This window comes from Leptopilina heterotoma, unplaced genomic scaffold, assembly GCF_015476425.1.
Source record: "Leptopilina heterotoma isolate Lh14 unplaced genomic scaffold, ASM1547642v1 Lhet_227, whole genome shotgun sequence".
NCBI classification, from domain to species: domain Eukaryota; kingdom Metazoa; phylum Arthropoda; class Insecta; order Hymenoptera; family Figitidae; genus Leptopilina; species Leptopilina heterotoma.
In genome coordinates, this window is record NW_025110945.1 from 1,122,263 (window position 1) to 1,194,351 (window position 72,089).

Here is a 72,089-nt window from a genome sequence, read left to right on the forward strand (position 1 = left end):
TCCGCAATTGTCAGTCCACCCATTTTTAAAGGAATGACAAAAATTTTTTAACATAAAATTCATGAAAACTAAAATTTTTTTTGGTTTATATTTTGAAAGACGATAAAATTTTGAAAAGAATAAGACCTTACAGAAGTCATTTGGCCAAAATTTGTAGAAGATATTCCTAAAAATCGTCATTTTCAATGTTTTACAAAAATTTAAATAACTTCTAAAATAATGAACGCTTTTTAATAATCTTAGGCTTATTTTAAAGGTCTTTTTCTACGGAATAAGAATTACTTATAGGCATTAACCTGTCATTTTTAACTTGGAATAAGCATGACGTCAAAATTAGACAAAAAAATTGGAAAAATTTGAAATCAATTTTTTGTACTAAAAACTATTCTAGAACATATATAAAACATGATATGGTGTAGATTTTTCAAGAAAATTTAATAAAAATATATGTATGAGTTTCAAAAATTATTTTTCTTTTAATAATATTATTTCAAATTTTTTGAATTTTTTTGTCCAACTTTGACGTCATGCTTACTCCAAGTTAAAAATTACAGGTTTATGCCTATAAGTAATTCTTATTCTGTAGAAAATGGTCTTTAAAATAAGCCTAAGATTATTAAAAAGCGTTCATTATTTTAGAAGTTATTCAAATTTTTGTAAAACATTGAAAATGACGATTTTTAAGAATATCTTCTACAAATTTTGTCCAAATGACTTCTGTAAGGTCTTATTCTTTTTAAAATTTTATCGTCTTTCAAAATATAAACCAAAAAAAATTTTACTTTTTATGAATTTTATGTTAAAAAATTTTTGTCATTCCTTTGAAAATGGGTGGACTGACAATTTCGGACAGTACTGTATGACTGTTGAATGTAATTGGGAGTGTATTCTTAGGAATCGAGCTAGAGAAAAAAGTTTCCAAAATGAAGAAAATAAAATTGTTGACAATAATTTATCATCGTTGAATTCAACCAGCAATGTTTGTAAAAAAAATTTTGTTGATAGTTGTTTAGAAGATTTGCCTTTAATTCCAGCAAATGATGTTAATAATATTTCTATTGATTCAAGCAATGGAATGAAAGATACAAGATTAATAATAACTGAGAAGCACGGAGAAAAAAGAGCTATAGTTCATTTTCCTGAAGAAGAGGAAAAATATAAAAACATAAAACGTCAAAAAAAAGCTGCTTATCAAAAAAATATCGACAAAAAAAGTGAGAAAATAATAAAATTGTTCGCTCTGAATAATTGGATTCTAATGAATTCATTAGTGCAGAGCAAACTTTAAATACGAGGCCCCAAAGCACATCTACAGCTTTATCATCAGCAGAAGAAAATATTTCTACTTCTAAAGTTAAAACGTCAATTCGTGACAGAAATGTTGCCTACAAGCGCACCTCTCGACAAAATAAACATACTTCTGTTCAAAAACAAAATCAGTCTGATATTATTTCAAAGTCACATATAGAGATGGGTTATTGTAATGAAATGAACATTACACGTGATCATTCTTATGTAAAACTTTGTGAACATAAAGTTAACAGTGAATTATTTATAAAATCAAAAACTAATGATGATTGTAATGATTCAAGAAATGTTACAAAATATACTAATTTAAAAAATAAAAATCAAGTAAAAAAAAGATTAATAATACGTTCTTTAGAGGAAGAAGAACAACATCAAGTCATGAAACTTCAAAAGAAAGCTGCTTATCAAAGAAAGTTTCGACAAAAAAAACAAGAGAATAATAGAATTCTTAACCCTCAATCACTTCAAACAAAGGACAGTATTATTACAGTGTCAAAATCAAATATAAATTCAGAAAAATCCTCTACAACTGTTTCATCTTTGGCAAAAGATAATGTAACTGTTACAGCAAATTTAGCAAATACTAATATTTCCGGTCGTCAAAAAAATGTAGCTTATCAAAAAACTCATAGCCAAAAAAACGGGATTTTGCACAGAATCAAAATTTCTCTGACAGTATTTCAGTCTCGCATATAGAAGAACATTTTGCTGGTGCGATGAACATTTCATGTGAGCATTGTAATGCTAAACATTTCCAAGCAGAAAGAGTATCTAATAAAAAAAATTCATTTCATGATTGTTGTAAACATGGCGAAGTCATTCTTGAAGATCTACCTGCTCCTCCACTCATATTACAAAATTTATTTAATGGCACCCACGAATTATCTGGGCATTTTCTTTATAATATACGACCTTACAATAATTCATTTGGTTTTGCTTCTTTCAACGCGAACTTAGTTAATTTTAACAATAGACGACCAGGACCATATTGTTTCAAAATACATGGTCAGGTTTATTATCAAATGAATACATCTTTGTATGCAGAAAGGAACGATACTCCTTCATTTGGACAGTTATTTATTGTTGATCAAAACGAAGCTTCCGAAATTTGTTGTAAGAATAATGTTCAATTAAACCGAGATATTGTTGATGGAATTGAAACAGCCCTTCGGGATTGTAAACTATTTGCACAGTCCTACCGTATGATGCATGAAAAAATTTAAAAAACAATGACTGAAAATAATGCAGAAATTTAGCCTGAGATGCAATTATTATTTTCATTAAAGCCTGGGATGGATAGTAGACGTTATAATTTACAAAGTGTCAATGAAGTTGCAGCAATTTTTACTACAACTGCTGATGGTGATATTCCAGAATCATATGTTACCGTATATAATAAGAATACAAAAAGTTTACAATATATAAGTTCTATGAATCCCAATGTTGAGCCATGGATATATCCTTTATTTTATCCACATGGAACAAGAGGTTGGGACAAAAATCTGACCTGCGCTAATACAAATAAACGTGTATCAAGAGCTGCATACATCAGGCATAGAATGGCTTCTAGGGACAACAATGTATTTTTAAAGGGTGGTAGATTATTTCAGCAATGGATTGTCGACAGTTATGTGAAAATTAAAAAGGTAGGACAAATTTCTGTCGAAATAATCAAAAGAAACTTCGTGCAGATACTTACGAAGGTCTAATTGATCATTTACAAAGAAGAGCTGATGATTCGAACAATGAAGTTGGGAAAATTGTAATACTTCTATCATCTTTCACAGGTTCTCCGAGAAATATGTTACAGCATTACCAAGATGCAATGGCTATTGTGAGAAAATTTGGTAAACCTGATCTTTTTATTACGATGACGTGTAATCCAAACTGGCGTGAAATTAAGGAAAATTTATTACCTAACCAAACTGCCTTTGACAGACCAGATATTGTATCGCGTGTTTTTACCATAAAAAAAGATAAACTTATTAATACTATTGTAAAGGAACAATTATTTAGCGAAGTGATTGCTTATGTGTATGTCATTGAATATCAAAAACGTGGATTGCCGCATATGCATTTATTAGTGACTTTGAAACAAAATTATAAAATAACAACACCCGAGATTGTAGACAAATATATTTCGGCAGAAATTCCAAGTCAATCAGAAAATGTTATACTTCATGACATCGTTATGAAAAATATGATTCATGGCCCATGTGGAAATTGGTGTAAAGATAATAATAGTAAATGTTTGAAAGGTTTCCCAAAACAATTCTGTTCTGAGACAATAATGGATGAAAACGGATACCTAACGTATCGTTGCCTTAATACAGGACAATACGATCGCCTAAATGGAGGAACTACAGATAATCAATACGTTATTCCATAAAATCCTACATTACTTCAGTTATTTAATTGTCATATTAATGTAGAAGTAGTTTCAAGTATTAAATCCGTAAAATATTTGTATAAATATATTTTTAAGGGACATGATGCTGCTGCTGTAGTAATTACCGATAGTAGTAATAATACAAGTTCTTTAGAATATGATGAAATAAAAAACTTTATTGAAACTCGATATGTTAGTCCTGTTGAAGCATGTGATAGAATATTTGGTAGACCATTACAGAGTAAAAGTCATTCTATTCTCCGATTACCTGTTCATTTAATTAATCGGCATACTGTAACCATTAGTGAAGAAGCAAATGATGATGCTATAAATGAAGCTTTACAGAAACGGACTATGTTATTAGAATATTTCGATTTAAATAGGCGTGATCCACAAGCTAGACAATATACATATGCAGAAATTCCATGTTATTATGTTTTTAAGAAAGAACGTGGTGAAAATGCATTAAAATGAGTGAAGCGTAAAGGGTCATTTAATGTCATTAGACGGATGTATTCAATTTCGCCCAGTCAATCAGAACTGTTTCATCTTAGATTACTTTTAATAGTAGTTAAAGGCGCTACAAGTTATGATGATCTGCGAACTGTCAAAAATATTTTACATGACATTTTTCGTAGTGCATGTTTAGCATTAGGCCTTATTGAAGATGATGGAGAATGGGAACGTGCTTTGACAGAAGGAGAAGTATGGATGATGCCACAACAATTAAGACGTTTATTTGTGCGTATTTTAATTTATTGCCATCCAGTTCATCCAAACGAACTTTGGGAAAAGTATAAAGAGGCTATGTCTGAAGATTATCAGAAAAATTATCCATCTAATGAAGCTCATAAAAGAGCATATAATGATATAATTAACTTTCTGTTGCATGAAGGATCAAATATTAGCAATTTTCCTGAAATGATACAGTTAAATGAAATAAGTATTGAAACAGAAAATCAAGCGAACAACGAAATGTCATTGCAACAACATAAAGAGATTGGTGAAATGCAATATGTGAAACTGAATTCCAAACAGAAGGATATTGTTGATGAAGTATTAAATGTAGTTATTCAAGATAAAAGAATACCATCTTCTTCATGTTATTACATTGATGGACCAGGTGGATCCGGAAAAAACTTTTGTTTATACAACTTTATACCATTTGTTAAGAAGTAAAGGAAAATGTGTTTGTACTATGGCATTTACAGGCATTGCCGCAATATTACTTCCCCGTGGTAAAACTGTACATAAAACATTTGGGATGCCTGTTCCATTGTTCTATGATTCTACATCAAATATTAAAAGTCAATCTAAGGAAGCTACATTTTTGAAAGAGGTTGATGTCTTTATTTGGGATGAAGCTCCAATGGCGCCAAGATATGCTATGGAATTAATTGATAGAACATTACGCGATTTTATGAATGTTGATATGCCATTTGGTGGAAAAACTATGCTTTTGGGTGGTTATTTTAGACAATTATTGCCTGTTAAAGTTAATGCTACTAGAAGCAAATTAGTTAATTTATCTATTAAATCTAGCACATTATGGAGTCATTTTAAGGTGATATCATTAACAGAAAATATGAGAACTTTACCTGGTGAAAAAGAATTTCCAGAATATTTATTATCAGTTGGAAATGGTACTTTAAATGATAATGATAATAATATACTAGCACCAGAGCAATGTGTAGAAAATGGTGATATCATTCATAAAATATTTGGAGAATTAATTATCAATAATAAATACGATGATTTAGCAAAAGTAGCAATATTGTCTGCTCGAAATGTTGATGTTGATGAAATTAACAACAAGGTACTCGAACTGTTTGATAATAAAAGTGAGCGAATTTATACAAGTGTTGATAGTACCGAAAATTGTGATAATGGAAGTATAAATGATGCTATTTTACCAGAGTATTTGAATACTTTAAATCCATCAAATTTTCCGCCTTATGAATTACGATTAAGAGCCAATTGTATTGTCATGCTACTTCGAAATCTTAGTATTAATGAAGGTTTATGTAATGGAACGCGAATGCAGGTATTAGAACTATCAAACAATCTGCTACGTTGTCGTATTTTAACAGGTGATAAGGTTGGAGATATTGTATTTATAAATCGTATTACGCTGTATTGTGAGGATATTTATACTTTTACTTTCAAACGACGGCAATTTCCTATAAAATTAGCATTCGCAATAACAATAAATAAAAGCCAAGGACAAACTTTTGACAAGATTGGTGTAGACCTTCGTAAAAATGTATTTAATCATGGGCAAGTATATGTTGCATTTTCACGAGTTAAATCTTGGGAATCATTAATTATATATTTAGGAAATCAAAGACCTAATTTACTAATCAAGAATTATGTTTACACTGAATTATTGAAATAAAAGTAAATATTTTTTCTATAAAAATGTCTGAGTCGTTATATATTTTTTTTCTTCAAAAAGGAGTGTGTCTCAGTATGGCTGTCTTTACGCGTAAGACTTTCTTCGACGCTTCTTATTGGTAAATTAGGTCATTTTTTTGTAATAAGATTCACACGTAAGATTTCTTTACACGTTTCTTTCTTATCAATTGGTCAAAGACGTTTTAATTTCCTAATTTCAAATAATAGTTAAAACTTCAGATAATTAAGACACTTATTTGTACGTATTTTAATGTACTGCCAACCAGTTCATCCAAATGAACTTTGAAAAAAGTTTAAAGATAATATTTCTCAAGATTATTAACGAAATTTTGCATCCCATGAATCTTATAGAAAAGCATATATTGAAATAAATTATTTTCTTCGAAATGACGGAGTACTTACATTTTTTGTATAATATTTACAGAAACCACACTTATATTTCTTTTTTATAGCAAAAGTAGGAACGATTTTAAGAAACAAAAGTAAATTTTTATTTTAATATCCTCTGTTTATGGCTTTCTTTGACAATAGAGATGTTTTTTTGCTAGCTAAGTGAAAAATAGTTAAAAATTGTTTATTTAGTAACGTTTTTCTTTCATCACTATTTTTTAAAATATAAATTTACTATGGAAGATTTTAAATGTTACAAAATTTAATTAACAAATAGATTACTTTGATTATAAAAAGGTTTTCTATAACTTTATCGTACAAAACTTTTTATAAAATGTGCCATTCTTGAAATATACGCTTTTCTTTGAGCAAAGAAAAGTGTTTTTTTTTTGTCAAAACCATAAACTTTAGAAATGATACATTTAGAAACAGATAAAAACAGAACTAGAATTGTAAAGGTATAAAAAATTGTTTTACGCACAACATAGGCTATTATTTTATTAAATTGAATAATATTTAAAAATTTCTATTATCAGAAACTGTCACTCAAATTGATACCTTAACAAACAAAAGACTGTAATTTAAAGAATAAAAATGCAAGAGAAAAAACGCGCGCGCGGCAGCGCGCGATCGTTCTCGTAAACAAAATACTATCGATAGTTTGACGAAACAAATGACAAGCGTAAAAAAGACAAGTTCTAATTCAGAATTATTTAACTGAACGCATACCTACGTTGATGGTAACACACAATAAACAAAACATTATTCATAGTTTGACGAAACAAATGACAATCGCAAAAAAGACAAGTTATAAATCAGCAATATTTGACTGAACGCATATTTACGTTGATTAGAACAAACATTAAACAAAACACTGTTGAGAGTTCAAAGACACTAAAATACTAACTGGACTAAAGCAAATAAATTTTGCTGAAAGCGAATTGCTTCGCTGCTTACCACTGCTGAAAATAAAATTCAATTATTGTTCAAAGCAAGACACATCAAAACTTTATAATAGCAATTAAAATCCGCTGATTTTAATTAATTAGTTAATTTTATTAGGAAATAAACAGCTCATTTTGATTATTATTATAAAGTTTTGAACAGTATTTACCAAACTGACCTTTTCAGGGCTAAACGATGTACAAAACCCGATCGTGCAATCTCCCCGCGGTGTACATCGGGTAACGCAAATGCCGACGGTACAATTATTCAATAAATTAAGGTTTATTTATTGAAAGTAATTTCAGATTCGTAATCAGCGACCCCAAAAACCCCCAAGTAACTATTTTCAAGCGATTTCGATCAATTCTAAAAAAATTCGTCCGCCATATTGGATCCGCCATCTTGAATTTTGGAAAACGGATTTCAGATTCGTAATCAGCGACCCTGAAAACCCTCATAAGCATTTGTGATTTTTAAATTAATGTCATAATGTTATGCATGCCGCAAAGGGTTAAAAATGTGTTTTATAACACGTACAATGTTTTTCATCTAAGAAATGAACATCGGTTTAAACGCCATTGATTTGTTTTTTAAAACAAATAAAGCTTCCCTTATGTTATTCCTGTGATAATAAATTTGTTTGAATAGTAAACAAAATCTATAATATTTCTCATATTTCTTTGTGATTTTTAACTTTATTTTGAGAAAATACATTCGATTAACACGTTACTATTGCGCTTGTAAAAAATAGTTAGATTTTTAATATTTCTCATTTTTCTTTGTGATTTTTAATGTTATTTTGAGAAAATACATTCGATTAACTCGTTAATATTGGGCTTGTAAAAAATTGTTTGATTTTTAAGTCTGTAATTATTATTTGTTTCAGTAAATGTTTTTTTTATGTTTTGTGAGTTCTTAAGTTATTTTGTTTTTTCGTTCTTGAATTTTTCTTTCTGTTTTTTTAATTGAAATTCTTTAACCATTTACGCTCTGTTTTTGTTAATTGCACTTTTTATTCTGTTTTTCTTATTAGAACTTAAGATTTTTGACATTTATTTTTAAAATGTCGAATAAAAGTAAAATTCATACTGATAGATGTTGCAATCCTTATCAAACTGAAGGACACAAAGATAAAAATTTGAGAAATGTATCCTCGAATCTGAAACGCAAATTTCCTGATCTTCTTAATAATGCAAGAATTTGTTCTGAATGTAGGAAACGAAGTAGTGAGACTGTAATTTGCAGAAAACATTATGACACGACTGATAATTTATTAAATGAAAATCAGATGAATGTTGATGAAGATCAGAATGTATCTACTGAAATAACTAAAACATTATCTAATGACATGAATCCAGAAGAAGTTCGATCAGAAAGAGAAATCGAGTTAGAAGATCTTCTTAATGATTTGAAAGAAAAATTCCAGACTTTGCACACTCATGATCCAATTAAACTAATGAGAGACGCATGCTTATTCCCGAAATCTTTTTTAACCAAATAGTTATTTGATATAAAACTACTTAACTTAAAAATCACATAATATGCACATTATTTGACATAAATTTCATTGCACACAAAAACCATTTAACATAAATATCATTTGTCATAGAATTCATTAAACAGAAATAATATGTTACATAAAACTCAGATAACTTAATTCCCATTTGACATAAAAATTATGTAACATAAATTGCTATTGACATAAAAAGCATTTAACATTCTTTTGACATAAAACTCATTTAACGTAAATTTTATTTGTTATAAAATTCATTTGACATCAATTTCATTTGACATAAATGTCATTTAACGTAATTCTCATTTGACATAAATATCATTAGACATAAAATTAGCTTGACATAAATTTCATTTGACGTGAATATCATTTAACATAATTATTATTGAACGTAAAATTAAATTTATATAAATTTCATTTAGCATAAATTCTATTTAACATAATTCTCATTTGACATAAAATATACTTGACATAAATTTCATTTGGTATAAATCCCATTTAACATAATTTTCATTTGACATAAAGTTTACTTGATATCAATTTCATTTGACGGATAAGTCATTACACATAATTCTTATTTGACATAAAATTCAGATGTCATAGATTTCATTTTACATAAAGATCATTTAACATAGAAATATAGGCGCGAATTTCAAAGTTGGCGAATCACAATATTGTTGATAATATCTAATTGGTTACTTTTAAAATTGGCGCCGATATTTTTATGTAAAATGTAATTTGAGTAAAATGATTTTTATGTCAAATGAGAATTTTATTGAATGACTTTTAGGACAAATGAGAATTGTGTTAAATGTCTTTTATGTAAAATGAACTTTATATCAAATGAAAATTATGTTAAATGGGATTTATACCGAATGAAACTTATGTCAAGTAAATTTTATGTCAAATGAGAATTATGTTAAATGGCATTTATGCTAAATGAAATTTATATAAATTTAATTTTACGTTAAATAATAATTATGTTAAATGATATTCACGTCAAATGAAATTTATGTCAAGCTAATTTTATGTCTAATGATATTTATGTCAAATGAGAATTACGTTAAATAACATTTATGCCAAATGAAATTGATGTCAAATGAATTTTATAACAAATAAAATTTACGTTAAATGAGTTTTATGTCAAAAGAAATTTATGTTAAATGATTTTTATGTCAATAGAAATTTATGTTACATAATTTTTATGTCAAATGGGAATTAAGTTATCTGAGTTTTATGTAACGTAAAATTTCTGTTTAATGAATTCTATGACAAATGATATTTATGTTAAATGGTTTTTGTGTGCAAAGAAAAGAACCCAGAACACCCAGTTAGTTTTAGCAAATTTGATCAGCTGCTTCCAAACCATTGCATTCTTGCAGATGGCAGTGGAACACATTGTGTGTGGGTTTGTACCATTCACCAGAATTGTAATTCGTATAAGAATAAAAATTCGTATAAGAATTAAGTAACAAATTATTAATTTTGAAGCCTCATTCCTTTGTTGTGAAGCAGCAGTCACAATTTTTTCAGGAGAAGAAAGAAAGTCTAAATAAAGTAGAAGCACTTGTGGTTTTAGATTTTTCATAAAACTACAAATATGTAGTTCAAGATGCGTCTCAGGCCTTTCACTTTAATAATGACCAAAGTACAGTCTTTCCTATTGTTTATTATTACAAAGACAATAACGAGGTAAAGCACAAGAGTTTAATATTTTTGTCAGATAACACACGCCATGATACAGCTGCTGTTTACACGATCCAAAAAAAGTTGATTTCTTATATGAAAAATAACCTAAAAGACCTAAAAAAATTATATATTTTAGTGACGGAGCAAAACAACATTTTAAGAACAAATATCAGATGATGAACTTAATTTATCATCAAGAAGATTTCAATATAAGTGCTGAATGGCATGTTCATGCGACAGCTCACGGTAAAGGTGCTTCAGATGGAATTGGTGTCCTATTTAAAAGAGAAGCTGCACGAACTAGTCTTTTATGCAAGCCATCTGAAGCCATATTATCAGTAAATAAACTTTTCGAATGGGGACAAAATCATTTCGAAAAGATAACAACACTGTTTTACAGTCACAAAGAACATGAAGCAACTGCTAAGTTTCTAAAAAAAAGATTTAAAAAAGCTCCAGCAGTGACAGGTATATTGAAAAAGCAATGCTTTATTCCAAATATAAATAAGGAATTAATAATGAAAAGGTATTCTAATGCTATTAAAGAAACAACATTTACCTACAATAGATGATTTTAAATCCTCTCGTAAGGTATAAAATAAAGCATTTTTAATTTTTTTTAAAATTTCTAAACATTCCTCTTAGGCAAACACAACACGCTTGTAAATAACATGTTTCCATTTTGAATTTTAAATTTCTAATGTCAAATTTCTAATCAGCGACTCTTAAACCCCCGCACCACACATTTCACGAGTATTTTATTTAAATTTTGGTATTTTTATATTATATTGATTGCCATATTGGATCCGCCATTTTGAATTTCAAATTTCTAGTGTCAAATTTGTAATCAGCGACCCCAAAAACCCCCGATTAGCAATTTTCTGCGAGTATTTTTAATAAATTTGAACTTTTTGTTTAAATTGACTAACATATTGAATCCGCCATTTTGAACTTTTAAAAATAAATTTCATATTCGTAATCAGCGACCCCAAAAACCCCCGAGTGACAAGTTTCAAGTAAATTCGATGAATTTTTGTAAAACTCGTTCGCCATATTGAATCCGCCATTTTGAATTTTCGAAAATTTAGATTTGACGCCATATTGGTTCGCCACCTTGAAATTTTTAATTTTTGATGTCAAATTTGTAATCAGGGACCCGAAAAACCCCCGATTAGCAGTTTTCAAGTATTTTACATTACTTTTTTTCTTTTCGTTTTCAATTAAATGCCATATTTGGTCCGCCATTTTGAATTTTTAAAAGTACTACTATGCATTTGAAAGCTTACATAATGAGCTAAATTTTAAGCCATATTAAACCCTTTTTAGACTACACCATTTTTGGTGTTCTTCCGTTGACGTAGAATGACCCATTTCTATATAATTTCTATATATGTTTTGAGAAATGTAAAAAAATAATACTTTTTCTTTGTTGTCTATTTACTTTTTTTTAAATAAGAAAACAAAAAATTCTTTGCTGTATTTAAAAATATAATACTGTTTGACTGATTTTTGTCCTTATTTATATTTTGACTAGTCACTAATTTTGCGCGCTACGCAAGCCCTCTTTCTTTCTGCTGTTAAAAATGGAAATGTTTTTACACCTAAAAGTTTCTAATATTACTCTAAAGATACACACATAGTTATTAAAAACATTTTATCTTTAAAGGATAAAATTTTGTTTTAAATTTTGTATACCTAAATTGTCTTTAAAGGATAAAATTTTGTTTTAAATTTTGTATACCTATTCCCTTTTTAAATAATATGTTCTGGTAATATAACATTATCATCTGCATCATTTAATTCACCATTGCCAACTTTAAGTAAAAAATCTACAAATTCCGTTTCTTGTGGTAAAGCTCTTATATTATCTGATAATGTGTATTTTTTGAAATATTTCTATAGTTTACTATTTTTTATTGATAAATTTACTATTTCTGATCTAGTACCCCGTTCTTTAATTGGTAAAATTTGTCGAAAATCTCCGCCTAGAATTACAATTTTACCACCAAAAGGTTCGTTGGAATTTATTATATCTCTTAATCGACTCAATATTGAGTCATAACAGGTTTCTTATACTTTTTGAAAATCAATTTGTTTGCTGTTCGTTTTTTTTTACAATATCGCAAGTCCAACGAGCGACGAGTTTGTTACTGAGGATGAGACCGAGCAAGAGGGGGGGCCGGCGTCATCTTCGGCACTAGAAGAAGAAATCGATACAGACCGTTGTTAAAATTGCCCGGTTTTTACCACAAAGAACCGGCCCACAGAGGGACCAAAATGCAATTTACTGTTCATAATAGTCTAGAGCCTTCATTTTTTAACCGATTTTACTGAACTTTGTTTTAAATAAAAGATTATTAAATTTGGAAGAGATTTGTCGAGGCCGAATTTTAAGTTTCAATTTGTTTATATATTTTTTTATATTGCAAAGTTTAACAAAAGCATCTATTTTTAAGAAAAAGTTATCTCCAGCCTCTATAATCGAATGGCACGTGCTAAAAACTTTTTAGAAACACACCTAGAGTACTCTGTAAATTGTAAAAAATGTGTGCTGCTAAATATTCGAATGTTATAAACAATTTATATTAACAAATAATTAAGTTTACAACAAATTGTTAATGTGGACAAACGCTTTAATAGATTTTGATGAAATTGTATACTTAAGGCTTTTTGGGGTCGCTGATTACGAATCCAATGTTGGTTTTTCAAAATTCAAAAAGGGCGGATCCAATATGGCGGATGCTTTTTTTGAAAATCGATTCAATTTGGCTAAAAATCGTTACTTGGGGGTCTTTGGGGTCGCTGATTACGAATCCGATGTTGGTATTTCACTATTCAAAAAGGCGGATCCAATATGGTGGATGTTTGTTTTTTCAATCGATTCAATTTAACTAAAAATCGTTACTTGGGGGTTTTTGGGACCGCTGATTACGAATCCGATGTTGGTTTTTCAATATTAAAAATGTTGATCCAATATGGCGGATGCTTTTTTTTAAATCGATTCAATTTGTCTAAAAATCGTTACTCGGGGTTTTTTAGGGTCGCTAATTACAAATATGACGTCAGATTTTTAAAAATACAAAATGGCGTTAATAATATGATAAAAATCAAATTTAAATTATGTTTTATACGTTGGCGCGGTATCAACTCTACACATTTTAATTGTATACAGTGCAACTGAACACCGTTAATTCTATACAGTTCAACTCTATACATACGAATTTTGAAAAAGTTTAATTTTAACTCTACACAGTTTAATTAAATGCGCGTTAATTCTGCACAGTTCAACTCTATACAAATAAGTTTTTAAAAATTAATAACGTTTAACTGTATACGGTGCAATTGTATACAGATTAATTTGATAAATTTTTAGTTTTTAGACTTGTTTAACTCTATACAGTTTAATTAAATACACGTTAATTGTGCACAGTTCAACTCTATACAAATAAGTTTTTAAAAATTAATAATGTTTAACTCTATACAGTGCAATTGTATACAAATAATTTTGATAAATTTTAAGTATTTAGATTAATTTAACTGTATACAGTTCAACTCTATGCAAACGAATTTTGAAAAAGTTTAATTTTAACTCTACACAGTTTAATTAAATACGCGTTAATTGTGCACAGTACAACTCTATACAAATAAGTTTTTCAAAATTAATAACGTTTAACTCTATACAGTGCAATTGTATGCAGATAAATTTAAGAATTTTTAATTTTTTAGATTTGTTTAATTCTATACAGTTTAATTGAATACGCGTTAATTGTGCACTGTTCAACTCTATACAAATAAATTATTAATAATTAATAACGTTTAACTCTATACAGTGCAACTGTATATTTTTTTTAGGTTCGTTTAATTCCATACAGTTCAACTCTACACAGGCATTGAAAAAAAATTAACTTTTTAATTATATACAGTTTAATTAAATACGCGTTAATTGTGCACAGTACAACTCTATACAAATAAGTTTTTAAAAATTAATAACGTTTAACTGTATATGGTGCAATTGCATACAGATAAATTTAAGAATTTTTAATTTTTTAGATTTGTTTAATTCTATACAGTTCAACTCTATACATTACTGTCTTTACAATAATTAAAAAATAAATGCAGATCAGAAACGCCTTAATTGTTAAATAAGAATTATCGTTATTCTTTTTTTTATCTATCTAAATTTTGGTATTAATTTTTTTGCACTTCTCTAATGAGCTGTTTTTTTCCTAGAGAAATTTATTTTTTGGTTAGAAGTAAATAGATACTGATTTGAATGTACCAGAAACTTAATTTTTTCTATGTTTCTTTATCATTTTTAAAAAATTGTAATTTTTTTGACTTTAAACGAATATTTTTTATTATATATAATTTTTCTAAAAAAATTGAGTTTAAAAATAAAAATTTGGTGTATTTCAAAATTCATCTGCAATTTATATTCACAAAGCCTATAATATACATTTTAAATTTTAGTAATTGAAAATTATTTATTTATTTATGCAATTCTAGAAATATTAATAAATATTTTTAAGAAATACTGCAGAAAAGTATGCTAGAAGTATAGAAATTATTGGATTGAATCGCATATTGCTCCCTGAAAATATCCATCTGGATGTCATGTAAAATTAATGTGGATTTTTTAATATTCCGGGTAAATAACTTGTTAGTTTGTTGAATAATTTTATTTTCTTCAATTTTTAAGACTCCTTGGTGGACATAGAATTAGCGTATTTTTACCTCTTCTAAAATAATCTAACACTACTTTTTTGGGGATTTTTATGTTTAAAAAAAATTTTTTTAACCTCAAAACTAATAATAATTATTTTCACATAAAAGAAGTACAAAAACGTCTCAGCACACAATCACCTTTGTGTCCATGGTGCGAATAAAATTCATTGTCCTAACCGCATGTAAAGTATGACATTGAAAAAACCGAGCAGAAAGCGGGTGTCTTTTGATCTATATTCGAACAAAAATTTAACATTTATATTATCCAAAGAAATTGATTTGCAAATCGAAGTAGATTCAGCATTTGTCTTGACCAGCATATCATCATCATTTTATGAGTTGGAACTTAAATTTAGTAGCAACATATTCCTTACTTGTCTTGTATTCTCCACATTCCTTTGAGTGAGAATGTGAAATCAAGAAAAAAAATGTACATCAATTAGGCTTATCATTGCAGTTGTGTTCACTGGCGCTACACTATAAGTTGGTAGAAATTTTAAGTCTAAATATTATATAAAAAACTATTAAAAATTAAGTTTTTAAAAAACAAAAGTGATTCAGGGTGGCCGCAAAATTTTATTTTCAAAATTCCCTGATTTTTCCCTGACTAATTTTTGATTTTCCTTGACTAACAAATTTTTAAATTATTTAATATTCTACATTGAAATGTCCGTAAAAAGGTCCAAACTTATAAAAAATGTGACGACACTATTATAATGAGCTATATTACAAAAACGTCTAAATAAAAACTGAATTGACATTTAAGTATCAAAGTTTTTTTAATTTGTGGTTTTTTTCGATAAAAATTCCCTGACTTTTAAAGAATTTTTAAAAATTCCCTGATTTTTCCCTGACTAACAAATTTCCCTGACTTTTCCCTGATTTCCAGTTTTTCCCTGACTTGCGGCCACCCTGTAATTTTTAAATATTTTGTTTCATGACGAAGAAAATCCTTCTTCTATTTTTAAATCGGTGAACTAGAACTCAAGCAAAAAACGTTTTTATTTAAGACTACAATAAAAATAAATTGTTAATAACATTAACAAAAAATTCTTTTTGTTCTAGAATTTTTAATTCACTCCTCTACAAGGAGTAAAAAATTATTTTCGGTCTTTTCGGTAACAAAAAAAATTTTTTTAGGTGATCACACTAAAAAAAAAGTTTTACTTTCAGCCTCTTTTTGAGGCTGAATTTAAGGTGTAAACGGAGTCAGCCCCATTAAACAAGGACAGACTTATGTGAAATACATGGGCTGAATTTAAGGTGTAAACGGCGTCAGACTTTTTTTTCCTGTGATCCGCTTGTCAAATTCTGACTCAATTATAAAATTGTTTATAAGTAAGTAAAAAATTACTTAAAATATATTTATTGAGAAAAACTAATAAACTAAACTCACACTATTATGCTCGATTATAAATAACAAATATTTTGAAAATTTAAAACCCTAAAAATGTGACTAAACGAATCAACCGATTTCATTTTTCGATGGCTTGTTTGAAAGATCATTTGATTGCGCAACTTTTTCCCAGAGACACCTATACTTTATCTTTTATTGTTTAGTTGCTGTGTTAACTTTAAAAAATTTTGCAAACGGTCCGGTTTACCCCACCCCCTGGGGTAAACCGGACCGTTTGGTTTTTATGTATAATATTGCATTTACATAATCTACAATAATAAAAAACATAAATAATCATGTAAAAATGGTTGTAGTAATGAAAATAATAATACGGGATTGAATTTTAATTAAATAAATATTTTTTTGAATAAAAAAATAAAAATGTTTGTTATTATCAGAGAAACAATATTAAAGGGTCCAATTCTCATTGGAAGACAATTATTTTTCATTGTAAGTAAATATTTTAATGAAAGAAACATTTTATTTAAAAATAATTTTTATGAAACTTTAATTCAATGGAAATATCCTATGGCCGGTTTGCCCCACCGAAAACGGTACGGTTTGCCCCACAGGTTTGCCCATTTTGAGAATAAATGTTTGTCAAAAAGAAATATTCCTGAGGTGTGTACCTTCAAAACCCAAGACCTAATATTTGGAAATATTACACGATTTCCTCAGAATTTCCTTAAGAAATAATTCGTAAAAGTGTAGAAAAAACTAAAAAAAAACTTTTGCTCCCTTCGTCGCACAAACGCAAGCTAAAACTGTCAGATTGAAAAAATAAGGTGTACTAAACATGGTTGTTTTAAATTTGTAAACAACACTTTTTCCAATTTCGCCATTTCGGAAATATTGAGGGGGGTCCGGTTTACCCACCGGTCCGGTTTGCCCCACTCTCCCCTATATGAGCGATTCCATGTCAAGTGATCAAGGTGGACAAAATTTTTTCTCCAATCGTGCCTAAACTTGGGGCTTTTGTAGTACTAGTGGATAGTGATTTTTGGTGAAAATATTTTTTTACCTAGTCCAATATTTTCCGAGGGGGAGGGGATGAATGTTTTGGGGTTTTCGGTACAACGCTTATTTTGATAATTTTTTACTCTTAAACAATTAAATATAAAAATTTGGCAAAGTACAGTTTCGAAAGGTTTTTTCATGCTCTTTCAATTGGAAATAAGCATTTTGAAAAAAAAAATTTTGACAAAAAGATCAAAATTAAAAATATATTTTAATTTTTTGGGGGAAGGATACGATTTTTTTTAAAACACGCAAAAAACCTGGACTGATTTTTGTTGCAACTCAAAATGAGCCCACGTTAAACGCCATATAACGTAACGCCACCTACGAGGTTCATTTTTGTTGCGTTTCAAATTGAGTAGCGTAGACTACTCAATTTGAACCTAGGTTTTTTCAGTGAATGAAAGATGAGGCTTTTTACTAAAAGGATATATATATATATATATATATATATATATATATGGGGCGTTCTCCGTCAGATTTTCACTCAAAATTTTTTTTGTATTAAAACAATTTTTTTCGAATTCTATATGAAAAATAAGTAATTACGTGTTTTTTTTATTTTTTTATTTGATCAAAATTATAAAAGTTATGATTTTTTTAAATTTAACATCTTCGGAAGCAAAGGATTTTCGAAACACTTTTAACTCCGTTATACCAAAAGATAAAAAATAATGTAATATATGAAAATAACTTGTTTTTTCTTGAATATTTCAAATATGTAATAAAAAATAACTTTAATAAAGCGAAAACATTAAATAAATTGAAATTTCGTCTAACATGTGACTTTTCTCAAAAGCGAAGTAATCGATTTTCGATTTTTTTCTTTCATTACAACCACTGATGAATAAAGAAATTTTTCCCACTTATGCCAAAGTGGTGTTCTTTAGGGATCATATTATATTTAAAATTATGTCAGTTGTTGCACAGATTTTACAGAAGGAAATAAAGAAATTAACCACTAAACATTCGTTTTCTTTTGTTTTTAAAGGTTAAATTTTTAAAAAGTGTAAAAATCGAATAAAACTCTGTGCAACTACTGACATAATTATAAATATAATTTGAACCCTAAAGAACACCACCTTGGCATAAGTGGGAAAAATTTCTATATTTATCAGTGGTTGTAATGGAAGAAAAAAATCGAAAATCAATTACTTCGCTTTTGAGAAAAGTCACATTTTTGACGAAATTTCAATTTATTTAATGTTTTCGCTTTATTAAAGTTATTTTTTATGACATGTTTGAAATATTCAAGAAAAAACAAGTCATTTTCATATATTACATTATTTTTTATCTTTTGGTATAACGGAGTTAAAAGTGTTTTAAAAATCCTTTGCTTCCGAAGATTACAGATGAAACGCCAGTACAACATGCCATCAGACGGATGTCGCCGGCCATGTTAACATGGGCTCAGGCGAATGCTGCCAAGCTGCATAAATTAAAAATTATCGAGCCATCTGCCAGCCGTTGGAGAAGTGCGCCAGTGATCACGAGAAGAGGAGAGAACGACTTTCGACAATGTAACGACTACAGAGATGTCAACAAAGTAACGATAAAAGATGGGTATCCATTGCCATCAATTGACTACATTTTAGACAAGCTCCGAAAGGCCAGATATTTGTCGAAGGTTGATCTTAAATTGGCATACCACCAAATTCCAATGGCCGAAGAGAGCAAGAAATACACAGCCTTTGCCATACCTGGGTCAGGACTGTGGCAGTTTCGCCGGATGCCGTTTGGACTCATGAACGCGCCGATGACGTTTCAACGCCTGATTGATGCGCTGCTGGGACCAAAAGTAGAGCCATATGTCTTCGGGTATCTGGACGACATCATCGTAGTCACAGATACTTTCGACGAACACGTCAAGTGGCTTGAAGTCGTGCTGAAGAAGTTGAACGAGTCGAAATTAGTTGTGAACCCGGATAAGTGTGAATTTGGGTGCTCCGAAGTCACTTATCTGGGTTACTTGTTGGACAGTGAGGGTTTGAGGCCAGACCCGAACAAGACAGAGCCGGTACAGAACTATCCAGAGCCGAAGAACGTCAGACAGCTCAGACGTTTCTTGGGCATGGTCGGATGGTACTCCCGATTCATCCAAAACGACAGTGAAATTAAGCTGCCATTGTTAAAGCTGCTACATAAAGGCCGGAAGTGGGAATGGGAGGACGAGCAACAGGAAGCGTTTGATCAACTGAAACAGAAGTTGACAACTGCACCAATACTAGCCCTTCGTGACTTCACTAAGAAATTCACAATTCAATGTGATGCCAGCAGCTATGCCCTTGGATCCGTGTTGACACAGGAGTTCGATGACGGAGAACATCCGATAATGTACATCAGCCGAGTCTTGTCAGAGCCAGAGAGGAACTACAGCGTCACAGAGAAGGAGTGTCTGTCGTTGTTGTGGGCAATAAAAAAGTTCAGGCCGTACATTGAGGGGTACAAATTTCACGTGATCACTGATCATAGTGCCCTAAAATCGCTTAGGAACTTAAAGGATCCCACAGGCCGGTTAGCCAGATGGGCCTTGGAAATGCAGCAGTGGGACTTTGATATAGTTCACAGGAGAGGTGCACAACATCATGTTCCAGACGCATTGTCCAGGTTGCAGGAGGATGAAGAAGAGTCAGTAGCCGCGTTCGAAACCATTGAGGATCAATGGTACCTCAAACGCCGTGAGTTGGTGAGCCAGCATCCTCAGAGGTTTCCTGGGTGGATTGTAGAAAATGACAATCTGTATAGGCATCGAAGTGACCCACTTTTATTGCCAATCACTGGAGACGAGGATGGATGGAAGTTGGTTGTGCCGGAAGAGTATAGAAATCGAGTCATGGAAGACGGACATGCCTAAGCATCAGCCGGACACTTGGGAATTGAGAAAACTTATGATCGGATAACACGAGAGTACTACTGGCCAGGTATTTGGAACGATGTGCACAATTATGTGACACACTGTCTTCAATGCCAGATACATAAGGTATCTCAAGCCGGACCAGTCAGACTAATGGGCCAGAGAATTGTCGAGAGACCGTGGGCCGTAGTGGCCGCCGACACGATGGAGTTTCCGCCGAGTAAGAGCAGTTGCAGGTACCTGGTTGTGTTCCAGGACTTGTTCTCGAGGTGGATAGAGGTGAAGCCACTGAGGTCAGCTGATGGGAAGTCGGTAGCCAGAGCATTCGAGGAGTTGGTCCTATTCAGATGGGAAACGCCAGAGTACTTATTGACCGACAACGGTAAGGAGTTTGACAATAAATTTCTCAAGTCCACACTTGAGGAATATGGAGTCAAACACATTACGACCCCTCCTTACCATCCACAAGCCAACCCAGTCGAAAGAAGCAATAGGACTCTTAAAACGATGATCTCCACTTTCATTGGTGCCGATCATAGGAATTGGGATCTTCATGTGCATGAGTTCCGTCATGCGGTGAACACGGCGACACAGGCGGCGACCAAAACGTCTCCTGCGTTTCTGAACTTCGGAAGACATCCTAAGCCAGTGAAGAGCCTGCGAAGAGAAGTCGAGAGTAAGAGAAAAGTCGTGAGAATAAAGCCGGAAGAGTGGGTTGATAGAATAAAGAGGTTGGACGCGCTGAGAGACATGGTAGCCAGATGTATCGACAAAGAGCGAGCGAGACAAACGAAGTATTACGATAAAGGGAGGAGAGACGTGACTTTTAAAGTAGGTGATTTGGTGTTACGTAAGACACGTAAATTGTCGAGCGGTGCACAAAAATTCGCGACGAAGTTAGCGCCGAAGTATGAAGGTCCTTTTGAGGTAGTCGAAGTATTATCACCGACAGTTTTTATTTTACGTGACGAAAAGAGCCGGCGAGTCCCTAAAGTCCATATCACTGATCTGAAAGCATACTTACCTGCCCCACATTTGTAAAATATGTTGTACCTTTGTTAATTAATCAAATTGTTTTAGATCGAAAGGAGAGCCAGAGCCAGAAAGAGAAGCCGAGAAATAGAAAGGAGAGAAATATGTCCAGCCAGAGAAAAGAGTCGAAGAGGAGACCTAACGGAGGTCATCGGCCATCAGACGATTTTGTGGGGGCCGAGTGGCAGCCAGTCATGGGGACGCCGCGAGTCACGAGACGAGAGACACATCGGAGTCGTCATGAAATCTCCCCAGAGTTCGGGCTCGGAGATGTTGTCTTGGAGAGACCGTCATATTTGTCTTTCCCGAGTACCGAGGAACAGCGTCAACTACCATTGGAACCGTTGTTGACTCAGCCGAAAAAAGAGAAAGGAGAAGAGCCGTTGATAGATCAACCAGAGCCACGTGAGGAATTGTTAGGAGAGGCCATAGGAGGATCAAGAGAGCCAGTGGTCCAAATAGAAAATTGGATAACATTGATGGATTGGAGGAAGTTCTTCAAGCAGATTTGTCCAAAAATAGGAACAATCCGAACGTAGAGGTGGTGATACCATACCGTTGGCCACAAGATCGAGGTCCAAACGAGTCGGAAGAAGCCTATGAAAGTCGATTAGCAGAGTACAAATTAGAGTGTTTCCTCAGACATCAAGAACCACTGACGTCAATAGCTTTGGAAAAGCTAAGGCTAAACAAAGAAAGGCCATTCGAGAAAGAAGTGCGAGACAATGGACGAGCGAAGTCTTTGAAAGCCAAGAATCAGCACCAAAAGCCAAGAGGTCGACTAGTCCTCACCTGGGACCACCGAACGAACCAAAGCCAAAATCGAGAGCCAGACCGAAAGAAGGACCAGCACAACAGCCAGTGATCAAAGGACTGCGCCAAGGAGAAGAGGATGGGGTCAGAGAGTACGATGGACCACCACTCAAGCCAAAGACCAGAGGAATAGGCTTTGGAGGATTGTTGGCTATTCCTACCTTGAGAACACTCGATCCTCCGCCCTACTGTTGTTTCAACTGTTGGCGACCGGGACATAATGCCGTAAACTGCCGTTACCCTATCCGCCATGATTACTGCTGGAATTGCGGTCGACGTCACACCACCGTGGAAAGATGTCCACGTTGTGCCAGAGCTTATGCGCGTTTTATGGGAAAACCGTACGAGAGGGACGTTCAAGCCGAGAGAGAACCTGTGAGCAGAGAAGAGGAGGAAGAAGCAGTCGAGGAAGTTTCAGTATCACCAGATCCACAGAGTGAGGAACTCGACTTGGAGAATGAGAAAGACGGAGATCAAACGGCCACAGACGAGAAGAAGGAAGAAGAAGGAAACGACGAGGATTTAGTCCAAAGTATCCTGACCTTAACAAAGGCGTTTAACGGTCTCCCAGCTGCCACGTTAGACCTAGCTATACGTCAATTGCTAGACGAACGAAAGGCGAGATCAGAGAAAAGAGGAAGTCAGTGAGGTTTAAAAGAGGGAGTCGGTGAGGTTTAAGAGAGGAGTTTTGCCAGTGAGGTTTGAGAGAGGAGTATGCCAGTTGAGAGTAAGAGAGTTGCCAGTTGGAAGGAAAGGAGTGCCAAGAGAGAGCCGTGGGAAGAGAATAGTTTCTGTCATGTGATGACGGTACTACTAAAAGTATTACCGGTCATGGGGAGGGGATTGTAACGATGTAAATCGTCACTACACCTGTAGGAGCGATCCCCGAACCAAGAAGATAATCGGTATGGTAATTGGAAAGCCTGTATTTCCGGGCGACCCACTAGCGGCGGTGAAAGTGTGTCGCGCGGCAAAATAGTCACGAAGAAAGTGACAGAGGGCAGGGCCGGTGAGTGTAGAGAGAGAAAGAGATAGGAGAGCCAGCGGAGTGAGAGAGAAGAGGAGATGAAGAAGACGACGACATGTGGCGAAATTAGAGACGCTACAGGTGTCCTGTACTTTCGCCACCATAATCGTTTTTGGGACTTCGCGAGACGACAACAGCCGTGGAGCGTAGCGCCGTTTCTTTTCATTTTTGTAGTGTAATTTGAGTTTTTTTGTAGTAGAGAATAGTCAAGAAGTGGAGCGTGAAGCTCAAGTTGTGTTCAATAAATAAATAGTGTTAATTGAGTGGAAGTAAGTGTCATTTTTTTTGGATTAAAAGCCTGTTCCAATCGTCGACGGAGAGAACGAGGAGCAGTAAGCCGAGAGAAGAGAAGCAGTCCAGGAAGTAATAGAGCCGATCGTCGTGGGTAAGTCGTACCAGCATTTAATCAGTCGTATCTCGTCGTTGGAATTTCTGCTTGCCAAATTGTTCGAGCAGAATCCCCTCTGAGCGAAAGAGAAACACAGAGGTGTTGAGTTGTTTTATGTTGAGCCGAGCTTGAGTCATAGTTTATTAATTACCTTTAAAATTAATTGGCGCCTGACGGCGAAATTTATTAACTTAAATTTCAAACTTTTTGATTGTTGAAAGCGTCAGATTTTGACTGACGTAAGCAGAGTTTTTACTAAAATTAAAATTAGTTCAAAATAATACGTCACAACATTTGCAGCAAAAATTGAAGTAATAAAATTTAGTTAAGCTCTAAAGTTACTAAAATAACTAATAAAGGATTTCTAAAATCGTAGATTTCGAATCAAATGTTAGTTTTCTAAATTTCAAAATGGCGGATCCAATATGGCGGACAAGTTTTTAAAAATCGATTAAATTCGTCTTAAATTCGTTACTCGGGGGTTTTCGGGGTCGCTGATTACGAATCTGATGTCAGATTTCAAAAATTAAAAATGGCGAATCCAATAGGTGCGAATTCGATGGATTTTAAAAAACTCGTTCACCATTATGAATCCATCCTTTTCAATTTTCGAAATCCGACATCAGATTCGTAATCAGCGACCCCGAAAAGCCCCGAGTAACGAATTTAAGACGAATTTAATCGATTTTTAAAAACTTGGCCGCCATATTGGATCCGCTATTTTGAAATTTAGAAAACTAACATTGGATTCGAAATCTACGATTTCAGAAATCCTTTATTAGTGATTTTAGTAACTTTAGAGCTTAACTAAATTTTATTACTTTAATTTTTGCTGCAAATGTTTAAGGGATACTAAAAATGAAGAATGTAGTTTCGTTCATTAAATTTAGTGTAGAATTGTCATTTTTAATCCAATCGAGGTCCACAAGGGCTCAAAATTTGTGTAATGATATAGTCTATCAATAAAAAAATTAAAATCTAAACATTCTTTCCTGTTTGATGTAGGAAAAAATAGTAGAAGTTACTCAAATGTCTAAAAATCATCAAAATTGTCATGAAATTTCATCTTTAATCGACTGTAACTCTCTCAATTTTTGTTGAATTTTATTCTGTGACCTATGAATCGAAAGGTAATTTAATAACCTTTCCAATGATACCTCATTTATTATATTTTGACAAGCTAATTTTCCTACAGGTTAGTTTAAGTGGCGTCGCACCTCGAAAATGCAAAATTTGAAGCTACAGAAAAACTGCACGAGGGAAAAAAATAAAACTATGATTTTCTTACTCAAAAAACACCTACTATTCGAAAAAAATTGTTTTGTTCGATTGACAATTTCACTGTAAACCAGTGAAATTCAAAGACTTTTTGTCATCACGTGTGTTCAACGTCATGGCGGCGCTAAAATTTAAAATTTGGAAAAATTTTTTTTTGTTAAATTTTCTTCCACCTGTCCAATGTATTTTTCTATAGCTTCCTCTTTCTTTTATTATCACTTTAATCTCAAGAAGTATGTTTGAATAATTTTTAAAATTTCAGCGCTCTTCACATATTTAAAAAATTTTCTATTTTTATGCAGTTAAATTTTGAATTGACGTAACAAAACTTTTAACTTTAAGGTCTAAGCACAATTAAGCATACATAAAAAAAGAAAAATGGTCAGCTAATTATTGTCCTCGCTCACCGCATCCATAGATGATCCCACCCTGGAGTAAATTCTGGTTTCTCCACTGTTTGGGATATGTAACATTTACATACATTTTGAGGTTAGGAAGCTCATATCCCACAGTCATATTCTACCCGCACCAGATATCGTTGTGTTTAGACATTTGATTACATTTTTGACAAAAATGGTTGACTCTCAGAAGAATATTGGTAAGTTTTTTCTAATAAATATTTAAAAACAAGTATTTTTTTATATAGCCTTTTTTATAGTCAGTATTTTGAATACAAAAAAATTATTTAAATCATATACGTATAATTTACGCAGCACCTGATTCAACAACATCATCAATCTTATCGTCAGCATCATTACCTTCTTTATCATGTCCAAATTCACCGACGTCTTCACCTCCTGCATCACCGTCATCTTTCTACACTGCCATGTCTTCACCGGCACCGAGTGAAAACTCTTCAAATCATTCGTCGTATTCAGATGAATATGTTAAGTTGTCAATTCACGGAAAAAGCAATTTACAGAAAGAAAAGACGATCAGCATTTTGGGGCCAAGAGTAGCGATTTCAATAGAAGGGAAATTGTACAATTAAGATATGGAATAAACACTGTAGATGTCTCTGACAAATTATTTGAGCATTACACGGGTTGCAGAATTTAATTAGTAATAAATAATTATAATACTTATAATAATTATAATAATAATTATTATAATAAATATATTATAATAAATGTGATAAATAATTATAATAATTATTATAATAAATATATTACAATAATTGTGATAAATAATTATAGGGGAACATAGTCTAGGTCGGCCACCTTTTTGACTTTTGTTTATAACTTTTTTTTAAAAATGAATTTGGACAATTGAAGTATATGGTTGGAAAGTCCTGTTTAATAGGAACATTTTTTCTGTACAAAGTAAATTGACAGGTTTAAAAATAAAAAAGTTATAAAGATTTAAAAAAAAAAAATTTGTAGTCCAGGTTGGCCATTACAGTCAAGGTCGGCCATGTTTAAAATTCAAAGGGCATTAATCTTTAAAAAATAAAATAACATGTTTGGAGTTACGGAAAATTGATTCTTTATTGTTTACAGCTTGTAAGTTAATGAAATAACAAAATAATAAAAATAAACAATATAAAAAAATAAATATAAATAAAAAAAAAATTTTGCACTAAAATATTAATAAAATTAAATAAAAATATTAATAAGATGATCAATTATATTATGAGTTATACAGAATTGCAGTTTTTGCAAATGAAGTAGCTCGTCCTCATCTTTGCGCATTTTAAACACATAGTGGCCGACCTTGACAGTAAGTAACATTACCGAATTGTTGTAACCATAAAGAAATACGTTTCGGGATTCGATTTTTTACTTTGTTTTTCTTTCAACCATGAGTCCCACAAATTTTCTGCATACTTGCCTTGACGATTCAATTTGTTTTTTATCTTTTATTAATGGTTTTTCACATTATGCACAAAACTTTTTTTGAGCTTTTTTTGTACCGACGTCACAGAAAACACAATTTTTGATTTTCCGAAAATGTAATTGAACAAAAAGTTAGGTTTCACTAAGACAAGCTTCGACAAATATGCGCGTAGGTGGCGCTAGTCAACTTGACAAAAAAACGCGAGTGGCCTACCTAGACAGTAGACGTTACCTTGACTACATTCCCCTAGTAATTATAATTATAATAATTGCAATAAATAATTATAATAATAATTAATACAATAAATATATTATAACAATTCTAATAAATAATTATAATAATAATTATTATAATAAATATATTATAATAAATGTGATAAATAATTATAATAATTATAATTATAATAATTGCAATAAATAATTATAGTAATTATAATTATAATAATTGCAATAAATAATTATAATAATAATTAATATAATAAATATATTATAACAATTCTAATAAATATATTATAATAAATGTGATAAATAATTATAATAATAATTACTATAATAAATATATTACAATAATTGTGATATATAGTATAATGATAATATTCCCTTCCGAAATTTTTTATATTGAAAGTAAGTAGGAAATTCGATCCGTGGAAGGTAAAAGTATAGACATATTGGTTTTATGTCATATTTTTATGACATAAAATTTCTTGACGAAACGCTCTCTAAAACTCGACGTGCCAGTTATTACTGCGCGAATTTAATATGTAACGTTTTTTTGTGATGTGGCCTAGCCTGATGATGATGACAAACCAAGTCATCGAAACGTCGCTATCTTTTTAATTATTTGACATTAATAAAAATATGACATAAAACCAATATGTCTATACTTTTACCTTCCACGGATCGAATTTCCTACTTACTTTCAATATAATAATTGTGATAAATAATTATAATAATTGCAATAAATAATAATAATTATTATAATAAACACATTATAATAATTGAGATAAATAATTATAATCAAAATTATTATAATAAATATATTACAATAATTGTAATAATAATAATTATAATAATTGTAATAAATAATTATAATAATTATAATAATTGCAATAAATAATTGTAATAAATAATTATAATAATTGTAATAATAATAATTAAAATACTATTATTGTCAATTTATCTATTTGTTATTTTTAATTACTAAAATAAATTGACAGATATAATAATATTAACAAAAAATTATAATTATTATTATTATTATTAATATAACTACTATGTTTCTACTATTGTTTTCATATATTTATAAAATTTATTTTATACAATATTAAATGGTCTTCTGAAAAAGTTTGAAGGTAAGTAAAATATAATTATAATGCATTAGAAAATATTTAATTTAATTTAAAATTATCCCATTAATATTTCTTCATGCAATTTGAATTTATTTACAGTTAATTAACATTTAATTTATATTTTCCAATTAATTTTTGGAAATTAAATTCTTAGATAAATTAGACAAATTATTCTACGAATATTTCTTCGTAGAATTTAAATTTATTTATTGATAATAAACAATTTTTATGCGATTTCCAATTAATTTTTGAAAATTAAATTTACTCTTTAAAAGTTGACATAACCTCAATTTCTTCTGCATTCTTTTTCTATTTTATATCAAAGCGTTGCTTTTTTTATTACAAAAGAAAATAATTACATAAAAGGAAAACAGTTTTATATTTTTACAATAAATAAAGATTAATAAATAAATTTCTTTTAATTTATTTATTATTTTTATTTTTCAGGAAGTTCTCCAGTCATGTAAAAACTACGTAATTTTTGCGGCAATATTTAAATATCTAAAAAAATTTCTTTAGTAGAAATTATTTTTTTGTAAACCCGTTTATCCTGAATAAATAAAAAAATAAATACTTTTGTTAAATAATTTTTTTCAACGTTTTTAATTATTATTTTGCAAATATTTTTGTAAAAATACTTGTTAATTAATTATTGAATAAGTACTAAGATGAATAATTTTGAACCTTATTTTTTTCAGATGCAGGATGAATATTTATTATAATAATTAAATTTAATTTATCAAAAAAATACTACTTAATTTTTGAAAATTGTCTTTTCTTTTTTAATGTTAACATAACCTGAATTTCGTATACATTTTTTTATATTTCTTATTCTAAAACGTTGCTTCTCTTATTACAACAAAAATTAACTACTTGAAAAGTGAAAAACCATTGTTTTTTAATAAATAAGTGTGAATGAATAAATTTCCTTAATTTTTTTTATTAGTTCTATTTCTCAGGACTTCCCCAAGTCACATGTATCTTTGGTCATTTTTGCGGCAATATTTTAATATCAAAGACCTTCTTATTTGTAGAAATTATTTTTATTTTTGGGATAATTGTTTTCAAAATATAGTTATTTTGCAAATATTTTTGTAAAATTTTTAAAAAATATGATAAAAAGTTTGCTTTCTTCTCTTTCGTACTCTTAAAAGTTTCCTTTTTTATTTTTTAATACCTATTAATTGATTATTCAATAAATACTGAGGTGAATAATTTTTTTACTTATTTTTTAGATGCAAAATACAAATTTTTTATATTTAATTTAACGACAAACATCATTATCTGCAACGAATTTTTATTAATTTGACGAATTAAAAATTAAGTCAGTTTAAAATATGCAAGAAATGATTTTAATAAATTATTCCACTAAGGTTTCTTTACGAAATTTTATTTATTTGCTGTTAATTAACATTTTTTTTACATTTCCTAATTAATTTCTGGAAATTTTATTTTCTCTTAGAATGTTGACATAACCTCAATTTCGTCTGCATTCTTTTTCTATTTCTTATTTTAAAGCGTTGCGTTTCTTATTGCAACAAAAATTAACTATCTGAAAAGGAAAGTAGCTTTGTTTTTTACAATAAATAAAAGTTAATGAATACATTTTTTAAATGTATTTATTAATTTTATTTTTCAGGACTTCCCCTAAATTGTGTCAGACATTGTAGAATTATTACAATTACATATTCAGTTAAATATAAAACTACTGCAAAAAAACTATTCCTTAAAAAAAGAAAACTTGTTTAATTTTATACCGAAGAAATGAAACAACATTTTAAGAAATAAGTAAATTTATTTTTTTTAATATAGCATTAAACAGATTTTTTTAAAAACATGAATTTAAATTTAATTTTTTGAAGATGAAATTTCATCGCATTGAATGATTGGAGATGAAACTGGTGTGGTATATATGTCATAAGGTGAAGAAGGAGGAGATGAACCTACAGAAGGTGCAGGTGAAGTTGGAGGCGTATAGTATAATGAACTTGTCGGTGAAGAAGGTGGTAACGATGAAGGCGAATTACGCGATGAATTTGATGGTGATGGCGGAGATGGTGATGACGGAGATGGCGATGACGGAGATGGCGATGACGGAGATGTTGATGTTGGATTAGGTGCTGCAATTTAAAATTTAATTATCTTAATTTGTATCTTGGTTGTTTGCTACGACAAAGGGTTTAAAACCAAAGAGAAATTACTTGTAAATAATTATCACAAACACTTACACACATTCTCTTGACAGTTAGCCATTTTCAAGTTTGAAAATATAGGTTAAAAACCAGCTGCTGTGACTCAAATTTATAGTTTATAGAAACTAACTAACCGCAAAGATTGCCAACTTAACAATTCATAATTGAGAAAGAGAGTTTAAGGTTATGAATTTTTTTTTAAACCATATTACTATTCGTAAAAGAACATTTTTCTATAAGTTAAAGATAATTAGCAGATAAATTTAATAAATTATTCGACTAATGTTGCGCAATAACATTTTTATTCATTTACTGTTGATCAATATCTTTTTTCTATTTTTGAATTGATTTTTAAAGTTAAAATTTTTTTAAGATGTTAACATAACCTCAATTTTAATTACATTATTTTTTTTAATTTAAAGCTTTGTATCTAATATTACAAAAAACTAAACTAAAAAGAGAAATAGCATTATTTTTGTCAATAAATATAAATTAAAAATAAATAAACTTCTATTAATTTATATATAGATTTTATTTTTCAGGACTTTCCCTTGTCATATGTGTAGAATATCACTTTTGCGGCAATATTTAAATATCTCAAAATTAGTTATTTATAAAAATTGTTTTTTTTGAAGAATAATTATTTCTAAAACTTTTTATAAAACATTTGGAAAATATTTATGTATTCATAAAAAAACTTAATTTCCAGAAGCATCTTCCGGAAAAAATTAACTTTCAAAATAAAGAATACATTTTCCGGATAATTTCCGTAATCCTTCCACATGGGATGTTAGAACACCTATGATTGTTATTCTTTGACTTTGTTGAGATTTTTTAGACGCATCTTTTAATCCCTTATTTGACACTTTTCGTTCATATTATAGCCAAAGATATTAAACTTTTATAAATCTAAAATTTTTAAAAATAAGACTTTTTAGAAAATGTTGTTAAAAAATGTATTAGGGTGGCTCTTATTTACCATGTTGAAGATAACTTTTTGGCCCCCCTCTACATCAAATCTTTGGCCCAAATTAAGAAGAAATTCGATAAGAAAATTGATTTTGAGATTGATTAACCCTCTCTCGTAAGCGCCTACTTTTTCCATTTAAAATACATGGGATTTTACAAACTTTTGGTTTTTTTAAAATAATTTTTCTACTTAACAAAATTTTTTAAATTGGTTTTTAGATTCTTAAAGTGCACACTTTTACCTTTAAAAGGACTTAAAATACAAGATTTTCGGTTCATAATTGAATAAGTTATAAAGCTTTGAATATAGAGATTAATAGATTCAGCCAAATTACAGGGCATAAAGTCAAGAATAATTTCAATTTAAAAGTCAACGTTCGGTTTTAATAGAGAGTTTTGATTTGGAAGATCTTCAACATATTCTAATATGTTTTTAAATACACTGAAAGACAAAAATTTTGATTAAAAATAGGTGTAAGATAGAATTATAAAGTTTTTAATTTATTTGTCTTCATTTAATTATAATTGTTTTTAACGTGAAGTAATTATTTTAAAATCGTTTCAGATTGACGGTAATAAATCACCACATGACTAAAATTTCATAGTGAAATTATTATTAATTATTATTAGAATGCACATTTTAGGAGTGTTAAAACTTAGTTAATTTTTTATTTCTATAAACGTAGAAATACAATTTCGTTCTCTATAGCTCTTTTCGATTCAAGAGTTAGCAAAAATCTGTTCTTGTAATCCTCTGCCACGACAGAACCAGCCTAACCCAATATTAACTATTTTATTCATTTAATTGATAATTTAAATTTTACCGCTTTTGTAGTGCTGACTCTATCGACAGAGGAGCGATTTACACACATGCGTCATATTTAACCCTCTAGCGCATGACTTTCCACCGAAAAAGTGGTTTCCAAATGCATACATTTCTCTTAAAGTTGAATTTGTTTCAAACTTGGTATCTAGGGGTTTTTAGGGATGCTGATTACGAATCCGAAGTCAGTTTTTAAAAATTCAAAATGGCGAATCCAATATGGTGGATGACTTTTTCAAAAATTGTTGGATTTTTATAAAACTTGTTATCTAAGAGTTTTTGGGGTCGCTGATTACGAATCTGAAGTCAGGTTTTAAAAATTCAAAATGGCGGATCCAATATGACGGATGAATATTGAAAAAATTGTTGGATTCTTATAAAACTTGATATCTTGGGGTTATTCGAGTCGCTGATTTACGAATCTGAAGTCAGTTTTTGAAAATTTAAAATGGCTGATAACTATTTTCAAAAATTATTGTAATAAGTTATTTTAATGGTATAATATTCTTTGTTAAATTTTTTTTGACAAATTAGAAAGAGATTAAAAAAATTTATTTAAAAATTTCCAATTTAAGATGTTTTACAGGGTGCCTACTAATCGGGAAATAGCCGGGAATTTTAATCGACCAGAAATAAGCCAGGAATTTCATGCCACAAACCGGGAATTTTTTCACCAAATTAAAAAAAGTTTTATTATTTTAATTTGTTTTTTAAAAATCGCTTTCAATTAAATTTTTATAGACATTTATACTGTTCTCTAAATTTGTTTTTAAAAAATCGCTTTTAATTAAATTTTTATAGACATTTATACTGTTCTCTAAATTTGAATTAAATTTGAGTTAAACATAATTAATTTGATAGTAAAAAATCAGTCACGGATTTAAATTTAGTATGTAAATAAATAAATAAAAAAATTATCGAAAGCATAGAAATTTTATAAAATTCAACTGAAAATAATTAAATTTGTTAAAAAATTTCATTAAAAACTTTGTAACAAATTGAATTTTCAAAGTATTTTAATTTAATAATTGATAAATAATTGAATTTAATAAAGAGTCACATTCTAATGTATTCATCTGTCTTAGTGCGAAGATTAATAATTAAAATTTTTATTGGTTAATTTAGAAAAAGATACACACGTACAATTTTTTAATAAAATTCAATTTTCAACAAGTTTTTTTTTAAATTCTGAAAAATAAGATTTTTGAAATTTTTTAATTTTATTGTTTCAAGATAATATTGAATTTTTATAAACAACTGATTTAATATTTATGGAATAATTAAAATTTCTTTACATTCTATTAAAAATAATTCAATTATTTTAAAGAATTTTATTTAAATTTCTCGAAAATAATCAAGAGAAGTTAGTCACCGTAATTTTAATTTTATTTTTTAAAATTTCTTCGCCATATAGAGTAAACCAGACACTAGTCGGTCACTTAGGAAAATCTTTTTATGAATACTGTTTAAAAATTACAATTAAAATTTTTTTTAATTTCTTTCATGTGTCGATAAACCGGTTGTACTCAGAGAGGTTTTCTACAGTTTCCCTCTTCTCTGGCGAGAAAACCCATTGACGGGTGGTCCAGGCGTAATGCGAGTACTCCTAATAAAGTCGGCTGTAGACGCAAAATTAGGTTAATATATAGAAAATTTCTAAAGTAGAATGGTTATGCTTAATCCAAAAAAGTATTTCTCGGGGACTCTTGTCGAAGTGCGTAAGGCCAATAGGGCAGGAGTATAAACAATAAAAAAAAAAAAAAAAAAATTTAAAAAAGAAAGTAGGAATCCAACAGTAGTCGGCCACCTAAACCGACAGTAATCGGCCACTTAAAAAAGCTTCCAAAAACCGTACAGAAATTTTTTTTTTCAATTACAAAAGCTTACATTTTTTATGATTACCTTAGAAATGATTAGCAACTGTCTTTCAATGTATTTAAAAACCTATTAAAAATATTTTGAAGATCTCCCAAATAAAAACACCGGATTAAACCTAAACCTTCGACTCTTAAATTAAAATTTTTCTCGACTTTATGTCCTACGAAAGGTATTCACCTTTCTAAACAACGAGTGTGTCCGATTTTTGCACTTTAACTAGTAAAATTTGGCTAAATTTATTAATCTCTATATTAAAAGCTTTATAACTTATTCAATTATGAACCGAAAATCTTGTATTTTAGGTCATTTTAAAGGTAAAAGTGTGAACTTTAAGAATCTAAAAACCGATTTAAAAAATTTTGTTAAGTAGAAAAATTATTTTTAAAAAACCAAAAATTTGTAAAATCCCATGTATTTTAAATGGGAAAAGTAGGCGCTTATAGGAGAGGGTTAATCAATCTCAAAATCAATTTTCTTATCGAATTTTTTCATAATTTGGGCCAAAGATTTGATGTAGAGGGGGGCCCAAAAGTTATCTTCAACTTGGTAAATAAGAGCCACCCTAAAATGTATATCAGTAATTTTAAGTCTCATAAGTCATAACCAAGGTGTAGAGAATTTAACATCGCTTCGATTTACGTATTTTGAACCTAATTTAAACAGAAGTCACGAAATTATTGGTTTTATGAAAATAGAATATTGTCGACAATATCATTTTCTGAATTTTCTTACTTAAAAATTTTCCCACAACTATTAAGGTATTAGTCGCGCAGTTGGCTCTGGTAAAAAGTTTACCGGGCCCCTTATTAGAGTGGGGCAGTAAGAGTGAGAGAGATAGTTTAACTCCCCACTCTATTCGTTCGTATGAAAATTCATATAATTTAGTTATTTTTTCAACTTTCTTTCAATATATTTATAGTTTGGCGCGGTCAAAAAATGTCATGTTTTTTATTTATTTGCTTCATCTGGAGATGCCGCAAGACTCGAAATTTTCGAGACGAGACGAGACAATCATCGTCAAGACCAAGACCAAGATGAACTTTTTTCTCGTCTTGTCTATTCAAGACGAGACAAGACAGTAAGTGTCAAGACCAAGACAAAATTCAAGACTCAAAAAATATCGTTAAATGCAGTGTACGTTTAGAAAAATACGAAAAAATAGCACTTGAATAAGTTGTTATTCTATAAAATATAGTAAAATTACATCTATATTTTATGGAATTACTCTGTGAATTTTCCCAAGTGCGAAATGCCAAGACTGCAAAAACGGCCCATCATTGGTGCAGTAATGTCTGCCGAGAATTGGCAGTAGTTACTGGGCCATTATTGGTGTCCAAAACGTCCCATTACTGGGCCAATGATGGCGCCGATGGTCAGAATTTCAAATTTTTTAAGACTGGGCCAGCTCTCGGCCCAATAATGGCACATTCATGGCAAAGTTTATCAATGTTTAATGGCAAAAGACAATTGCCAGTGATGTGCCGACCATCGACCCAGTAATGGCTCATTATTGGCACTTTAATGGCAAAAAATTTGTATCGTTCATGGCAAATTATAATTATCAGTATTGGGGAGTAGCTTGGCTCAATAACGGCACAATATTGGCAAAGTTGATCAATCTTTAATGGCAAAATTCAATTACCAGTGATGTGACGAAGATCGGTCCATTAATGGCACTTTAATGGCAAACATTTTGTATCCTTGATGGCAAATTATAATTGCCAGTATTAGGGCGTAGCTTGGCCCAATAACGGCACATTCACGGCAAAGTTGATCAATCTTTAATGTCAAAAGACAATTGACAGTGATGTGACGAAGATCGGCCCATTAAAGGTACATTAATGGCATTTTAATTTGGTAAAATTTTTTATAAGAATTTAATTTTAAGAAACATTCAGTTATTCAATAAATTATTTATTTTGTATTTAAATAATTAAATAAGCTTGAAAAGGATTCAAATTAAAATATTTGAAACTTTGAATTTTCTATATTTTTAACTGTCAATTTTAAAGAATTAATTTTTTTGAAAAAGTTTAATTAAGTATTAATTTAAAAAAGAAGTTATTAATGTTTTCAAATAATTTTACAATTAAAAAAATTCGTAAATAAATGTAACAGAAACCTTTTTTAGAGTAAAATTTTTCCTTTGTTATCTAAAAATTAAGAAATTTTCAATTTCACTTTCAATTAATATTTGCAATTGACAAATAGAATTTACAAACATTTTTTTCCTTTATTTTTTTTAAAATTCTTTGAATTTTTCTTAAAGCAATTGTAATTAAGAAATAGACATGATGCAAATTATTTCCTTAAGAAAATTTATTGAATAAATGAATGTTTTTTAAAATTTAATTCTTATAATTCAATTTTAAGAAACATTTAGTTGTTCAATAAATTATTTATTTTTGCATTTAAATAATTAAATTCTCGTAGAATTTTCTAGTAAAAATTGATTTCAAAATGGATTCTAGTCAAATTTTTAGATAACAATTAAATATTAAAAATATACCATGAATTTTGATATTAAAATTTTTTTAAATTAAAACGCCAATGATGTGACGAAGATTGGCCCATTAAAGGCACATTAATGACACTTTAATGGCAAAAATTTTGTATCTTTGATGGCAAAATATAATTGCCAGAATTGGGGCGTTGCTTGGCCCAATAATGGCACATTTACGGCAAAGTTGATCAATCTTTAATGGTAAAAGACAATTGCCAGTGATGTGACGAAGATCGGCTCATTAATGGCTCATTATTGGCACTTTAATGGTAAAAAATTTGTATCTTTCATGGCAAATTATAATTGCCAGTATTGAGGCGTAGCTTGGCCCAATAACGGCACATTCACGGCAAAGTTGATCAATCTTTAATGGCAAAATTCAATTGCCAGTGATGTGACGAAGATCGGTCCATTAATGGCTCATTAGTGGCACTTTAACCCCTTCGCTGTTTGGAAAAATATTCATTTTAGTACCCCAAAATGTCCATCAAAATCTTTTAAATTGTTATATTACTTAAAAATGATAAACAATTATTTATTTATTACTTTTTCTAGTATCATTGATACCTATAGTATGTGAATAATGATATAAAAGAATTTATTTTATAATTTAAATAACAAATTTCTATCATTTGCTAAAACTTTCACGACCCAACGTTAAGTCGTTAACAGGCAACGGGTTAATGGCAAAAATTTTGTATCTTTGATGGCAAAATATAATTGCCAGAATTGGGGTATAGCTTGGCCCAGGAATGGCACATTAATGTCTATCATTTTGTATCTATGATGGCAAATTATAATTGCCAATATTGGGACGTAGCTTGGCCCAATAATGGCACAGTATCGGCCAGTGTAGTGTAGCTTATAAGAACCCTTTTGCTTCCTCGGCTTCAAGTCAGAGTAGCAGAGTGGTCAGAGTGTTAGGCTGTGGTACGTCAGGTTCAGGTATCGATCCCCGCGAGAGGTAAGAATTTTTCAAATATTTGTAAGTTTGCGTTTAATTTAGGGAAATAAGCCGTATAAATGTTATAAATTAATTAGTTTATTGAATAAAAAAAAATTTATTTTTATTTTTTTCTAATTTTGTCAACACTGGGGGAGTAATGGCAGCCAATATTGGGCCATTAATGTCTGCTGAGATCTGGCTGCCAATAATGGGCCATTAAAGTCTGCCGAGATCTGGTGCCAATATTGGGCCATTAATGTCTGCCGAGATCTGGCTGCCGACGTCCAACCGCTGTTAACACCACAAGAGTCGGCGCAAAGTCGGGCCAATATTGTCTGCCAAGTCTCGATGCCAGCTTTGCCAATACTGGGCCAGTGTTGGGCCGCGTTGGTTTTTGCACTTGGGTTAGTTATAAAACTAAAATTGTGGTTTAATGTAAAATATAAGACCACCAAAATTTTCATAAATTTAAAATCTCTATTCATGGAAAAAATAAAATTAAAAAAAAATTTTTTTCGCCATTTTTCAATCTACCATGTAAGTATTTAATTATTTAAAGAAAGAAAAAGTTTTTAAATTGTTGATCATATATTAGCAAAATCTTAAGATAAAATTATGTCATCAACAACTGATACTCCTGAAGTAACTTTTTGCGTCTTTCGAGAATATTTTCAGGGAATACAATTTAAAATCTTTTGAAATTCAATAATTTCTACAAATTGCATGTAAACTCAACTATTCTAAGATCCAATTATTTTTCAGTTTTTAAGTAAAATGATTCTCTGAATATTTTATAAATAACAATTTTATGAAACTTCTTCAAGATTTAAATTATTTAAAATAAAATTAATTTCAGCTTCTGTAAAGATCAATTTTATTGTCAGAAATGGAAAAAATTTAAAGTTTAGCATTAATATTTGTGGTTGATTTTAAAGTTTATAAGCAGAACATGGAAAATTCAAAAAGAATTAAATGTTTTTAATATCTTCAAAGGTTGCTGGGCATCAAAAATCAGATCTTTTTCCTTCAATTCTACAAATGTAATACTTATTCCAGTATTTTTGATAATATTCTCTGATTTCCTTGAATTTCTCGTCTTGCGGCAACACTAGTTTCATCTAATTGAATACTTTGGTAGTTTTGTTTCAAAATCTGACGATTAGTTATATAAATAATTATTTAAAAAAATCAATACATGCATTGGGTGCTCCCTCCATACAAAATGTATGAACTTTGAATTTATTTTTTGAAGCTTTGAAACGGTCAAAATTAATGAAATTGGTCTCATTCTGTAGATAAATACTTTAGGAATAAGTATGCAAAATTTAAAAAAAATTTGACGAAAACCATTTTACGCGACTAATACCTTAAGCTATTTTAACCACATTATAGTAGAATATTTAAAAAACATAGATTAGACAAAGATTAAAATATAAAATATTTACGAAAAGAAAGGTAAGCTTCCATCTATAAATTACGTAACGTTTAATTGGGAGAGGACAAAAGAATTATTATTAAAATCTTTAAAGCATTTTCAAATTATATTTTTTTATTTTGTTACTTGGAACAATAGTGTATTTATGTATGTGTATATGTGTAAATGTATGTATGTACTAATATATATACATATATTGTATGTGTACGAATGTGTGTGTCTGAATGATATAATCATTTTTCTCGGTAGTTTTCAAAAATCTATAATTTTTGAAATATTTTTTTTATTTTCCGCTATTTTAACAACATCTTTATTCTTTCGTACGATTAAAAATTGAATCTTCTTCTTTTCTCTTTTCACTTCAATTTTTTCTATCTTGTGTACCTCATTGCTTTGTATTTCTTCTCTTTCTTGTCTGTCCTCTTTTTCTATTCTTGCTTCTCTTTTTCCTCTTTTCTCTTCAATTTTTTCTATCTTGTTTATCTCATTGCTTTGTATTTCTTCTCTTTCTTGTCTGTCCTCTTTTTTTATTCTTTCTTCTCTTTTTCCTCTTTTCTCTCCTTCTTCTCTTTTCTCTTCAATTTTTTCTATCATGTTCATCTCATTGCTTTGTATTTCTTCTCTTTCTTGTCTGTCTTCTATTTCTTTTCTTTTTCCTCTTACCTCGACTTCTTCTTTTTCCTCTTCTTCTTTTCTTTCTACTCTTTCTTCTATTTCTTCCCTTTCCTCTTTTTCTTCTCTTTTTTCTCTTTCCTCTTCTCCTTTGCTTTTTACCCTTTCTTCACCTCTTTCTCTCTGCTCTTCTGTTTCATGTATTTTTTCTACTTTCTTACTATAATTGTGTTCAATAAACATTCTCCTCATTTCTTCTTCGATCTCCTTCTTATGAACTATTTGAAGATGATTTTGCATGGTCAATTTCGTTACTTGGAGCTGTCCACAATGTGGACAGTAAATCTCCTTTGATTTTTTTATGCCTTTATATGTTAACACTGAAAATATTAAATAATACTAATGTATTATAAATTAAAGTCGTATATGTGTGAGCATACATGTGAATGTTTCTTGTGCAAATGTGCCAGTATATATGTGTATATTTTTGTGTATATGTAGGAGTATATATGTGTATGATTTTGGGTATATGTGGGAGTATACATGTGTATGTTTCTTGTGTGTATGTGGGAGTATACATGTGTATGTTTCAGGTGTATATGTGTGAGTATACTTGTGTATACGTGGGAGTATACATGTGTATGTTTCATGTGAATATGTTTGAGTATACTTGTGTATGTTTCATGGGAATATGTTAGAGTATACTCGTGTATGTTTCATGTGAATATGTGTGAGTATACGTGTGTATGTTTCATGTGAATATGTGTGAGTATATGTGTGTATGTTTCATGTGAAAATGTGAGTATAAACGTGTATGTTTCTTGTGTATATGTGGGAGTATACATGTGTATGTTTCTTGTGTGTATGTGAGTATACATGTGTATGTTTCAGGTGTATATGTGTGAGTATACTTGTGTATGCTTCTTGTGAATATGTATGAGTATACGTGTGTATGTTTCATGTGAATATGTGTGAGTATAAACGTGTATGTTTCTTGTGTCTATGTGTCAGTATATATGTGTATGCTTTTGGGTATATGTGGGAGTATACATGTGTATGTTTCTTGTGTGTATGTGGGAGTATACATGTGTATGTTTCAGGTGTATATGTGTGAGTATACTTGTGTATGTTTCATGTGAATATGTTTGAGTATACTTGTGTAGGTTTCATGTGAATATGTATGAGTATACGTGTGTATGTTTCATGTGAATATGTGTGAGTATATATGTTTATGTTTTTTTGAGTATATGTGTGAGTATACATGTGTATGTTTCTTGTGTATATTGTGTAGTGTTTCTTAAATAAATACTGAATTAAATCACTCACCTGTTGATGAGATTGGAAGTTCATTATTTTCTTCTTCGATTCTTTCTTCTTCTACAACATTTGTAATGTTGTGGGCACTTTGTAAATGTTTTTGAAGAGAAGAAGGTCGTGTGAAAAATTTATCACATATGTGACACGATCTTTTCAGTTCTTTTTTTGCCTCTTTTTCAACTGAAACATATATGCAATATTACTATCTTGTTATTAAAGATCCCCTGATAGCAGGTAATGAACTATTCAAGTGTTACGTATGCTCCTAATCTTTTAGCAAGCTTTCGGTAAGCTTGTCCTGAAAGTTTTGATAGCTTACCTATTGTGCAACTTTGACACAAGATTGCTGCAAGTTTGATATGTCTATAACCCTTAGCAAGCTTGCTGTATAAAATTACTGCAGTATTACACGGCATACTGTCACCAAGCTTGACATGTTATCATCGTATCTGTTGCCAAGGATTATCATCATCAGTTGTAAAATAATATTGTAAATAGTTAGTTCAGGCGATGTATACTTAAACTCTGTGCGAGATAATTTGTGTACGAGAGTTGTAGTTTTAGTCATCTAGCAAGAAATTTGAGAACTAATATAGGTTTCTCTTATAATTCTCTAATTACCTGCTAGATGGCTAGAACTACATCTCTCGAGTACAACGTGTATTGCACACAATATTAGTATCCGTCCCTTGAACAAACAATTTACAATATTATCTTAACTGATAATGTTAATAGTTGTCATCTAGCACGATGCTAACGTGTCAAGCTTATTAAAACTATGCCGTGCACCTATTGCCATTAGTTAACACAGCAAGCTTGCTAAGAGGCAGACATATATCACACTTACATCAATCTTGTGAAAACATATATACGGTAGGGTTGCAAAATTTTTAGGTTGAGTGTGCCGCAAGCTTGTTGCGAGATTACGTGCTCTATGGTCGTACATATTCAAATAGTAAACATCAGATTTGCAGCTATTGAGTCAATCTTGAATGTAAGCTTACGTTGATCTTACTTTCAGTTTACAAATGAATTTCACGAATAACGCTAATGTTCATAGGAAGCTTACAAAAAATGATATGCTATGTGGCTTCCCTTCTGGTTATCAACATTTCCAGTTAAAAGAATTTTTCGGAGCACGCGAAAATAATTAAGGGTAATAGTACAATCCCATGTGATCAGAAAGCGTAAAAACGAAAGCAAAATTTCATAATTGCATGCAAGAGACTGTCAGATATTTTTAACCTTTTCTCTCATGAAATTTTGCTTTCGGTTTTACGCTTTGAAACTCACATGGGATTGTACTCTTACCCTTACTTATTTTCGCGTGCTCCCAATAACTCTTTACTGGAAATGTTCATAACCAGAAAGAAAGCCACATAGTATATCATTTTTTTGTAAACTTTTCTGCAAGTTTTTCAAGCTTACCGTGCTAACTTGCAGTGAAAACTAGAAATATATGTGACCGCGTCTGAGAAAAGGGACCTTATTAAAGTTCCTTTTCTCAGACGCAGTCACATAATATATGATCATAGGCTGAGCCCTTCTATCTGTAGTAATCTTAGGTACAAAAAATGCAAACCTTGATTTATAATCTCAAATCCTTGATCACATGTTCCTTTAACAAAAGCGTTGAGAAATTCCTCCATTTTTTGGTTAATTAAGTTTTGATCTTCTAAGAGCAGAACTTTTTTAAAACAATCCCAACCATTGAGAATAATTTGCTCCTTCTTCTTGTCTGGTGATGACAAGCGTTTAAAAGGAGATGCTAACGCCGGAGCATCTGATACTTCCTGGTAGATCTGCGAGATCATCTTTACCAAATTGTCTAAAAAAATTAATTTACTTTACTCATGACATCGACATGGTTACTAACCTCCTAATTAAAAAACTATACAATAACGTACATACATACATACATACATACATACATACATACATATACATACATACATACATACATACATACATACATACATACATACATACATACATATCCACAATCATACATACACATACAGACATTCACACACATACATACATACATTCATTCACACATACATACACACAATCATAAAAATTCACACATACATACATACACAATCATAAAAATTCAAACATACATACATACATACATACATACATTCACATATACATACATTCCTTCAAATATACCCCACATACATACATTTATTCACACATACACACATACATGCATACATACATATTCGTTCTAACTTAAGCTTTGCATTCAAAATGCAGTTTTGCTCATGCCGTTAATAGTACCTAAGAAATGTACAGTGCTGGACTTCGTTCCAACGAACGTATGAAGCGTACGATTAAATCGCTCCAGCATGTTGTTGGTCCGGCGCATAGATTTGTATACAGAAAGCTGTTTCGGGTCTGTTTTGCCAAGCCACTGCCTTTTGTAATAATCAATGAATGTAATTAAGGAGTCTTTTATTTCAGTGCTAAACTGGTTCAACGGTAGTTTGTCGATCAGGCGGTAGAAAGTCGGTGCGATTTCCAGGGGAGGCAGTAAGCATAAATTTTTTACCTTAGCGATGAAATTCTGAACGCTTAAGTTCTTAACTTTTTGCAAACCTAATGATGCCTCTTTTTTGGTAATTGCCTATAAAATTAAGAAGGAGAATTAATATTGAACTCCAATAATATGGGTGAATTAAAGTGGATTGGAACTTTTATGCTCTGAAATTTCCAATCAATTTTGTTTTTTTCGTATTCGTAATGAATTCTTTTACTTTTGTTCACGTATTAATTTCTATTTAATTCGATTCTTTTTCACTACACTGAAAGAATTTTAGGCAGGCTGCTGGCTTTTCATGTCCGAAATTAGTGCCCCTTGCGCAGGGCTCGCAGCTCACCTCAAAAAAGCAAGCATCTACTTCCGAAAGGTGAGCAGCTGCCCCTGAGAAGTTGCTGCTTACCTTTCTGGAGTAGATTCTCGCCTTTTTGAGGTTAACTGCGAGCTTGAGGGAACTTTAGAGGCACTCATGTAAAGCCTACAGCCTGCCCAAAATTTTCTCAGTGTACGTGACGAAAGTCTGCACTTCCTTTAATGCCGTTTAGGGGAATCAAGTTAAGTACAGGGCATTAACTACGCAACTAATGATTCTGTTAAATGGCATTAAAGAAATTTAAGATTCTGGTCACGTGCTTATTACAGAGAATTTAATTGGGTAGAGACGAACAAGCTAATAACAGCAAAAGCAATTCATTATGATTATGGACAAAAATGGAATTGGTTTGAAGTTTAAGGATATAGAATTCATTTATTCAACAATACTTACTTTGATACTGTGAAATCTGCATCCTTGATTATGCTTTTCTAAAATGTTTTTGATAGACTTCATTTCTGCTACCTCATAGTCAGAGATGATAGTTTCCAAATTTTCGAAATCTTGGAGAACATGATTTTTGAGGTAGCGAAATACCTCTATATACTGAGCCTCGGATTTACAACTCATTAAGGCAAAAAACACTGGTACAAGCTGATGGAGGAAAAGGACAATGGGTAAATGTAGGATAATGTTAGTAAAAAAGGATAAAGTATGGATATAATAAGGATACATTCACGTATATTCGTACATTTTTTTTGAATCTATACACAAAACACACATCCATATACACAGAAATATAATGATACTTATACACTTACATACTCATAAACATGCACATAATTACGCATATCCAAAAACATACATAGATATACATTTCAATATTTACTTACACATGCACAAATACACAATTAAACAGAAATATGCTGAACAATATTTTCTATCCAAAACACTAATTTGATTAAATGCAACAAAAAACTGGAAATAAATATTTTCTTTCGAATAACCGAATTAATGTTACGTATTTATTAAAATGAACCAAATTTTTATTTGAATCAACAAAACTGCTTTATCCCAACAAATGAAATAGGTTAATTAAACAGTTTGGTTCAGTGAAATAAACTCTTTCTTTGAGTTTAGTTAAGGAAGGAACCACATATGATTTATGAGGGACACACAAGCCGTAAATGTTCCGTCAGTACACTTACGGTATACGGAAGTCTAAAAGAGAAACGACGGAAATGGAGAACATAAATTTTCTGAAAAAATAGCCTACCATACTTACAAATAGACGCATACACACATAGACGCACACATATGTGTATATGTATATACACATATAGGTATACACATACCTGTCCATAGGACTCCACACCGAAAACAAAAAATTGAAATGCACCATAAATAGAGGGTACACTTTGGTAAGTGGCATCACAGAATCCATAAGATGCGATTTTAACTTCCACTGGAATTTTGCTTGGTTTAAAAAAAGTAACTGGTAATCCATTTGAATCCGAAGCACCGTCAACATTTAAGAAATGCTGCACCGCAATTTTTTTGGTAGGCTCTTCAGAGTGAAGATTTAAAACATAAGATAATCTTTTCTGCCACGCTTCGGAATTAAGGGTTGAAGGGAGAAGGCAAATGTCATTTGGAACAGGAGGAGCTTCACTTTTTGACCACCTACCCAATGAACATTTTTTACTCTCGAACGTAATTCCCGCTGCTCCAACTGGTTCACTGACAAAAATAGAATCTTTTTGTGAATTGTTAAATAAATATAAAAAAAATTATTATTATCCTTATAAATAAGAGTAGACTTTTGTCTGTACATTGCATAGAATAGAAAAATTGATTAACATTTTTGTTTCTTATAATCTAAATCTTTCGAGAATACTGATAAGAAAAATATATACATTGCAGGGGGGCTTCATCCCCTAGAGCGCTTCGAGCGCCAACTCCCTATTTTTTAATTGGTTTCATCTTTTTTTGTGCATAATTCTATAATTTTTATTACTTGAAAGAAAATAAATGTTTACAAATAAGTATTTACATTTATTTTACTTAAAATATTGTTTTTTACATTTTTTAACTGCAATTTAAAATTCAAAATAATTTATTTAAATAATTAATTTTAATGGAATTTTAAAAAAATATATGTCAGTTTATAACAACTTTATTGATTGAAACTTAATATTTAGATTACGTTCATTCTTTATGCTATTCTTTATGCTATTTATTTATTTAATGCTATTTTATTTATTTATTCTTTATGCTATTCTTTATGCTATATAAATATATATATATATATATATATATGTATATACTTTTATAATTGAAACGCAAAAGATAACGGCGCCAGTTACGCCGGCTCTGGTTTCTCTCTTTCTCTAAGGGCAATATAAATAAGAATGTCTTTCTTTACCATTTTTCAAAAATCAAATTATCGGAAAAATTTTACGTGTGTCGATAGCTGTTGATGTATAGAAAATTACATTTTGGTTTATTTACAAAAAAAAAGTTGTCCGGCTATGGAACCCTAAAAAACAGATGCCTTCCAATAAAATGCTGCACAGCAGCCATTTTGCAATAAAATTTTTTTGTAAAAATATATTTTGCATATCAATACTCAAGAAATAAAACGTACTTTACACATTTTTAATTGACCATTTCATGGAGCCAAAAAAAATTCCTAAAATATGTCTAATTTTCGTGATGACCCCCCTTAATATATCTGCAACTGCTACAAAAGCAAACTTTAAAAAGAATATGTTTATTTTTTCTTTATTTTAGTGAATAATAAATAGAAAAATCATTATATAAACCCAGGTGCAAAAATTTTTCGTTTTTTTGATGAGCTGTGTAATCATTAACTCTAAAATAAATTTTAACAAAATTGACATAAATTACATAATTAAAAATAAATTTAAACCAATCACACTTGTCAAGTCCACTCTGAAACTTTTTGAAAACCTTCTTAACATTTTGAGGTAGGTTTTTTAAATTTATCATTCCAAAGTTAAAAACCTTATAATTTGTTTATTTTTCACTAAAAAATGAATAAAATTGTTATCATTATTCAAAAGTAGAGAGAAAAATTAAATTTTTTTTTTTTTAAAATAAAAAAAGGAATACTTTTGTGTTATCTGACATTAAAAATAAATCTACATTTAAAAAAAATTTTAATTCATAACAGAAAAATGTAGCTTCTAAAAAAATAAAAAAATACATTTAAATGTTTATATTAGTAAATATAAAGAAGAAAGTTATTACTGATAAAATTAAAGCAACCACATTTAAAAATAAGAATTTAATGAATAAATAAAAAGTGTTTGTATATTTTGTAAACGAAACCCTAAATTTGGGAGTCAGTGTAACTCTCACTAGTTCCATTTTTTTATTTAAGGGTAAGCCACTGTAAATGTAATAAAAGCGTAAAGTGTAAAGTGTAAAGTGCTTTTCCTTTGAAGAGCTTCGCGGCACGCGGGTGCAAAATTGAATCTGGAACAAAATATAAAATTTTTTCATTATCTACATGAGAATAGCTAAATAAACACGTAGGGATTTTAAAAAATATTAATTTTTGTGTACTTTGCAAAAAATCAAAATCCTTTGAAAAGAATCATTTTTCGACAAAAAAACTTTTAAACTTTTAAAATGTATAATACATATTTATGAAAAAGTGAAAATTTTTACTATTAAAAAATGTTTACCATAATCTGCAATTCTAGCACCATAAAAACATATTTTTGTATTTGTACTATCTTCTATGCAGTTTCTGCCCATCAAGTAGTCACCCGACGCAGGTAGTCGTTCCGAAGGGGCCCAGCATCCACGGTAAAATTGGCTCTTCGTTCCATGGGAACGCGATGTGAACGCTTGCTAACGTCACCCATTTGATCAACATTGTGACGTCAGCACGTCGCGTTCACGTCAATGTATAGGCAACATATAAACACTCGAAATTTCAATGAAATCGATTTTGGACTCATATAAAACCCTTTTTTTCTTTATTCTCTAATGTTCAAAACATTTTTTAACTAATAAAAAATCAATTTTTGGAAGTATCTACAGTTACCTTACCCCTTAAAATGACTATTAAAATTATTTCGCAAATTCAGATTTTAATTATATTGTTATGCCCTTAAACCAAAGAAGTATAAACAAAATTATAACTTGTTATAATTTTACCATTATTTTAAGAATGTAATAAAATTTTTTAAATCTTTATAAATTTTATGCTTTTGAAAAAAATGTATATTACCACTAAAAAATGTATACCATTTTTTTTAATTATTAAGTTACTTTTTCATATAGTAGACAGCAATTAACTGTTCAAGCAATCTATCATAATTATCATCATCATCAACAAAATTTTTAATATAGTTATGTATATATAGCATTACATCAAAGTATTTCATAATAAACAACATTTTTTATATATAATTTATGTGGATATTCTGAATTCTTATATGCTGCAGAACCAATAACATGAATTTTTAGATTTTTTTCGACTTTACTCGAGAACCAGCAACATAAACTTGACCATGACCAAATGCTGAAATTGGCAAATATATTCCTACTTTATCAAATGATTGACCCTGGGATTTATTGATAGTCATTGCATAAGCAAGTCTAACTGAAAATTGTCTTCTTACAATTTTAAAACTTACCGTCAACTGGGGCCATTTTGTGCATCCGGGGGCTATTTTGTGCACGCGAGTTCTTTAATGGAAAAAATTATTAAAATGAATTATTTTAATCTGCTATTTTGTAAAATGAAAGTTTGATTACATGACAACAGAGAGCACTAAATGTTATTATTTAATTCTTTGGAAATTAAGAGAAAAAAATTCCTAAAAACGGAAAATTTGTTTTAAAAATTTTGAAAGTTCGGAAAAATTATACCAGATCTTCTAGAGTTTTAATGTGTCTCATAAACTGTGTTAGATATTTGTTTTCAATTGTGTTGTGATGATACATACGTAATGCGCTAACTTTTTATTCATTATTCTAAGAGAAAAGTGGAAAAAAATGAAAAACCAGGATTCCATGGGGCTATTTTGTGCACTTAAAAAAATCAAATATTTTTCATAAATATTTTATTTAGTAAGTAAAGAAGATTCTGTTTATCATTTTTATACATTTTTGTCTTATTTTTCTGTCAAAAACTGTAAATACGTTAATTAAAATCATTAAAACGATTAAAAGCTCTACCGGTGCACAACGTAACCTCAAAAAATGAACATTAATTAATATTTATAAGTTTTTTAAATTAGTTTTAAAACTATTTTCTCGTTTCTCTTAAAATAACTTGAAAATCATATAAGATATTAAATTGTTATCTATTTAACCTTAAAAATATTTATTTCAAATTTTTTAAAAATATCATTCAAAACCATTAAAAAAGCTCCTATTGAAATGATGTTTTAAAGTTATTTATAAGTGTTTAAACGATCATTTTATAATTATATTAGTATATTATTATAAAATATATATTTAAAAAGAAAAAAATTTTATTTACTATCTGTGTAATATACAATTTAAAAAAAGATTGTTAATTTTTAGTAAATCCAGATTTTAGGAAAATTTTAGTGCTTTATTTTACATTTTTTGTATAATATATCTACAAAAAAAATTTTACTAGGTCATTCTTTTTTAAATTTACTCTCAAATATATACACAAAAGATTTCATGAAGCAGAAACGATTAAAAAAATTGTTTACGCAACATTATAGAAAAACAAAGTTCGATGCACAAAATAGCCCCATCCCGGGAGTTATTGTGTTCACGACTTTCAATGACTATAACTAAGACAAAAAAATTTTTTTCTTTGCAAAATTTATAGGAAACCTTCAGAAGGATGTCCACAACATATATCAAAAGTTGATTTTCTTTATTCTCTTAATTCTGAATTTAAATAAATCTTTGAATAAAAAAAAGCTATTTGGTGCACAAAATAGCCCCGGTTGACGGTAATACATCTTGTGATGACGATAAATCAATACGAGAAATAAATACTATTTCACCTTTATATTTTTCAGTAATTATTTCTGCAGAAATTACGTTTGTTAATAAAGATTTGACAACTAATCGAGTCCTATTACACAATCCTTGAACTAAATTCATATTTCTTAAAAGAATAATTATGCATCCTTCCTTTAATGATAGTTTATGAGGAGGTAAACCATCTGTTGTTAAACTGTTTAAAAATTCTATTGGAACTATATTATTTATATCTTTTGGGTCATCATCATCGACATGAGAATCATTACTATAATAAACTACTTCTTTTCCTTCTAATTTTAACAAAATGCGTTCATTCATGTCTAATACTTCAGAATTGGTTAATGATAGAATGCAAGATGAAAATACAGACGAATCATTTCGACTTATTGAGGATCCATATACTTCATCAATTTAATTCCCATTTCAAATCATATCTTGCGGAATTTCTAAAACATCATTTTTTCTTTCAAATGTACTTTGTGGTTTACCATCACCAACATTTAATAACCAGTTTGAAAATTCGATTTGATTATTATCTAATCTAACGTTAGAATCTAAAGACTTAGTTTGAAAATGATTCCACAATCTACTATTTTTTACACATACCTCAACAATATGAGTACGATTGCCGTGTGGAACAATTGGCAAAGTTTGTCGAAAATCTCCTGAAAGCAAAATGACTCTACCTCCAAAAGGTTTCTTACATTTTGTCATGTCTCTTAACATCAATTCCATTGCTTCTAAAGCATATTTAGGTGCCATTGTTATTTCGTCCCAAATAATAATTTTGTCACTTTTCAAAAGTTCAGCTTCTTTTGACCTCCCACTTATATTACATGTTGAATTTTCATTAATCGGTATAGGAAACTTGAACAAAGAATGTGATGTTCGACCACCTTTTAAAAGATTAGCAGCTATACCAGTCCATGCAACTAGTAAAACTATCAAGCCTTCACTTTCAACAGCAGTGATAATTGTATTATGTAAATAACTTTTTCCACTTCCTCCAGGTCCGTCGACAAAAATATACCTATTCTTACAATCATCGTTATGTATTGCCATCATAACCTCATCAAAAATTTGACTTTGATCATTATTTAAACTCTCAATGAGATTAACAGCTTCTTTTTTCAACAATCGTAATGCTAATTCATTATTTTCTAAATCTACAAAACTATAATCATTAAGAAGTTTATGATCTATATTTGGCAAACCAAATTTATGTAAGGAAATCCCATGAAAGTTAAGTACTTCGTTAATTAAAATTAACGATTTTTTTATTGAAATTTCTGCAGGTAAATTATTATCAAAAACCATATACTCTTTATACTTATTCCATAAATCAACAGCATTCGCAGGCAATCCAAATACACATATATATGCAAACAGACGACAAAGTTCATTAGGAAACTTCATACTTACAGCTTCAGATAAACAATTATCTAATTCATTATCATCTATCATTAAATTTCTTGCCTTGGCAGCTTCTACAAAAGTACTGTATGTGACACCTTCATATGCTCTTATGTCTGCATACGATTTAGCACCACGTACATATAGTAATAAAATTCTTAAAAAATACCTTTCAATATATTTTGGACTGACAAAATACATTCGAGAAATTACAGTTTTTGTCATTCTTTTTCTTCTTTCCCAAGTTTTTGATGATTCAACGAATACATAATTATATGGTATTTCTGAGTACAAAAGTTGGCGTGCTTCAGGATCTTTTGTATTTAATTCGAACCATGCTGTTAACGTTGTATTTTTATATTTATCAATCGCTTCTTGCTCCATTCCTTCTTTAAAACATATTGCTTGTTGATTAGGTAAATGCACAGCTAATCTGTATGCCGCATGTGATTGTTCGTGCATATTAAATTCGAATAATCTATGCATTGCTTCTGGTGGACATACATAAAGTGTATTCAAATAATGTTGAGGTTCATCATAGTGCATTAAATCATTATTATCTTTAATACCTACTATTGTACAGTCATGGCCCTTAAAACAATACTCAAATAAGTATTTCACACCACCTATACTACCACATGCTACAACATTAATGTGACATTCAAATGTTTTACTCAAATACGGATTATATGGTACAATCATCGAATTGTCTGCAGTGCATTTAATTGTTCCATCTTTTTTATTAAAAATAATTTTTTTACCATCATTTCTTCGTCTATATTCCGGATAGTTTTTTGAATCATAATTTGTTTCTGAACAAAATGGTTTTGGATAATGTTTCACGCAAATTTTTGTTTCCAGATTCATGCAAGGCGAATTTATATTTTGCTTTCCAAAAGGTCCATGGACTTGAAATTGTTTTACAATTTTAAAAAGTTCTGGATTTTTTGTTTCATCTGGAATTTCTGCACATATTATTTTATCTACAGATTCTGCATCACGAAACGCAAAAGTTTTATCCAAAAATAAAATTAAATGTATGTGCGGCAATCCACGCTTTTGGAATTCTATTATATACACATAAGCGAGAACTGATCCAAAAATATTTTTATCTTTTAATTCACTCATAAGCGATTTTACCTTTTGTTGAAAAACTCTAGCTACAATATCCGGTCGATCAGATGCAATTTCACCTTCCAACAAATTTTCTCTAATCTCTCGCCATTTTGGATTACATGTCATTGTAATGAATAAATCAGGTTTTCCAAATTCTTGAACTAATCGCATGGCATCCATAAAAGATTGTTGATACAAACGTGGTCCTCCAGTAAATGTTGATGGTAAAATAATTATTCTTCCTGGTTTTACATTTTCTCTATTTGCTTTATTATGTACATAATCCATTAATCCACAGTACATTTCTACTCGAAGTTGTTTTTGATTTTTATAAATGAAACTTATGCGTCCAGCTACGACTTTTGACCAAATATCAACTATAAATTGTTGACTTAATTTTCCCATTTGCGTACATGGATTAAACATTCCTCTGTAAGAAAGGCAATACATATAAAATTGTAAAGCAGTAACATTACGAACACTATTAATTTGCTTAATGTTTACAGTCCATCCTGAATCAGCTGAATCACTACTTCATTACAAGATGGTACATTGAATTTACTTTGATTTAATGATCTATCCCGTTTGATCCACATTTGAATATCCCTTATAGGTTTATTTTCTTTCCAATTTCGCTCTAGTTTCTTCTTCTAATTCTACTTCTCTCATCATTTTCAAGGCATCTGCAAATGGACTAACCTCTCTTAATAATTTATCTATTCCTTCCAGTAATGATGGTGAACATTTTTTATTCGATTCATTTTTTAATCGTTCAAATACAGCTTCATTAGTATCAAGAATATACAGCTGACCATATTTTAAACTGTCACCATCATTAGGATGAAGAGCATATGTATGACGATACACTTGTCCATGTATGACGGGTTCCACGTCAAGTGACCCAGGTCAAAAATTTACATGGAATATTTGAAAAATTTGTAGTTTCTTTAAAACAAAACGAAAATACGTTTTCTATTTTGGGTTTTGCTGCTGTTTTTCAACACTTTCTAATAGTGTGAACAAATGTAGAGAAAAAAAATTGTTTGACCTTGAAAAATTAAATTAAAAAATAAAATTTCATTTTTTTATCAAATGGGCAGTTTGTATTTTTTTAAAAAAAATTTTATCATAAAGGTGAGGTTTTTTTCTAAAAAAAATGTATAGGTCAAAACGTGGGACAAGAACTTTTAACTAGTCAAATTAAGCATTTACTTCTGCCGTGCACCGTCCCACAGTGGAATTTTTTTTACAATTTACTATTAAAAAATGTCTATAGCTTACAATTTTTAACCGATTTGAGTGTTCTTTGTCTTAAGTTAAAGGGGAATAAATTCTTAAGACATCCTTCGAGGCAGATTTTGGAGATTTTAATTATTTATAATTTTTTTTAAATCAAAGTTAACAAATTAATACACTTTTTTAAAAAAAGGAGGTTTATTTTCTTATTTCGTTTGATGCACATGATCTGAATCAATTTAAATTCATCTAATATGACCACCAGATAATTAATAAAGCATAAAATAATTTATTTCAATTGTTATAAACAATATATAGCCCAACAACGAGCAGGGGCGGTGGATTGCAGAAGTAAATGTTTATTTTTACCAGTTAAAAGTTCTTGTCCCACGTTTTGACCTATATATTTTTTTTAGGAAAAAACCTCACCTTTATGATAAAAATTTTTTTTAAAAAATAAAAACTGTCCATTTGATGAAAAAATGAAATTTTATTTTTTAATTTAATTTTTCAAGGTCAAACATTTTTTTTCTCTACATTTGTTTACACCATTAGCGAGTGTTGAAAAACAGCAGAAAAACCCAAAATAGAAAACGTATTTTCGTTTTGTTTTAAAGAAACTACAAATTTTTCAAATATTCCATGTTAGACCAAAAATTTAAACTTTGACCCCCTCCAGTTTTAATATTTGTTTAAATAAATTAATAATATTTGGTATTTTTAATTGTATCTAATAGGACTACTGTTTCTGAAAAATTTTAACCCGATCCAAAACATTTAAAATTTTGACCTGGGTCACTTAACGTGGAACCCGTCGTATACGAAAAAAATAAGGACCATACCCTTTAGGAATTTCTAATTTAGCACCCATACTGGCAAAAGCAGAAGAACTGTTATAAGAACGAATATTTTCCCTAAAATTTTTATCTTCCAAGTTGGAATCATTTAATAAATTACGTAAATAAATCGGATAATCATTTAAATCATCTAATTTTACTTTTCCCTTATGACAGCAACTACTAAATTTTTTATCTAGTGGTCTTTCACACATAAATTGTAATGCAGCACAAAACTCGCACTTAACATTCGACAAACCCAAATAATTTTGTTCAAATTTACATTCATCAAAATTTTCAAAAGACATAATTGCAACTCCTAATGTAAGTTTTTGTTTTTTATTTCTTAAATCTATTTCTGCTTCTGAGCTATTACGTTTTCTCAACCCATCATTCTCTTTTCTAATTATTTTTTGCTCCTCTGTTCCTTCTTTTCTTAGTTGCTCAATTATACAACCTCTATTATCATTATTATTAGTTGAATTAAAAATCTTATCATTTTTTTTATTTAATAAACCCTTAGTCTCTGAGTCTATTTTTTGGAGCTTTTTATTTTATTTTTTTATTTTTTTTTTCTTCCTGCCTTACTTTCTTCATTCTTTCTTTAGCTTTTATTGCACACAATCTTTGTTTATCATTTTCTTCATTTAAAAGACACTTACTTTTGGGGTGCTCAATTATACAACCTTTATTGTCATTATTACTAGTAGAATTACAACTCTTATCCTTTCTTTTATTCAAAAATCGCTTAGCCTCTGAATCTATTTTTTGGAGCTTTTTCTTTTCAATTTCAGTTGCTGTCTTTCGTCTATTACGTTTTTTTAACCTATCATTCGCTCTCCTAATTATTTTTTCTCCTCCGTTTCTTCCTGCCTTACTTTCTTCATTCTTTCTTTAGCTTTTATTGCACACAATCTTTGTTTATTATTTTCTTCATTGAAAAGACACTTACTTTTGGAGTGCTCAATTATACAGCCTCTATTATCATTATTACTTATTAAATTAAAATTATTATCATTTTTTTGATTCAAAGAACACTTATAAAGTATAAGTATAAGTATAAGTGCCTTTGACTACTCCATTGTTACAATTTTATTATTATTTACATTATTCCAAGGGTGTGTCTTCAAAAAATTATAAGAATTGGTTTTTTCATATTTCAAAAGACGCTTCCAATCACACTCTACAATCGAATGTCTCATATTCGATTTTCTCATCTCTGATAACTGACATAGACGATTATCTTGAAACATTTTGTTTAAATGCTGCCTCATTTTGTTATTTATGCTTTCGTAATTAACAGTGTTTGGCATAACATTATAAAATAATGATGTTGCAAATGCTATTGCATATACTCCGCATTCAACACTACCCATTGGTTGTTGATCAACAGTAACAAAAACTACTGGTGGCTTAAAAGGATATAATCTACTTAAATAATTCAACTGATCTCCATTCAGACATTTTTCATTAAGACTATCAAAAATATAAATTCTTACTCCATCATAATACGTACAAATCCAATGACCCCTCTTATTCTGACCACTAAATAGTATTTGAATGTTTTTCGCCTACTCCAATAGGTCTAATATATTCAAGCAGATCTTCATTTACAAATAAAGTACTTTGCATTCTAAACACAGAATTTGATTCTCTTTCCAAAATTTTTCCAAATTCATAAATATGATTATCACTTAACATTTTTTTATTATTAAGTATTTTTCTATATTCTCTAGCACTTAAATTAACATGACCTTCTATTCTCGACATTTTTTAATCAATATTTTCTTCTTAATCTAATTTTAATTCCAATTTGTGGGTTTTAATAATAATAATTACGTTTTCCCAATTTATATTTTCTACATCACAATTTCATCAATTCTTACAAAATTATTGTCTCTTATATCAATAATACAAACCAACCAATATTTAACTCATAAAACAATATTCAAGATTTCAACTAATAAAGTGTATTTACTCCATTTCAAATAAGCAAAATTCCAATTTTATCCAATATTTAATTATTTAACCAACATATCAATATTTAACCAATCAAATCATATTTAACCCATAAAACAATGTTTTTGAATTCAACAACCAATATTCTATTTAATTCATTTTCAATATGTCAAATTCCAATTTTATTCAACATACATATCTAATAAGCCCTAAATTCAATTTTATCCAATATATATTCTATTTAATATATTTCAAATTCGTCAAATTCCAAATTCATCCAATTTACATATCCAATAAGCCTAAATTCAATATTATCCAATATATTATATTTAATCTATTTCAAATTCGTCAAATTCTAATTTTATCCAATATATTCTCTTTTTTCTATTTTAAATACGTCAAATTCCAATTTCATTCAATATATTTCTCTTTAATCCACTTTAAATACATCAAATTCCAATTTCATCCAATATATATTTCTCTTTAATCCATTTTAAATTTTAAATACTTTAAATTCCAATTCCATCCAATATCCAAATTTCAATTTTATCCAATATTTCTTTTCTTATCTTTTATTTTATCCAATATCCAAATTTCAATTTTATCCAATATTTCTTTTCTTATCTTTTATTTCATCCAATATCCAAATTTCAATTTTATCCAATATTTCTTTTCTTATCTTTTATTTCATCCAATATCCAAATTTCAATTTTATCTACACGGAGAGAAATCTGTTGCTATTATTGCTTGCATAATCTTTACAAATTTTATTAGTCACTGCTGAATAGAATTTTAGCTTGAGGTTATAATAATTTATATACGAAATCATCTATTTAATGTAATGGAGAGTTCGATGCAATAAAAACAAAAAGCAGCTGCTAATTTTGCACGAAATCTTTATTATAAATATAAAGAGAACGTGCTATAAAAGTATTAGATTCTTCTTATAAGAATCGCTCGAACTCCGACTGATTTTCAGGCGGACTTTATACAACACAATCTTACCTGCGTATACGCACATATAACTCACACACACATATATTTCTCTGGATGGTTTCGAGGAACGGAACGCGCACAAAGCGGTGACGTTTGCAATAACATAACCTAACAATTTTCACATGTTGCTTATATATTCAAACACGAATAAAAATGCAATAATTTTTAACTAATATACTTACTATTAAATAAATATTATCTTTTTATAACAGCAACAAGTATTAAATACTACATATAATATATAATAATGTTTTACAGGACAAAAAAATATCAAATAGAGAGAGAGAGAGAGAGAGAGAGAGAGAGAGAGAGAGAGAGAGAGAGAGAGAGAGAGAGAGAGAGAGAGAGAGAGAGAGAGAGAGAGAGAGAGAGAGAGAAATATATGTGTGTGTGAGTTATATGTGCGTATACGCAGGTAAGATTGTGTTGTATAAAGTCCGCCTGAAAATCAGTCGGAGTTCGAGCGATTCTTATAAGAAGAATCTAATACTTTTATAGCACGTTCTCTTTGTATTTATAATAAAGATTTTGTGCAAAATTAGCTACTGTCTCTTATGCTTATTGCATTGAAAGTATTTTTACAATAAGTATATGAATCGATGCTAAAAATATAAGAGAAACGTTAAGCAATTTAAGTAATGTGCTCTTTCGAGTAATATTAGCAGCAGATTTCTCTCCGTGTAATATTTCTTTTCTTATCTTTTATTTCATCCAATATCCAAATTTCAATTTTATCCAATATTTCTTTTCTTATCTTTTATTTCATCCAATATCCAAATTTCAATTTTATCCAATATTTCTTTTCTTATCTTTTATTTCATCTAATATCCAAATTTCAATTTTATCCAATATTTCTTTTCTTATCTTTTAAATAAAAAAAATCAAATGTTATTCAAGACAGAAAAAATATCAAGTTTTATTCAAAACAGAAAAAAATGTCAATTTTTTTATCCTTTAAATTCAAAATGAAAAAAACTATATCAAATGATAATATAATATTTAAAAAAATATAACTATACCTCTCACGAAACACTTTAATTAACTCTCTACAAATTGTAGAGAAATTATACAAAAAAAAAGAAAATGTCTATTGTTATCCAAAATAAAAAAAAGTATATCAAATAGTAATGTGATATATTCAAAAAATGAATATACCACTTACGAAGCACGATTGTTAACTCACAGCGGGGATCGCTCGGACCCTTAAACCATCATTAAGGAAAACTGATAATGACTTTTTCTATAAAAATACAAATTTTTTAAAAAGTAACATTTTTTATTTTTTATTAACATATTTAAACTCCTTACTTTCTTACGATTCTATACATATGTTGTATACCAAAAAATGTTACAATTAAAAAAATTTATTATTTTTCCAGATACATAGAATGAAGTTAACTCTACCAAAAACCATACCTATTATTAAATAAATATTTAACTTAATCTTTCAATTTTAACATTTTTTTGGTAAATAACATATGTATAAAATGGTGAAAAAGTAAGGAATTTAAATATGTTAATTTAAAAATTAAAAATGCTACTATTTAAAAATTTATATTTTTCATTATTAATAGAAAAGTCATTAGCAGTTTTCCTTAATGAGGGTTTGAGGGTCCAAGCGACCCCCGCTGTGAAGGTTGCTTGGGACTCAATTCCAAGTAGCCCTCGCAGCGGGGGGCGCTTTGCCCCCTCTAACGGCGAACAGACAAACTAAAAGCGAACAGACAAAATATATATATGCAAACGGAATACGGACTTTAATATTGTTAATTTTACGATCGTTTTTTGTTTTAAATTTTGTGGGCAACCTAGGCATATCTGACACCTCGATAGTTATTGGCTAAAATTCGCGCCGTAATGTAAAATTATTTAAAAAATTCTTCGAAAACCCGTTTATAAAAAAGTTCTAATCGTTATTTTTTCTGATTTAAAAGTGTCAATTTTAAAAATGGTCTAAATTTATTTAATCACAATTATAATGTTGAATAATTAGAATACCGTCTAATCCTAAAAGAGATGAAAATTAAACTAATAAGAATATTATTTATCCGAATATTATTATTTTCTAATTGTCATTTATTTAAATGCTAAATTTTTCAAAATGTAAGGTAATAAAATAATTCTGTTATGAAAACTTAAGTTTCTCAAATCTTGATTAACTCAAATTACCATAAAATATGTTTTTTAATGATTATAAATATCATTTGACAGAATATTTACTTTAAGAAATATTAATTGCAAATAATGTTTTTATACTTGAATAACTTTTCATTTTAAGGTTAAAAAATCAAAATAGGATTTTGATCGAAAAAAATTGATTATCGTTCATTATAGATAATTATTGTAAAAATAAACGATAGACAATTTTTTTCGAAAACATTCTAATTAAACATTCTTATTAACAGAAAAATAATTTTTAAAATTAAAACGTAATTTTTTTTATTAAATTTTCTTGAAAAATCTACACCATATTTATATATTTTCTAGAATAGTTTTTAGTACAGAAAAATTGTTCCAAATTTTTTGAATTTTTTTTGGTCCAAGTTTGACGGTCTGCACTTTCTTAGAAAAAAAATTACACGTTAATGCCTATAAATAATTCTTATAGTGTAGCAAATGACCTTTAAAATAAGCCTAAGATCATTAAAAAGCGTTCATTATTTTCGAAGTTATTCAAATTTTTGCAAAACATTGAAAATGACGATTTTTTAAAAATATCTAAATAAAATATTGGCGAAATAACTTCCAAAAGATCTTGTTTTTTTTAAATTATAATTATGAACTTTCAAAAGATAAAAAAATTTAGATTTCATACATTTTATGTTTTAACCCTTTAATGGCCAAGTTTTTTGCAGTTACTATAAATGTATAATGTTTAGTAAATTCGATTATTCTGTTATTCAATATGAGAAAAATATTTTTTTTAATATGTTCCACCCCTTAAAACCTTCCTTAACGTATATTACTACCCAAAAAAATTGATAATTAATCTAAGTGATAAATTGAATATTTTTCAGCTCCTGTCTGCTTTATAATTATTTATAAATATTGTCTGGTTGTTTAAAAATAAAAAATAATTATAAATAACCACTTGAACAGCACCCTTAAAGTCATTAGCCACCCCTTGACGATAATAGTTTTTATGAATATTTTAAAAAAATCTATAGATTCTAAATGCATCTAAATTATAAAAAAATATTTCTAAGTGACACAAATATGGATAATAATGTTAAATACCCCCCTTGGAACCCATCCCTATTTCATAATTATTCTTACATACTGTCAATAGTTTTGAACAATTAAGAAAATAATTTTCATAGATTCTATACGTTTCGAAAATACAAAAAAATATTTGTATGATGACTAGGTAATGCTAATAAATGTAAACTAGCCTCTAAAAACAACCCCATGGTCAAATAACTACCCCTTGTTGATAAAAGTTTTTGTGAGTGATAAAAAAAATCTATAGCTTCTAAATGCTTCTAAATTATAAAAAAAAGGTTTCTAAGTGACACAGATGTGGATAATATTAATAAGCACATTCCTCGAAACCACCCATACTGCATAACAAGATTCAGGCGAATCTGATTATTTTTTTTATTTTTTTGTCCGCCATGTTGGATTTGCCATTTTGAATTTTTGAAAACTGACATCGGATTCGTAATAAGCGACCCTGAAAACCCCCAAGGAACAAATTTTATGCGAATTTATTTTTAAATTTATCGTCCGCCATGTTGGATCCGCCATTTTGAATTTTTGAAATCTGACATCGGATTCGTAAACAGCGACCCCAAAAAGCCCCAAGTAACAATTTTTAGACGAATCTGATAAATTTTTAATTTATCGTCCGCCATGTTGGATCCGCTATTTTGAATTTTAAAAAACTAACATCGAATTCGTAAACAGCGACCCCGAAAACCCCCGAGTAACTAATTTTAGGCGAATTTGGCAGATTTTTGAATTGTTTCGTTTTTTTGGGGTAGTTAATAATTTTAGTAATATGCAATAATAAATACAATTACTATTGACATTTTAGTATCGTCTACTTTAATACAGTTGAATAAAGAAAATTTAAAAAACCAAATTCAATTTATATATGTCTTTTTTCAGTTTATGCTTGAAAGCAAATTTGGATGCTATTTATTATTTTATTAACAAACAGTGAATTATTGAAATAAAAATTAAATGTTAACCTAAAATTACTTTTGTAAACACAAAAAATAACTTCCTTAAGTTAATTCAGGAGAAAGAATCAATGTTCTAATTGATTTATTCATTTTTCACTCATTTTAAGTTGGAAATTTGATAAGGGAATCACAAAATAATCTCCACCGACCTCCACCGACCCTTAAATATTTTACCACAAATTAAACAATTATTTATAAAAAAGGTTAAATAAAGCGTAGTTATATTGTTTTGGTCAATACGAATGAGATCCACTTTAAACCGATTGAAAATTAATGATACTTTTTTCAAAAAATTAAAATATCCAAAGTCGGTTGAAAAAGTTCTCACCAGCCTGAGTTTCCACCGACCTCAGAATTTCCACCGACCTTCGTATTACGAAGAATTTAGTGCAAATGTAGTGTTATGGTGCCACATATATAAGGAATAAAAAAAACCTATAGCTCAGGAAAGTTTACCATAAATTACTTACATAAATTTCCATAAATAACCACGAAAATTTTTATAAATTACCGCAAAAATTTACATAATTACCGAAATAAAAATTTTCAATTGTGATTTCTACTTTGCATATTTTTAAAAATTACCGACAAAATTAATTTCTTTAAATTACCTTACAAATTACCATAAATTACCTTATAAATTTCCATAAATTACCGCGAAAATTTCCATAAATTACCAAAATCCAAATTTTTAATAATAATTTAAATTTTACATATTTTTATGAATTATCGCAAAAATTTCCAAAATTTACATAAATTACCATAAATTTCTATAAATTTCCATAAATTACCAAAATAATAATTTTTAAATGAGATTTACGCTATAATATTGTTTAAATTACCGCAAAATTTTTTTTTGACAGAATGTGTTCAAACAGTGAATTAGTCAATTACTACACTTAATTACTACACTTGTTTACAACAAAAATTATAAATAATTTTTCCGGTTCGCTATGGATTTTTCTTTCTAAAGCCTTTATCTTCAAAAAAATATATTGATAATAATCATAACGATAAAAAAAATTTTTTTTAATTTCATAAACCAAATCGTGCGCTACGAGGAGAATCACCCATGTAGGTTCCTTAGCACTCATAATTCTTGGCCTAGTGGACTGCAGTTTTGCATTCTTAAAACACTTAACATTTTTAACCGACTCAGTGAGATTTTAACACTACATTTGGTAAGAAATCTTTATTGTATTTTTAACGAAAGTATCAAAATTTATTTTAATAAAACTAAGTATTAACTATATAAAATATTAACTTTTAATTAAATTAAACGTTCAGTACGTATACAGAACCCTTTGTTTAAGTAAGAGTTTATTTCGTACTTGTCCGATTTTTTTAAAATATAAAAACAAGTAATTCGTCTTTTTTTTTAATTTTTCAGTACGAAGTAAGCACCAATAAGAACGTGAATGAAAAAAATAATAAAAATAATATAATTTTTTGACAGTTTACAGACAGTTTTAAAAACTGAATAAAATGTTTGCTTTAATTTATTGGATAGAGCAAAAAACAATAAGTGTTGTGAAAAAAAATGATATTAAAAAATGTCAAAATAATAATAAACTTATTGCTGAAAACAGTAAATTTATTTTAATATTATAATTATTTTTATTACATTACACTTTAATAAATTTTTCAGGTTAATACAAAATTTTATTGAATGAAATAAGTTTTTAATTGTATCAAACGTATCTTTAGTTAATCGTATATCAATACATTTATTTTAGTAACTTAACAAGTTTTTTGAACAATATTTTCTTCAAATATGTTAGTAAACAATTAGTCTCTTTTTATTAGAAAAAATATATTATTTAAAAAAAAATATTAATATTATTTTTGTAAATTATATTTTTTCATTTATCAATATTTTAATTTCACTTATGAATTCTTATTAGTTACGCTATTGCTCAATTTGGATTTGGAATATAAAGTATTGTTTTATTATCAGATTCAAAAGAATGGCTAGAATCATTGAATGTCAGCTCAAAAGGAATTCTTCTGGGACAACAATCGGAGACTGATGAAAGCAGTCAGCCAATTGAGGATGACAGTTTTACAGTGTCTCAGGAAGAACATCCTATTCCAGTTCGTGATAAAGAAATGGAAAGGACTGCAACTGTTAAAATTGGAGGAGGACTACAAACTACAAAAATTCAGGAAGTAGATTTAACACAGTGGACCGGAAGACCGACGAAACTGACGACGACATTAATAACATACTTATTAGGAAAGCAAAAATTGAAGAAGATGTCACGAACTGGAAAAGGGAATCGACAGGCAATCCCGAAGAATGTTTTGGACACTGTGCAGAGTAATAATAGCAGGAAATATTGCAATAAACTTTTAGCAAACTTGCTATGTAAATTTAATTACTTTCCCGCAAGTTTACTTTGGCCGTTTTCGGTGTTAACTCAATGTTAACACCGGGTGAACGTCAAAAAAACGTTTATTACCTTCCAGCAAGTTTGGCTCAAACTTTTCTAACAAACTTGTCGCAAAAATTGCTACAAAAATGTTATGGTTGATACAATTATATCTCAATAAAATTTTGCTGACAATATTTCACCAATTAATTTAATTTAATTAATTTATTTAAATTTATTTAAAGACCTCAACTGAATAAAGACAATGGCACATTTAAAAATGCTTACAATTTTAAACATATTTGTTCTGTTACAAACCAGAAATAAATTTATAAATTAGGCTTTTGAGATGGCCTTTTATCTCGATTTGGGGAGGCACCAAGCTGCCAGAATGTTTTATTATTCTGTTTAATTTTTTGGTAATTATGAAGTAGTAAATTCGATCAATAGGAAGCTAAATATAAATAACATTTATGTTATTTTTTAAAGTTGCGACGTTTCGACAGTTTGGTTCACTGTCTTCATCAGGCTGAATGTAATAAAAACTTAATTAATTAACTTAATTCAGCCTGATGAAGACAGTGAACCAAACTGTCGAAACGTCGCAACTTTTAAAAATAATATAAATGTTATTTATATTTACCTTCCTATTGATCGAATTTACTACTTCATAATTACAAAAAAAAAAATTTGGAAGGGAATTCTACTTCTTATCTATTCTGTTTAATTTTGTGGGGATGTTATCCTACTTTTAAAAGTTACCTTCTGATTCGTTAAATGCACTATTTTTAGAATGATTTGAATTTTAGGTTTAGTTAGGTAAGTAAAGAAATTGATTTTATGAATACATGATTTATTTTAGAATAGCAAAATACCTTTTGAATACAGAATGGTTATAGTGTGTGTTACAAATAGAAAGTGTGTGTGTGTTAGAATATGTAATTGAAACGATACTTATTTTACTTACAACTACCGGCGGAGCTATTCCTCTTTCGAATCACAAAGCATCCGTCGGGCGAAAATTCTTTTGTTTTTACTGAAAATCGCGACGTCTGATTCGCGCAATTTTCTTTTGGTTGCGAGATTGCATAATTGGTTTTGATCGCGCTCGTGGGCCACCGATATTTGAGACGGACGCGGGCAATATCTATGCAACCGGCCGGTTATAAATAACAAGATTTTAGAACTGTTTAATAGATTAACAATTCCAAAATCTCACCAAAATCAGTCCGCACTGGACTCCACCGGCTCAGAGAATTTGAAAATTTTAACGTCTGCCCTAATTCATGCAAATCGGGTTCCGGGTCGCGGACGGGCTTTTTGTCGCGAAATTTCTCTGTCCCAAAACACTTTCTAGGTTAGACCCAGGAGAGGTGTCTTCGAGAAGAAGCGAGAATTCGTACTGCCATGATTGAAATTTTGCGACAAGCCTCTAACCCTTGCCTTTGGTGCAAAGCGGGGAAGATTTTAGGAGTAGGAGTAAAGAGTAGGAGTAAGTCAGGGGCCCATTGGTCTATGCATTTTTCGCTGACGTTTTGGATCTCACGGTAGGTCCGTGAGAACGGAAACAGTCTGTTAACATGATACTTTTTGAAATATTATTTGAAATAACTTAGAATTTAAATAATAATTATATTGTTTAATTTATAAAATTATTATTTATCTTAGTTATTATAATGTATATAATTTATTTATTGTAATTATATTGTTCCTACTTTTTATAGATTGTTTGTATATGCATTTTACATATTGAGCAACATATATATATATATATATATATATACATATACATACAACCTAATGTCCTCCGGCATTTTGTTGTAACAACAATGTTTACAACAAAATGTTTAACTATTGTTAATTGTTTCTATGTGCATCTGACTTGATTCGTAAATTCAAGTGTCATAAGGCATGCTGCCTTGTAGTTTGCGTCAGCTGTAACGCACGTGCGTTTGTTTTGAAGCTGTAGTCTACAGCTCATGGGCCCTGAGGGGAGAGGAAAGTTCTACGCACAACCAGGCAGCGATCAGAGGCAAGCATAGCGCACTTGTATTGGTATCCGTAGCATAAAAGCCGTCAAGGTATTAGTTCTGTAGCCGGGGAAGCCAGTGAGTGTGCTATTGTTCATAAGCGGCGGCGCACAGGCATTGACTGCGTTAGTATAATTATTAATAGTTATTTATTATATTTATTATTTAGTAGATGGAGAAAAGAAATAGTAATTTCTTTTGTCCTTCTAACTATTTTATAGGCATTTCTTAGTTAAAGGCATTCTCTCGGTAAGATATTTGACGTTATCAGGGTGTCAAATATCCTCAAGCATATCGCCGCTGCGTTGCGATGCTTTTATATGCTTGGGTTAATTTGAAATTAAATTTATTCTACATGGTTGCCAAATGACTCTTTTTAAAGGACTAGTATTCTAACAATCCACCGTGAAAATTCCAGTTTTCGTCCCCGAAAACCCTGATGCCTTGAACTTAGAGATGCACGTAGTAGGACGATGTGTTAACAAAATTTCTTCAATATTTCCAAAATAATTATACAATTTTATATATAATATGAGTAAAAGTAGTAGTGGCTTCGGTAATGGCCTTAAAATTTTCATTCTTAAATGGTTATCATTATTGTCAATTATTAATTAAAATTCCGATTAAGATTAAGATACGGCAATAATATATTGGGTATGAAACCCGATTATTTACTAAATACTAAATGGTTTCATAAAATTTAAATACAAAACATAAAACAGCTTTCAAGTCTAATTTCAATTGCAAGGCAGAAAGCATATACTTTGAAAACTGTTTTACAAATAGCATGCTTTATTTGTTTAATAATAATTATTATTATTATTATTTTTTTTTGTTTGTTTGTTTTTTTTTGTTTTTTTTTTAATTTGGGGAATTTTCAAAGAATTATTTTCTAGAAAATTTCTCGAATAACTAATACAATAATTCTTTGTGTTCTTAATTTTCTACTATTACATAAAATTTTTTAAGAACGCAAAAATGGCTTTTGGTAATTGCACTGAAATGTGAGCCAAAATCTAGTCTCCATCTTACTACTGAAACTACCCTTCCGAAATACGTGACATTTTGATCGCAACATGGTACATTCCTCGAACTGCCCCAGTGGTGCTTAATTTAATTAGACGCTTGTATTTTAACGTTGCGCCCGCACATCTCCTAAGTAGTACAAACGCAATTGGGAACCGTCAGATTAGTCACGTAGTGTCGGTTCGTAGTGGTCCAGTACCTCACTCCAGTAGTTCAGTGCTCTTTCAGTCTTCGCGACGATCGGTGTAGTTTGTAACCTTAGATTGTGAGTGTCGAATTTGAGTGTTCATTGAAAGTTAGTGTTTTCTGTCTCGAAGGAAACGCGAAAATGGTTTCAAACAAGATAAAATTAAATTTGGCAAGGAATCAGATCGTTATTCTTCGTCTTGTTCTTATTCGTGGTCATCCTGGTCTCTCGAGGATGAACATGAAGACGCTATCGATATTGTTCGAAGAGGGAGAGAAATCTGCAAACTAATTCCGGGAGACAAGAATGTCATTCTGAGAGGCCATCTCTTGACGAAGTTGATTGCCGGTGAAGAAGGGAGATATCCTATGACCTTTGTAGGAAGGGTCCAGCGATACTTTCAACGCAAAAACGACTGCCATCAATTTTTTTCAGACAGAGGGTGAGTAGAATCAAGATTTTCTTTCTCTTTCCCCCCCTTTTTTTTACTATTCAGTCATTATTACTTTTCTATAGGAATTAATATTTTCAAATTTAATAACTTATGAGAATATCATTATAAAATATGACAAAAATTGTTACAATAATGTAACATTGAATATTCCATGACAAATTTAGGTGTCCCGAGTGATAATTATTGTTTCTTATCATAAAAATATTGTGATTGTAAATTCCAATTTTCAAGGATTTCCATTTTAACCCCCTTTCAAAGTTCAATCATTTCCATAATTCACGCTACATTACCTCTAATGTTAAATTATGGTTCAAAACCCCGAGTGGAATTCTCTCCCTTTTTCCGAGAATTTCAATTCGAATACAAAACAAATACCTCATTCAATAATTGCATGTTTTTTTTTTTTTAAATTTAATTCTTATGAGAAAAAAAAAACTTTTCGATTATAATTGAATACCTTCAACAATTCAAATAAGATAACAAAATAATTATAAGTTCTGTCCTTTTATTTAAAGTTATGTAAAATAACTGAATTCTTACAAAGAATTCCATCAAAACCTGATAATAATCAAACCTCTTCGAAGGATTCCATTGTTTACGAAAATAATTGAATTTAGGAAGAACTCCATTGAAAATTTTCAAGGTAGCCGAATTCCACGTGAATAATTTTCCTCTAAGTCCCTATAATAATCCTTTTTATTTATAATTGAAATTATTGATTAAGCATTTAAATTTTTTTTTATTTTGAAAAATTCCGTTTTCTTTTTCTTTAATTTATTGAATAAAATCGAATTTTCTAATAATTGCACTGAAAATGATTGAATACCTAAGAATAACCCTATCAATTGTGAAAACACTCCAATTCTTCCGATGAATTCCAACAATATATTTCTCTTAAAATGATCGAATTCTATTATTATTGGAATCAATTCAATTATACGAAGAATTTTAATTCAAACCATTTAAAATTGAACTGTTAAATATTATTTTATTAAAGTCCTTTAAGATTTTAACTTTTATAAAACCCCCAAAACACAATTACATTTTTGATAAATTCAATTAAATTCGCACCAAAACAACTGAAACCCCGCGATGTTCCCCACTACTTATGGAAACAATTGAGCACCTATATACTTATAGAATTTTATTATTCATGAAAATAATTGAATTCCGAAAGAAATACCATTCTTTATGAAAACAATTTAATCATTGCGAAGAAATTCAAATTTCGCAAGCAGATAGGGCTTTTTGAAACCTTCCATTGTTCAATTCACTTCTTCAAAATTGTCATTTTCTTATAAATTTTCAAATAACAAAAATAATAATTTTTTTTTTTTTGCAATTAAATTTGTTTTTGGGAAATATTATTAAAATCGCAGATATTAAAACCATTAAAATTAGAAAACAATTGAACCCTGGAAAAAAAATTTTGTTATTTGTAAAATTGCTGATTTTATAAAAGGTTGTACGAGGTTAGCCGCGCTCTTTGTTACTAATTTCTATTTAAATACGAACAAAAGACACAAAATTCAGAATTTTCTCATAAATTCCAAAATTGTCCCCCCCCTTTTTTTTTACTCTTGATAAAATTCCTAACTTGTGGCAACTCTGAATAAACATACATCTAAAATTATATAAAAGAAAAAAAAACAATTCCTTATTTCCTTCTAGATTCATGATTAGATTCGGACCATGGATAGAGGCCTCCTTCAGGAAACGTCCGGAGGACGCGTGGTATTTTAATAAAACCGTGCAAAATACTGTCGAGGATAAACCCTATTCTCGGTGCTGCTGGCACCAGGAGTACTCGTGGATTGCGTCCGAACAAAAATACTATGTACGCGGATTCTGGGCCACTGTGAGTAGCATGTCTTCGTATAATATAATTTAATTAAGGAAAATTATCAATTACAATAAATAATAAACAAGATTTTTTAACACTTAAAAGAAAATCCCCATCAAATTCAACCACCTTCAAAACTTCCAGTAAAAATCATTAAAAAAAAACTCCACTATCTTCAAGAAAATGGAAATAAATTCCCGAAAATAATTCAATCATTCCAAAGAACCCAAATATAACTCTTGACAAAAATTAAATTATATAATTTTAATGACATTTTATCGAAAGAATTCAATTTTTATTGAAACAATTGAAACCCTGCAAAAAAATTTATCATTTCTGCAAATAATTGAATCTTTGCAAAATTTTTTAAAATAACCGAATTCTTTAGAAGAATTTTATAAAATTTAACTTTTGCAACATTGTAAAAATAAGTGAATTTTCTTAAATGAATTTTATGAAAATTGTATCTAAAATAATTGAATTCCAGTGAAAATTCCATTGTCATTGAAAACAATTGAATTCCCGAATTGAATCTCATTAAAAGCTTCCAAAATAACTGAACCTTTGTGAAATTATTTCCTAAAATAACTGAATTTTCTCGGAGAGATTTTACAGGATTCTTCAAAAAAAATAATTGAAACCTTTGAAGAAATCAATTGGAATTGTATTGAAAATAAGTAAAACGCTCAAAGAATTTTATTTATATAAAAATAGTTAAAATAATTTTTTTTTTTTTTTTTTTTTTTTTGCAAAGATTTTTATATTTATTGGAAATAATTGAATTCTTGATAAAAGTTTAAACTGATTGCAATCATAGAAAACCCCCCTTTTTCTTTTTCAGAAAATCTTCAAACATCCATTGTTGGTTGAGGATTCATCTCTAAAAAAACTACTCGAGCAAAACACTCTTCAACTTGTTCAAGACAGAAAAATTTGGTTAGTTTTCTTTGTAAAGTTGGATTTATAGAGCTCTCTTCCCTCTTTCTATTTCCAAAAAAAAAATTTTTTCTTTGAGGTTTAATTTACAATGTTTTTAGCATGTTTCAGGCATTGCCGAGTATTCCACCCTTCCAAGGCTTCACTTCCTCAACAGATACCCTCAAGTTGACGTTTGTTCAAAGATTCCACAAAACCGCGGGAGGCGTCTACCACCAGGTTGGATCTTGGCAATTGGTAAGTAAAATTATTTATATACATATATACCTTTCTCTTTTCTTTTAACCTAAATTTAAAAAAAAAAATTTTTTTGCTAATTGTTTCAGATAAACAGTATAGATCTTCCAGAATTATGGGAGCAAGTCGGGCCCGAGGGTAACATATTCGGAGAGAATGTTCGTGAACCATCCGCTGAGAGTACCAAGGAAGTGGAAGCAGGGACAGTCAATGCAGAAGACAGCGAGGAGGACTGGTTTTAGCTGTTCTTTTGCCTATCTTTAAATTATCCACACATACACATGATTTTCCTTTACTAATTATTGATATATTTTCTTTTTAACTGTCGGTTATGATGTGGATTGAAACGGAAATAAAAATATTTTAATAAAATGTTCTATTATATTCATGTATAAAAAATTCCTTTTATTATAAAATGCTTTTAATCTGAATTACTGAAGGACTGGAACTTTAGGTTACTAAAAAAAATAGGTGTTTAAACGCTTTAATATTCATAGGTTCCAATATAAATTTGTGCAATTTTAGGTATAAAATCATAGAAATGCAACAACAAAAGAAAAATTCTTTTTTTTTAAGTTGTCTTGAAAATGTTAAGGAAATCAAAATATTTTACATATTTCTATTCGGAATTTTCTTTTCGTTAAGAGTGATTATTATTTATATTAATCGCTGCAGAGGTCCGGATTAGAGATTTACAACGTCTCACGAAAGCAACCTGACACCTTAGATACGCCCGACGCTGAGTTGAGTATTATTAATCTTGCGTTGATACTAATACTCTTAACTTCCTTTTAGATAAACTTTATTATTATTGTTTTCCATAGGAATAAACTATTTCTATATATCGAATCTATTTCTATTCCATTTATTGAATTAAAGTAAATACTCTAAACAATTTCAACAACGATTCAATTAAACTTCCCCCTTTTTTTCAATTAATTCTACAGAATAGTTAGTTATAAATACAAAAATACAAAATTTCAAAGAATTTGGGTTTTGAACCCTTCTAGAGTTCAATCATTATGTAAGTCTTTCAACTGAAATTCATTTTAAATAAAACTACATTAAAAAATTCATTCATCAAAATGTAAAATAAATAATTTGTTGGATTTTCGAGGAGAATTAAAATTTTGAAAGCAACTGAATACTAAAAGAATCCCATCCGAGCCTTTAAAAGTAATTAAGCTTTAGAGAAGAATTTTATCATTTATAAAAACAATTGATATTTTCAAAGAGAATATTTAAAAGTTCTTGATCATAACAGGATTTCTAAATAAAATCGTTCCAAAGTAATAAAAATATATCTTTTTCTTTTTAATTAAAAAAGAATTTTACTAGATCAGTAAAGTCAATTTT

The 72,089-nt window shown here is 29.4% G+C and overlaps 2 protein-coding genes across 2 annotated transcripts; one reads left to right on the top strand and one right to left on the bottom strand.

Annotated features, from left to right (window-relative positions):
• Window positions 1-30,211: 30,211 nt before the first annotated feature.
• LOC122502319 (early growth response protein 1-like) lies at window positions 30,212-42,852 on the bottom strand. Its single transcript, XM_043612305.1, has 4 exons — window positions 42,621-42,852; window positions 41,048-41,218; window positions 39,895-40,101; window positions 30,212-30,483 (listed from the first exon to the last, which is right to left on the bottom strand). The coding sequence occupies exons 1-4, from the start codon at window positions 42,850-42,852 to the stop codon at window positions 30,212-30,214; spliced, it is 882 nt and encodes a 293-aa protein (XP_043468240.1).
• Window positions 42,853-66,976: 24,124 nt separating this feature from the next.
• Window positions 66,977-70,975, top strand: LOC122502320. The gene is made up of 5 exons (XM_043612306.1): window positions 66,977-67,705; window positions 69,389-69,575; window positions 70,402-70,496; window positions 70,598-70,733; window positions 70,823-70,975. Exons 1-5 carry the CDS (start codon window positions 67,632-67,634, stop codon window positions 70,973-70,975), a joined length of 645 nt encoding a protein of 214 aa, XP_043468241.1. The 5' UTR covers window positions 66,977-67,631.
• The last annotated feature ends 1,114 nt before the right edge of the window (window positions 70,976-72,089 follow it).

What these genes read in the sequence shown, in the direction of transcription:
- LOC122502320 (XM_043612306.1), top strand. Translation starts at nt 67,632, where the DNA reads ATGACCTTTGTAGGAAGGGTCCAGCGATACTTTCAACGCAAAAACGAC. An exon ending in GTTCAAGACAGAAAAATTTG is followed by an intron (nt 70,497 to 70,597) that starts GTTAGTTTTCTT and finishes CAATGTTTTTAG; the next exon opens with CATGTTTCAGGCATTGCCGA. An exon ending in AGGTTGGATCTTGGCAATTG is followed by an intron (nt 70,734 to 70,822) that starts GTAAGTAAAATT and finishes TAATTGTTTCAG; the next exon opens with ATAAACAGTATAGATCTTCC.
- LOC122502319 (XM_043612305.1), bottom strand. Translation starts at nt 42,852, where the DNA reads ATGATCTCGCAGATCTACCAGGAAGTATCAGATGCTCCGGCGTTAGCA. An exon ending in ACTTCCAATCTCATCAACAG is followed by an intron (nt 40,102 to 41,047) that starts GTGAGTGATTTA and finishes TAATATTTTCAG; the next exon opens with TGTTAACATATAAAGGCATA. An exon ending in AGAAGAGCAGAGAGAAAGAG is followed by an intron (nt 30,484 to 39,894) that starts GTGAAGAAAGGG and finishes TTTAAATTGCAG; the next exon opens with CACCTAATCCAACATCAACA.